Genomic DNA, 72,089 nt, shown 5'->3' with positions numbered 1-72,089 from the left:
TCAGCTACTTTTAACAAGATCAAGCTTTCAGCTTCTCTGGCCATCAGTCGTGTGAGGGTCGCAGACTCCTCCGTGTATTTCTGCGCCGTGAGTGATCCACACTGAGGAAAAATGCACGGGAACCGGCACAAAAACCCAGCGTCGCAGAGAAGAAAAACAATGTCTTCCTAGTCATTCTGTTCATGTCTGTTTGGATTTGGCTGCACACAATCTTTACGTTTCACCCAGGGCTTGTTGCTATCACAAATACTGCCTGTGAATAACTTTTCAGATGGAAGACAGTAGTGGCTATTCAGCGGGACTACTGTGTAGAGGAGGGCGTCTTAACGCAGTCCTCAGGTTACCCCTAGCCAGACAGGTTGTCAGGATAGCCACAATAAATATACATGAAACAGGTTTGCATGCATTGTACATGGAGGAAAATCACAACTATAGGAAATATTCTAAAACGTGATTTCAGATTTCACCTTTCATTTTCGTTTGTTACCACGATTATTATATTTGAAAGTGTTGTTCGCACTGATGGTGTCCGTGGAGCATCAAAAGACAGTAGAAGAGAGCTCTTATGGGAAGGCTTTCCTTATCATTTTCTACTTTTTCTGTTTTATGACTGATACTTAATGGAACAATTTTTAGTATAAAGAAAAATAACCCCCAAATATCAGAGCAATGTAATTCTTCACAGAACCTTACTTTGTATATCAGAAGACAAATATTTAACAAATTGTCTACATTAAAATAAAGCAGTCTATGCATTGTTTATAATGTATACTATAAGAGCAATGAATTAAGAAACTGTCTCTGCCTGGCACGTGCAATCAATATCTTACTTGCAAAGGAACGATTCAGTGAAACAGAAAGAAGATTAAAGGACAGACACACAGATAAATTTCCTTTATTGAGCTTGTTTTCTATACTGTAAATATGCAGTAGCTTGCAGTTCTCCCCCCCCCCCCCCCCCCATTAAAAAAGACATTTAATATGAGCTAGAGGTGTAAATGCAAGCCACAGGTGCCCATTCTTAATTCTGGCAGTGATTCTTGTAATGTATTTTCCACGCACAGCCGATACAAATATAGCTAATAGCATGACAACAATTTATATCACCGCATTTCAGTTCTTTCTTAAGAACAACTCTATCTTCGTGAGGTGAATGATGAATGTGGAGTTCCCTTATTTTGCGCTAGATGACGCTGTTGCATTATGCTCATTGATAGGAAAAATAAAACCCGAGCTTTACAAAACGAAATATTCTAGTCAAAGCACTGCTTGTGGAAAAGAGTTCATCAAACAGATCATTTCATTTATGTTTTAGTTAAGTGTTAGTAGGCGACATTACACTTCAAGAAGTTTGGAACATGCATTTTAATTTCGGAGGATTGCTTATGCTAGTGTAACAAGGTGTTGATGCAGTAACGTTTCCTACAGACGTTTTCTAGACGCTCTTCCTGCTGAGATGAAACAAAACAAACATTTTCTTCTCCTCTACAAATGCTGGAAAACTGCCCCACCCTTTAAGCTAATAGTTTCTGTAAAAAGTTAATATCTTTTCCACATAGGCAGATTGCCATCTGATTGAATATTCAGATGGCAACTATTTTTCCCCAGAAGGGAAATTAAGCGGTTTGTGCTGGACGAAAACACAACTATTGTACATTAACATTTCATTTCTTCCATTTTCCTTGAGAAAACGGTGCTATCCTAAACTTCCGGAGATATTACAGCAGAAGATATTTTATAAAATGTTATACACGTTTTTCAAGTGTAAAACGAAATATTTTTTTCGTACTTTGACTACATAAAAATCAATGTAGGAGTGTTATATAAGGGCACCACAAGGGACTAAGGATATTAAAAGAGATCTTTCCTTCTGAAGATAACGGCGAGCAGCGAATGACAAAACCTCTCCAAGCTTGTTGGAAATGTAGCAGTTTGCAAGCTTCTTATTTCCCAGGACACCGACAGAAAAACGAAAGTATAAATCTGCAAAATCCAAAACAAAGACTGTTACACTTACAGCTTCGGTGCCTCCATTGGCATTTCTAGATAATTATTTTTCAGCTGTTTCTGCAGATTAATTGTGCTAATCAAAATCATATGACAAATTCTGGGGAATGAGTAGGCCGAATGATGGGTGTCTAACTCTTTTCCATAGAGCTCATGCGCCTGAATAGATAGACCTTAAATTGGAACTAGATATAACCTCAGGTAGTGTTTAACAATTACTAAGGCCTATTAGCCGAATGCTGATAAATCACAAGTTGGTAAAATGTGTGTATGCCATCCAAATAGAAATGTGCATATAAGGGAATCAAATTGCACAAAGGAGTTATAGAAAACGTAGAAAATGTTTGCATTAAAGACACATTCTGTCTGCATTTTAATTTTGCAAGCATTGACTGTACAAGAATATTTGTAACATAAATGCCAGCTCTCAGATTGATAGGACCAGAGATAACGCATGAAAGAGGTGTTCACTTTAAGAATCCGGTCTCCTTTTATGAAGCCTGACACATTTCGTCAGAGGGGGTTTGCTTTCTTGAAGAATCAGTTGTATTAAAATCGTCATAGCTGCATTTGGGTGGTGAAGGATTTGTGCTACATTTTGTTTGTCAAAGTCTTTCCTGTGGTACTGACACCAAATGTTTTCCAGAATGTCTGAAACTCAGTTTGTTTTGCTGTTTGTCCTATGTGAGTAAATGCTTGTTTTATCTGTGATAGATATTTATAAATTATTGTTCTGGACTTAAAAACAATATTATTTTTCCATTACATCTTGGCTTATTTTTTGTACTGTAATCCATACCATATTGTAATTTTTGTGAATAAGTATTATATAAATTCTCTGTGTCCAGAAGTCTTTCTCAGATTCAGACCTTTTTGTCTCTGCTTAGTACATTCTCAGTGTATTCCAAGTACAAACGTTTTGGAAAGAAGAATCTAATCATGTTTGGTGATCATAATGTAGTTTTTCAATCATTTATCATTAACTTGCAGAGCAATAATAATTTAGTCTATTTGCTTGCACTGTGCTTAAATACCTTTGCATATTATCCTATATGTTGCCAATAAGTCATTAATAGTATTTATTTATTTTATTTATTTCAAATTTTTTATATACCGGCATTCGAGACAGCAGTCACATCGTGCTGGTTCACATAAAACAGGGGTGCATAGTAAACATAACTATAACAATGGTGTTGAAAAGGCAGTTACATATAACAGGGTGATAAGAACTTGGCTGAGAAGGAAGAGAAAGGAAAGGTTATTGAAATTCACACAGGTAAACGATAGAAGATAAGGATGACCATGGTGTATTTGGAGATTAGTTAACCGAGTTGGAGATTAGTTAACCATGTTGGAGATTAGTTAACCATGGTATAGTTGGAGATTAGGGGTGGCTTGGCGGTGTTCTATCAATTCTATCAATTCTATCAATAGTAGTTAATTTTTACTCTATTTTTTTTATTTATTAGGCAATATTTGCAATGGCAATATTCATCAGTCTTCTACTGCTACAACTTTTATCCACGGAGAATTAAATATCACTTGTGAACATTCTTCTCTTTCAAATGAATATATTTATTGGTATCGACAGCTTCCCAACCAGAGTCCACAGTTCCTAATTAGTGGCTACAATCAACCAGTGAGCAGCAACCAGCTGGCCAGTTTATTTATTGCACAAGATAGGAAGTCCAGTGCCCTTCATCTGAAGAACATTAAAGTCAAAGATTCTGCGGTATATTACTGTGTGCTGATGGACACAGTGCTACACCTGACACTATTTCCTGTACAATATATCCCACTACTGGCACGTTTAGGGTTGGAGATGGGCGCTAGGCTAAGGCAAGGGGGATGGAGCAGTTCATAAAGGTGTTTCTTTCCTAGAATAGAAGAATTATTGGTCTGGACAGCTGGCTGAAGTCCAGGGTTGTAACATCAGAAAATCAGAGATCCTTGGATGGAAAGAATCATATCTTCTCTAATTTAACTGTGTGTGAATTCAATAAAAATGCTAGGTCTTACTCTTTACATGTTTAATTATATTTTTATCAACTCCACTGATGCCCTTTTAGTTCCCTTTTTTCAGAAAAGATGAAAGTGTATTCCACGACAAGGTATAAAAAAAGGAACTGAATCTGATTTATTATTTTGTTATCAGCCTAGTGAAAATATGAAATAGAACACATTGAAAATATTATAATGAATACAGATAACTGACAAGATTTGTCAATTGAACAACTAAGTAAAGCAAAGACAAGACTCAAAACATCAAATCAGACCCTCCTTCCCTGCCCACCCATAAAACAAATATGAGCTACAAGTAGAATTTTATTTCTAACACTCAACAATATATGTCCCAAGATAAAATCATGTCAAAAAATTATTCCCAAAGAGGGGAACTGTTATAGGTGTTAGTTTCAGTGTTTAAGTAATAGAATTACTTAAATTAATAAATAAATGCATTTTATAATGTGGGATACTGTTTCCCACTTTCTCATTGGAAGCCAAATATTACACACACACACACACACACAATGGATAAAAATGTCTGAGGGTTAGATAAAAGTTCTAGCATCACTGATTATGGGGAAGGTGAAGCACCATGGAAGTCAGAAGTGAGGATAATCCCTCAATTAATGGAGAAAAGAATTTCTACATCAGAAAGCTGGACAACAAGATAGATTACCTCCTATAAAAGTTGTTTCATGCTGCTATGATTTAAGTGGAAATGTGTTTGTGATCCCTTGCTAAAGCTGCTAAATTGATCTATCTTTGTAACAGAGTGGCATAGTAGATGATAGCAGAAAAACACTCCTCAGCTCATCCATGCTGCTCAGTTATTTCTTTCCACATTGCTATGGATATATTCCAGCTAGCAGCCATAGATCAGGACCACTTATAGGATATCTCTCTTATTACACAGGACAGGTTTTGTACTCTACCATCTGGTGCAGATAAGCATGCAAACCCCTCCAGCTCAGTTCACACCCAGCACTTTTCCCTTCCCATTTTTAGTGGTAAGGCTTTGTAAAATTCATAATAGCTACCAATTCTAGAGTATCAAATGCCTGAATATGTGGCCTCTTATATTACTTGCATAGCCTGCCAGAGAGATTGGGGCTGCAGGGGCCTTTGCATTTCTGATAATTATCACTGTACTTGCAGCCTGCCAGACAGACCCAGCTGCTTGGTTGCCTGTGTTTCCACTAGGACTTCTAAAGTTTTATATCACCCACTTTACCATTCATTTTCACAGCCCAAGCATTCGTTGTTGAATAGCTCAAGTAGGGCAATTTAATATGTAAATTAGTGCTCCTAGGTTGTGCTTCCTCCATCTTTTCATTTTTTTTGTCTTAAGGACCCCTGTGCTTATCCGGAGTATTAGACTCCCACCACCATGGACACCCACAGAAATATTTTCAGGGAGACACAGGAGGCATATTAAAAAAATTATAGTGATATATAAAAACAAAAGCATAGAAATAGTGACAAAACCAATTACTCATTAAAATCCAGGGAGAAGGAGTGGGAATGATCCCCCTTGCCTTCTTGAGCACCCAACCAATGCCCACCCTATTCGTCACCTACTCTAGAATATTGTTGACAACATCCACCATCCTTCCTTGAAAACATATTTCTTGACACTGCTTCATATAATGAGCCTCCTCCTTTTATATATGAATCAGCCCCTATCCGTCTACCACATGCATCCCCGCTAACAATTTGTTTAGCATTATTGTTTTTCCTCATTCCCTTCCGTACATGTTTTCGTTTCTCCTGTCACAGTCCAACCTCTTCTCGGTACTTGCCAGGTTCTTATGGCCTGGATTGGCCACTGTTGGAAACAGGATGCTGGGCTTGATGGACCCTTGGTCTGACCCAGTATGGCATTTTCTTATGTTCTTATGTCTTCTTTTCACGGAAAAAGTCTTCTCATTTCGCTTTGCCTCTTTATCTTTTATCCTCACTACTTTCTGCCATTTCTTTCAGCTCCATTGTTCCTCCTTCTGCTATCCCTTGTACACTTTGAATTCTACTTTCTTTTGCCCTTACTTTTTTCTGCCTCCTCTTTTGAAAACTACGTTTGTCTCTTTTCCTCTTACAGTTATTTCGTTTCTTATCGGAAAGAGTTGTTGCTCTTTCTACAGATCGTTTTAGTTCGAGCCACTCTTCTCCCATCCCGCCAGAAGCTTCTTAAGTAACAACCCCCCTTTTACCAAAGCTGACACTTTTGAAATCCAGGACGCAGGCTTTTATTCACTCCTCAGCCTTTGTAATATCGATCACAATGTCCTGGTAAAAGTTGGACTGTGACATCACTGCAATTCTAGGGAGCCGAAATCTACCTATCCTTGACGTACGATCACTTCCTGAGGGGCAGGCATAGCTTTGTATGCTTTCTGTCATTTTCTCTTCGACATTTCTTGCTGTCTGGATCATCTTTTCATTCTATCATGCATAAACAGGACTTTCTTTTCCGGATCTTCCTTTTTGGCTCTGTCTTTTTATGTAAGGAAATAAATCAGCGCAGGCTTTCTTAGCTTTAAGCAAACTATAATGCCTTTATTGTGCAACTTAAGATTTTTCGAAAAATATTATTGTAGCTGAGCTTTAAAACCTACATATGTCTCTTTTTAAGATGTTTCAGGGTTTATATGAGTGGAGAAGAAAGTCTTGGTAGACTGCAACCCTAAACTGCAAATTTATAATTAGAATTAGTTTAGAAATGTGATTATTTCACATATTGACAATGCTATACATTTATTGACTACGTCTTAACATTATATTCTTACAGATGGAGAAAGCAATAACCAAATTTCCCAGCCACCAAAGCTTCAAATAGCTGAAGGGGAGAACGTGGAAATCCATTGTAATCACAGCATAAGCAACTTCCAGTTTTTGTTTTGGTACCGAGCTCTCCCAGGGACCGGTCCTCGAGCAATCATTTCTGGGTACAGCTCTGCTGAGAGTAAAGGACCATTCTCAATGACCTTTGACAAAGCCAGGTTGTCTACATCTCTCATTATAAGCAAGGTGAAGGTTACAGACGCTGGAGTATACTACTGTGCAGTGAGCGACACAGTGACAGAAACATCAAGTGAAGCTGCACAAAAACTGGCTCAGCACAGAAGACAAATAATATAGTAGGCGTGGCATTATACCATCGACCTTGCATAATTACATTCTCAGTAGGATCAAAGGGGCTTCATGACTATTAGACACTTGAAATGATTTCTTCCAGGGATGGTCAATATGAAACAGGTTTTCATGTTGGGTTTTTCCTGTTGGGCTCAATGGACCATTTGTCTGGCCCAGCATGACATTTCTTATGCTCTTATGTATCTAAAGAGTATGACTAGATAGGAGATCCTCATTGTACATGTGGGAGTCTGACATAGCTCTCCAACAGTGAACACAATTGGGGTGGGAAGCAGAGTAGCAACTACTTAGCTTAAATTGTTGTAGTTTTACTTCAGATTTATTTCCTGAGATCTCACATCTCCTTTTCAGGGATTGAATAGAGATGGGAGGATAGATTTTTTGATTTCTCTGTAAGGGTCTTCCTTTTCATAATCTGTCATTGTTTTATTTTGATTGTCTTGAATATTAAAATTGAGTGTTGGGGTTTTTTTTTTTTTGGGAGAGTGTATGAATTCATAGTTTTTGAGAGCTGATTGAATAGTTTATGAGTAGAGATTGTATTATTGGTTGGTGGCCACTGCGAGCCAGGAGGATGCCAATTTGGCGGTTTATTTGTCAGTAAGGTTTTAAAAACATGAAGGATATGAGCTTGAATAACTTTGCGACCTGTCCAAGGGTTGCAGTAGGGCCGCTTGTTATTTGGTTTGAATTTTGTATTAATTGAATTTATTTGGTAAATTTGAAGCCTTATAACAATTTTATTAAATTGATGGTTATATTAATTTGCTGTGTTTTTTTAACAAATGCATTTGAATTGGGATGGACTGTAATGTGATTTTTGTTTTCATTTGGAAAATGTGGATAAGTGAAGAAGGATTGTGTTGATTTGTTGTTTTTGGGGGTTCGGTTGTATTCTAGTTGTGGTTTATTTATTTTATTTTAGTTTTCCCTGAAGCAGTCTCATCTATGAGGTGAAACACGGGCCTGTGTTGGGTTGAGATTGCAGTCACACTGAGAAATATTTTGTAGTCCCGTGATTCATCAGAAGATATGTTTGTTGGGTTTCTGGTGGAGGAATTATTTTTGAAGTTACATCGGGAAGAGTTTGAAACTCTGTGCAACATCAAATCGCGTTTTGAAGCTTCATGGACCATCGATAATTTTGAGTGGATTCGGAAATTAATGAGGGATATCTCTTTTCGTTTTCTTCCTTTTTTGTTGGATTGTAACTTGATCATATTTTTGTTCATTTTTTGTTTTGATTTGAAGGTAATATTTCTGTTTGAATTGATTTTCAAGTTATTTCTGATTGTTTAAGATAGGGGTTTTATGGGAAGAGATTTATATGGGATGAGGGTTTATCTATGGTTTGCTCTGTGGTTGCATTTTTGATTGTATGTATTTTATTGTTTGATGTTCAATTTATTGATGTAAAAGAAGTATAGTGGAATATGTATTATGTATAGATGCTTTATTACATTATATAATTTGTTTAATTACATTAAAGGTTTTGGTGTATGTTGTTTGATTACTTAAATGATTTCACTTACCATAATTTTCATTTGTATATAGTATTCATACTTTTTCCAGGAAATTTTTTTTAAGAGGACTAGTGCATAAAGTCTGCTCTGAAAATCGTTGTAACTTATGTGCATATTTGCCAGCTAATGCATGCATGAAGTTAAAAGATTATCCCATTAATGGACATCATAGGCCTCCTCATATGTTCAGCTATTTTGTCTTACACCTTTTTATTAGAACAACTTTTTTTTCCTGACAACCAATAAGCCATTTCTCTGGCAAACCTCTGATCTAAATGCAATGCACATCTTTTCCAATTTGCTTTTCCAAATGCCTAATTCCTCTTTTTAATTTTATCTTAGCTCATTTTTCAATTGATTCTGCAGTGCTGAAAGCTTAACATTTTTGTTTAATGTGAGGGCCTCGACTCCATACCATATCAATATAGTAAATACATATATGAATATAACTAGTAAGAGGTGACAGATAGAAACATTCAATAACTCAGGAGATTCCATGTGACAGAGTCCAAGAGTACTTTCGATGTAAGATACTTCCTGTCTAAGTACATAGAGAAAACATGTTTCTCCCTCTCAGTTTTCTCAAAGCTAATTTCACTTCCTTATTTCTCAAAGAATAAATAATTGGATTTAACATGGGAGTAACCACAGTATAGAATACAGCAAGAGCTCCATCCACTGAATAGAGAGAATGAGGTCTCAAGTAGATAAACACAGGTGGTACAAAGAATAAAATAACCACAGTGATGTGTGAGGCACAGGTGGAGAAGGTCCTTTGCCTCCCCTCTGCAGTGCTGATCTTCAAAATGGCCAAAACAATGTGACCGTAAGAGACCAAGATCAGAAGAAAGCAGCCTAAGGCTATGATTCCAATATTAGCCAATATCACTGCTTCATTGATGAAGGTGCTAGAGCAAGCCAGCTTCAAGATCGGTGGGATGTCACAGAAGAAATACTGAATAAGGTTGGACCTACAAAAGGGCAATCTGAAAGTTAATATGGTGTGCATCATGGAATGGATGGAGCCAGTCAGCCATGTTCCTGCAGCCATCTGGATACAGATTTTCTTACTCATAATCTTATTATAATGCAAGGGGTGGCATATTGCAGCATAACGATCATATGCCATGACCGTGTACAGGAAACACTCTGTGCTCGCCATGAAATGAAAGAAATACAGCTGGCAGATGCAGCCAGAGAAGGAGATCACTTTTCTCACTTCCAGGAAGTTTGCAAGCATTTTGGGGACAGTGACAGTTGACAGGCAGATGTCTAAGAAAGACAAATTAAATAGGAAAAAGTACATGGGGGTGTGAAGTCGGGGATCCCCCCTAACTGCTACCAAGATCAGGAGATTCCCCAGTATTGTACAGATATAGATGAACAAAAACACTAGGAAAAGTGGGATTTTCAGTTCATCAGCATGAGGCAATCCTAAAAGAATGAATTCCTTCACAGATGTATGATTCTCCTTCTCCATAGCTAGGAATCCTAGAAATTAACAACGGTAGCAATTTTATTGATAAAGTTGTATCAATGCTGATAAATACAAGTTGTGTGTTTGTAATGTTTCTACATTCAGGAATTTACAATACAAGATTTAGTATGTAAAGAATACATTAAATCCTGAAATATGCTATAGATAAAAGTCTGAAATTTGCCTTGATAGGTATCACATCCTTATCCTCATTTGTGATGTAAATCTTTATTCAAAGCAAAAAAGTAGATTTAGAATGAACTATTCACTTCTTAAAAAATACAAATAGTTTATATGAAAACACTTTCAAACGGTTGAAACTAAAATACAATCTTAACATTAATTTGATATTGTAAGAATGTATTGTTTGTGTGATTTTAGGTGCAGTTTCTTAGAACTGCTCTAAAGGGCTGATTTTTAATATATGGTCCCATCCTCCCTACTCCACATCCACCCACCTCACTTACAGTTTTTCTTATATTTAATCATATGGTCCCATCCTCCCACCTCACTTACAGTTTTTCTTACAGAGTTTTGAAGGAGAAACCTGACCTCTTGCAACTTTTCTCAGTTAGATAAGGTAGTTTGTTTCCTAAATTAATTCCATTTAATACCACACCTGGTTCTGGATCTTCCCAAACAGACCTTTGTTAATTTTAATTTGTTTTGGCTGTGTTTCCTGAGTAGACTGCAAGTTCCATGGATCAGTGAACACCTTTTACATTTATCTGTATAGTGATGTCTGCATCTAATACGGTATACAAACGACTAATAGTAATAAGAGTAATGAAGCTCTTCTTATGAAATAAATGAATAGGAGAATGAAACAAAAAATAAAAAATGAGCTGATATAAAGAAATAATGAAATGCCTTGACAGGCAGAAAATAAAAACTAAATAATGAGATTTAAAAAGGAAAGAGGAAATGCAAAGAGGAAAAAATTTAAAAAAGAAAGAAAGAACTTACATTTTAGTTAATAGATTATGGAGACCCATTGAAAGTCATTTTGTTGTCACTTTGAGTTCTGAAATGTTCTGGTAATCAGATAGGGATAGAATAAATCATATGCTAGGTTTCATATTTTATGTCCCACAAATAAGGCATTCATACTGTAATTGCTGAATTCCGCACTCCATGCACTACAGTATTTAAGGGGTTGAGATGACTTTAGGGAATAGCTCCCAGGAGCCCCTCAACCATCTCTGTGTAAAGCAGGCACGAACCAGCAATTCGTTTTCAAATAACCGAGGTCTCTAAAATTAGTAAAAAAAAAAAAAAAAAAAAAAGATGCAGATAAATAGGTATGTATTCCATATTTAACTTCTGATTTCTTTTTTCATCTTTATTTCATATACACAAATTTACTATTTTTATGGACATTTGTACTACACAAGCAATGCAATTAATAGCTCTTGCTATTTGCAGAGACATATAATATATATTTGACAGATTGAGCAATTCATGCTGAACTATGTAGTTTATTTTCTATCCTTCATCTATCTTGACTCCCTCTAATTTTTTTGAATCAGTACATGGACTGACTGCATGCCAAAAGTCACTGTGCTTTGTGTCTTTAGATCCATTGTTGTACATCAGATTTACCTCCCCCACAGCAGACAAAATCAAAAAGTGAAGATTTTCCCTCTTGGGTGCATACAGAAAACCCAATTAGTACATAAGTAAAAGAGAGTTCTGTCGAGGGATAGAAAGATAATGAGAAAATTAAGGTCATGCTATTATACAGAGAATAATTGCATCAAGATACAATGAAACACATCCCCCTGAACTTTCAAATAAATATTAAACATCTTTTATTAATCCCAGAGGATACTGTATCGGCAGGAAATAAACGAGAAGGTAAAGGATTTGATTTTCTGGATCTTAACAGAACTCTTTATATAGATCAATAATTGCAGGTATCATCCCTACTTGCATAAATGAACTCTTTTGGAAATGGCCATTATTAATTATTCATGTTTTTATGAAGATTATTAGCATATTGGCAAATAGGTTGCAGAAGGCATTAAAATTGTATTCACAGTATTTTGGGGACAAGGGGATGCATAGACAACCACATGAACTGTCCACTAAAGCAGGGGTGCTCAAACTTGTCCTTGCCTCTCGTCCCCCAAGCCAATCAGGTTTTCAGGATATTCCTATGATATCCTGAAAACCTGACTGTTTGGGGGGGGGGGGGGGAAGAACTAATTTGAGCACCCCTGCCCTAAGGGATTATTATTATGCTTTTAGGTCATTAGTTTTGGTGCATAAACTTCTACATCTACACAACACACACACACACACACACACACACACACTTTTAGATATTTTATACACTTATAGGTGATATAGATAAAATGTATGATGTGTTTTTAATTGTTTTTCTGTATTATATCTATATTTGACCATTTATATATTGTTGGAATGAAGATAGAATGGGGAGGGGTGGTGGCTTGTCTTCGTATGGCAGGAGTTAAGACCTCATCTAAAAATAATCCAGAATAAGTGAGAGTGAAAAAATTTGAATTAAGAACAAAAACACTCATTCATTCCCATAGGCAGAATTCTAAATGAGGCATAAATACTTAATTAGTTGAAGGACCATCATAACACCAGAGCCCTTACTTTTCTCCGGGAGAATGGTGATATTTCTCACAAATGCTCCACCCACATCACACCCACTCTTAAAGACCTCCACTGGCTCCCCATAACCCACAGAATACAATACAAAGCCCTAACCCTCATGCATAAGACCATCAACAACGAAAATATTGACTGGCTAAAGGATGCCCTCTACCCTCACGACTTGCAAAGAGACCTCTGATCCAGGAACACCGGACTGCTAACAATTCCTTCTACAAAACAGTCTTACCTTACCACAATAAGAGAATGCGCCATTTCAATAGCAGGCCCCTCACTATCAGGACAATACAGTAAAGTCCGTGGGAGAGCGGGCAAACGCCCACTCTCCTGGCACGTGCACAGGCCACTCGCCCGTGCATGTGATTCGGTATTTAAATGAGGTCCGGTGGTAAAAACAGGCAAAACAAGGTGCTAGGGACACTGGCGCATCCCTAGCGCCTCCTTTTGGACTGGAGTGGCGGCTGTCAGCGGGTTTGACAGTCGACACTCAATTTTGCCGGCGTTGGTTCTCGAGCCCACTGACAGCTGCCTTGGATTCCTCTTCCAATAAGCAGGTCTAGACTATCTAGTGCTCTGTGTGATAACTAAAACTAGCCCCTCTTCCACTCCCAAGTAAAAAATACCAGTTTCACTCATTCCACCACCTGCAGTTTCCTTCTTTTCTTCCGTCCTTTCCTTTTTGATTTTAACTTCTATTAATATATGGTGTATGGTCCTGGAGTCTTTGTTGTCCTGCCATGTTTTACATATTATGTATGTATTTATTTACAATTATTTACGGACTACCTTATATAAAATAAATCCAAGTTAAGTGCAGCATGCTTGATTCTTTCAACCCAGGGGTCAGTGATCTCAGTCCTCAAGATCCATAACCCAATGGGTTTCCAAGATTCCTACAACAAATGTAAATGAAGTCCATTTGCATATAATGGAGGCAGTGCATACTACTTAAGTATATCTCTTGCATATTTATTGTGGAAATCTTGAAAACCCATTGGATGGTGGTCCTTCAGGACTGAGTTTGGGGACCCATGTTTCAACACATTGAGGTGCATCACATGTATATTTTCTCTTTCTTCCTGCATTTTTTTCAAATTTGATTATAATAGGACCTTGAGAAGAAAGAAACAATGGTTCCAGAACAATTTTCACAAAGAGTTAGATTTTGAAACCAGCGCACGGGCGTCCATGTGTGCATGGTTCCTGCTGCGCACACATAAATGTGCCAATTTATGACATGGCCCCCACCCCTGTTCCATTCAGACCCTTCCTCCAGCCCACCCCTTTTGGCTGGAGCTAGGTTTCCACATGTACCAGGAGATATGTGCATTGCTGGTCTGCTTTGAAAATGCAGGTGGTGCGCATGTGGCCCAGTCACGCATGTATCTCCCATTTTGTAAGCATGCCAGCTTTTGAAAATATCCCTGAAAATATGGGCCAGTTTAATGAATAGATGATTAATTTTGAACTCTTACTTGGCTTACCTACCTCTACTATTCATCAATTACAAATCCTACAAAACGCTGCAGCTAGAATCCTGGCAGGCACCAAAAAACTTGACCATATTACTCCAATTCTAATATCTCTGCATTGGTTACCGGTCAAGTATCAAATACAATATAAACTTTTATGCATCCTACACAAAGTTATATATGGAGAACAAACTGACTGGCTCAATGCAGCAATTTGACTTCACACTCCACAATGTTATCTTTGCTCAGCCAATAAAGGTTTTCTTTCTATTCCCTCTGTACAATCAGATCACCTATGTCAAGTAAGAGAACATGCACTCTTACAAGTAAGGAATTTGGAATTCCTTACTTGCAAAATTACATCTCCAACCAGATTTAAAATTTTTTAGAAAGGAGGTAAAAACATGGTTATTTATGAAGGCCTATCAGGATGCAAGATAATTTTTATTTCTATGATTTAATCTTCCTTTAATTACAAATCAGATTGATGATTTTATTCAGCACTGTCAGCTTATTCTCATTTTAGATTTTACTTAGACCTATTTATTTTGCTATTTTTTAATTTTTAGTTTCAATTTTAGGCCATTTCTTTGTTTTATTTTCATCTTTTATTCTTTATATATATATATATATATATATATATATATATATATATATATATATATATATTGTATTGTATTATTTTCTCTTTTATGTAAACCTACCTTTGTGATGTTTCTTGAACTACAGTATATAAAATCATTAAATAAATAAAAAAATAATATTATCTAGTATTATATCTTAATTTATAACATTATTAAACAACACAAACTACTACTATTACTACAAGTACTATTACTACTAGTTGTAATATGAGATTATTGTTATTATTACTTCTGATTCAGATAAATTTATACTGCAAGATGAATCATTTCAAGGCAATAACTGTTTCCCCTTTATTTCACTAGAGGGCGCATTTCTATAATATGTTGTAAGAAAAGTTCTAAGACTCATATTGGATTAAAAAATACAAGTTTGCTGCTGAAACATCAATATAGTAATTATGGTATTATTCAGAATGTATTCTAGTTAGTATCACATAACATTCTGAGATGTCGGGCCAGTTAGATCTTTAAGCTTTTGGAAAAGAGAGGAGAGAAGAATGAGTATGTCCTTCATACAGCTCCTGATCAAAAAATCAGATCATGCAGTTTACATTTACTGAGCTCCATATCATCATGTGATACCTAAGCAATATTTTGTATCTAGGACGATGATGCTTGTCTGTGACCAGCCTGAGGAAATTCATTGGTTGAAAACCTCCATGCATGTAGTTGGACGTTGAATCATTTCCTGTTTCCTGTATTTAACATGAGTCTTGTGATAGTGACAAAATAAAGATCTGGTAGTTTACATGTACATTCTACTAGCAATCTGAAATGTTTCTAGCTGGAGTTATTCTGTTCCTGTGTTTTTGTGAGTATAATCTGATTACTCCTGAGTTTTTGTAAATAAATATAACATGAAAGGAAGGCAGAAATAAAAAATACATATTGGATTTGCAAAGGCAATGCTAACAAAATGTGTCTATAGTATGCAAGAACAAATTAAAGATAAAAGCTGAAATTTTTTTTAGACATTTTCAGCATGTCTGCTGACATTAAAAAAAGAACATTTAATTTAATTGTGTTTTAATTGCACAGCATTTTGTGATTTTCTTTTTAATTCTGAAGTAATAACACTAATATCTGGATTCAAATAAAACCTTCATCCAATTTTGTGCATCTGTTTTACAATATTAAACTACTCAAATATAAATTCAGTCTCCTTAGTGGGTGGAAAGTCTTTTGACATCTGATCTTTAGGGCAGCTTCTGAGGAATGACTGGAAGAAAAGCAATGTTTTTTTTATTAGATATTACACCTGGAGAAACAGAAGCTCCAAGGAATAATGTGAAGGGCCCAAGAGGAGGTTGCAGGATTTGAGTAAAGGATCTGCAGGAAGTACCACAATCAGGATTTAGGTTCCTGCCTGTTTCCTTGCAGTCTCCATACCACGGTGTGGGGATGTAGTAACGGAACTCCAAGGGTACCAGATTATAGTAACAAACACAGGCTGACATTTTTCTTTCCCAGGGGCTGTGTGCAAGGGTAGCATTATCCAGCCAGCTGCCCTGGCTTCCACTGAAGGAAAAGACGTCAATATCACCTGTAACCATTCCTCAGTATCCACTTCGGAGTACATTCATTGGTATGGCCGGTCCACTAACCGAGGACTGAAATTTATAATTAGTGGGTACAGCGGGGATCTGAGTAACGAGAAGGCGCATCTCTACATCAGTCAAGACAGAAAGTCTAGCATCCTTAAAATCCAACGAATTAAGCTGGAGCAGACTGCTGTTTATTACTGTGCTTTGACAGACACAGTATATCAAGTTGCAGCATTTCCTGTACAAAATGTCACCGATGGTACAGCAATTCTCCGATGCAGAGAAAATAGGATCTTTATTAAAGTGGATTAAAAGAAACCAAATGAATACATGCTCAGGATGATCGCTCTACACCACATTCATAATACTTTTAGTTCTGGGCATGGATAATGTTAATTTGTATTTATTTATTTGTATGGGATGTGAAAATGTATTTATATTAATAGGAAAATAGAGGGTTGGTATTCTCTCTGTGTGTACCAGCTGACTCAATCAATGACAGAATATTTCTAAAGGAAATTAATTATTACTTTATAAAGCCTCAGTACTTTGTCAGTGTTGCATATTCCTAATACAAGGACATCTATGGTCCTCCAGAATTACCGGCTGTTGGGGCTTTACTTATTTTAGATTTTTTTCTCTTTATTAATTTTCAAAGCTTACATTTCAAGAAACCTTGATACACAAATTTGAGAATAATTATACAGAAAAATCAAACAAGGAAAATATATATAAAAAAAGAAAAACTGGAAAAGTGTAATCTTCACTGTAGACCTCACAAAGGGGGAGATTTCATCAGGAAGCAAAAAAAGGACATTTTCTATGGCAAGATAATATTTGAAAGAACCTTGTTTTATCTGTTTGAAACTGGTACCCCAAATAGACTGAGATGAATTCCTATTTGGAGAAAGCCTTCCAATTGTTCTGGTTCAAAAAAGACAGACTGAGCACCAGCAAACTTAATCAAACACCTACAAGAACATTTTAAAACAAAAGTTGCCCCAAGATCAATCACTTTTTGTTTGTTTTTTTATCCGGAAAAAGCTTCTTCTGAGCAGATTTAGATACATCTGGAAATAGAGAGAGTTTCTGGCCTAAAAATTAAACATTTCTCTGACGAAAAATAGTTTAAGAGTCCAAATCTTATCTAGGTCTGATGCATATGTTACCAACAGAGTGGCTCTAGTTATCATTTCTTCTAAGATGAGATATATCAGAGGTCTATCAACCGGCCCTGAAGCACTTGGATCAGGATCAGGACCAGACTTTTCTGAAGATGATTAATAAAACACTTTAGTTATCTGAGGAATTGATTGAGGAGCAACCTTAAGACATTCCAAATAATACTTTGTTTTAACATATCCAGAGGAGAAACATAAGAAGACTTTGGAAAATTCAAAAATCATAAATTTAATCTCCTTGCATAATTTTCAATGTTTTCTACTCCTTTATGTAAATTACTAGCATCTCTTCCAAAGGATAAATCATTATCTAATAATTTTTTACACTGGCCTTCACATCCCATCATTCTATCTCTATGCTCCTTAAGCAAAAGAGAGCGAGAGAGAATTTGGGATTGTAATTCGACCAATGAGGATAAAGTCTTTTTGAATTTAACAGTTAGAGAGCTCTCCAATTTTGTTATCGCAGTCCAAACAGTCTCCAGAGTAATCAAAGGTGGTTTAAAAGGGGTAGATTGAGTAGCCTGGACGTTTGTGTTTTACCAATGGTGTTACATCATAATGTAATGACCTAAGGATGCTTGTTACTTTTGTAAACCATTGTGATCTTCACTTGAAATGATGGTATATAAAATAAATAAATAAATGAAATGTATTTCTTTCTTTAGCTAATGTATCAAGGGGAAAATTGAAAATATCTAGGGTTTATTGGAAACCAAAGTCTTATACTATTGCTATCAATCAAGTCTTCATAACAGAACACACATTCAGGGAAGCACACTGCCCACCATTCAGCAATATGGATTGGTGGAGGAAACAATCAATAGTGTAAATAATGTTTAAAGTTTTATTTATACAAATTTCAAATGCATTGCAAAAAATAAATTTTGAGGCAGAAATATAAAAACAATTAATCCCATCATTCAGAATAAAAAATGCATTAAGGAAATCATGAATAATTGATCCTAAAATGTAGCTCACATGTAGAGTGGAAACTCAAAAGAAAATAAGGAGAGTAGATGTTAAAAACAAGAAAGAAAACAAGAAAGAAAATATAATACAAATGAGTGTAAATAAATTAAATAGTGTCTGGGACAAGAACTGGGAAAAGCTGACTCAAATTCATTGTCTGAAATTGAAAACAAATCTAAGGAATAGATCAGTCTATAGGAGATAAATGAATGGAATACACTTTATCTTCTCAACTTTTTATTCTTATGCCACAAATGCCAAAATATGTATGTACTGATTTTTTTTTAAATAATGTAAAGAAACAGAAAATCAGGGTCAGAGAGGCCAATTCCCAGTCTAGTCCAGAATGATATATTAATTCTGCCATATTTATTTATTATTTATTTTTAATTTTTATATACCGAAGTTCTTGTATGGACTACAAATCAATCCGGTTTACATAAAACGAAGAACTGCTCAACAGAGAGCGGAGCTTTACATGGAACCGAGGAACATATGGAACAGTATAACTGTTTGACAATTTAACATAGTGCTAAATAAAGTAATAATAGTTTAACTGGAAATAAATAAAGCAATATAATATTTTATAAAGACAGTTTAACTGTTTAACGTATCAATAAATATAAATATAAGCAATGCCAAATATATATATAAAATATAGTAAATTTTTGAGCTAAACGGTAATTGTCCAGTAGCAGATTCTAAAATTAGTACTTGATGCCGTGTTCATAATTAGGGTAATTAGGATACTTAGGAATTGTGAAGTCTGTTCGTCACCGTAAAATTAATCGTCTGGGAAAGCTTGTTGGAAGAGAAATGTCTTCAATCTTTTTTTGAATTCTTGATGACTGGGTTCTAGTCTAAGATCTGGGGGAAGCATATTCCACTGGTGAGGGCCTGCTGAAGATAGCGCTCGTTTGCTCAATGATGATTTAATTTGTGGAGCCTGCAATGTTCCTCTGTATGCGCTTCTGATTGGTCTGGAGGAGGTGTGTGGTTGTAGTTGAGAGCTTAATGAGATGGGAGCTAGTTTATTTGTCGCTTTGTGGATGATAGTGAGTACCTTATAGAGTATCCTTTGTTTAATGGGTAGCCAATGTAAGTTCCGGAGGATTGGGGTGATATGGTCTTTTTTGTTGGTGCTAGTTAGAATTCTAGCCGCTGAATTCTGAACCATCTGTAATGGTTTGATAGTGTTTGATAGTGTTTGATAGTGTTTGATAGTGTATGTCTAATATTACTAATGTGAAGAAGGCAATGTTTTCTAATGTGCTCTTCCCTATGCATTATTGAAAACCAGAGTAAATCCTGTTTATAGAATAGTAAAATAATTGTTAGAGCCACAGAATATAAAAGATTATAAATATTTAATCCAAAATAAGAATTTCTCATCATAAACCTGTTTCAGGTAAGCAATGACTGAACCTCTTCTTGAACTCACCCCCTTCATCAGAATTTTCAGTTTATCTGCTTGCCTAATGTTGAGTTGTGCAGATTATCTATCTGTCTACATTCATATTCCCAGTTTTAATCGACACCAATTTGAGGTTTTCAAATGCACCTGAAAAATTGTAAAATAAGTAAATATAGATTGTTAAGGCTATTGATTCACAGTAGTAGATCAGATAGTTATTGATGTAAAATTAAGGTGTCTGAATTTCCTTTTCAAATAATTGTATGGTTATTCGTGTCACTTCCTTCTCTGTCTATTCTTGTACTTTAGAGGAAGGGATGAGCAAGCTTTCCAGCCTCACATTTATTAAAGATGAAATTTAATTAAAAAAAAACAAAACAAAACACTCCCCCTCTCAAAGACAGGGCATTTCCTGACAAAGTCCTGTGTAAGGGATCTAGAATAGGGCATCCAAAATCTGTCCTGAGGACCCCACAGCCAGTCAGATTTTCAAGCTATCCACAACAACAGGCAGCCCGGTTTGTGCAAATCTATTTCATGCATATTCATTGTGGTTATCCTGAAAAGCCCGATTGACTGTGGGGACCCAGGGCAGATTTTGGAAGTCCCTTTCTCTAGAGACGTGAATCAAGCTTGCTCCACAGGGTGTTATCTGGCAATAATATTTTTGCTAATATATAACATACATAATTTATATTTAGGTATTTTTGAAAATGATTTGTTTCCATTTCTAAAATAATCTATTGGCAAGAACTTTGTTAAAATTACATCTTTAAAAAGGAAGAATTTCTAGGGGACTAACGTCCTCTTCTGCAAGAGGGAGATTCATCAGAATCCTGTATGCTATTTCTTTTAAAATATAAAATAAGTGCAGAGTTTATTCTTTTATTATGAAGCGCCAGATAACATTTTAAAATGGGCGGGGAACAGTCTTATCCTAGGTAGAATTACCAACCACAACGGTACCAAAAAAGGATGTAAGAGGCGTGTTAGTCATCAATCCAATGACTTAATTTATCGGGCTCCCCACTGCTCTATAACTCAGTCAGATTCAAAACTCAACTGGGATAATTTATCTTAAAAGAAAACACAAGGAAGGAAACGTAATATATACTCATCACTCATTATTTGTAAAACTTTTAGCAAAAGAATTTGTCAATAATTCTGCAAGCAACATCTATCCTAAAGATCACAGAAGCCTTTCTATATCTGTTGTCTGTCCTACATCTCTCTCTCTGTTGGAAGTCACATGAAAGAGCCTCGGTCTTTCTGCTCCAACAACTGATGTTGTTCATTGAGAAATTCTACCGTAAGATGTCTTCTGGTTTAGTCTGCTTGCTCTTGTCACTTCTAGTTCTAGGTGAGTTACATGCTTTCTGTTTCCCTATTCCTTACATTTTGTTAACCTAAAGGAAGGCTTATGGGATCCTTGTGTCTGTGGTTCTGGTTCTGGTCGTCCTTAAAAACTTTCTATTTACTTTTCTATGCTCACCAAATGTTCGGGACTTGTAATGGGGCAGGGTGGGGAGCGGGAGCATGACTATTTTTAAAAATATATTAAAATTCAGATTCATGCACATTTGCCACTGCGCTCGTGGGTGCCAAAAAGTAGAAGGACGAGTTTGAACCTAACTTGATGTAATTACAAGTTATTTAGTAAAATGTGTATTTCTTGGTTTGCTAGATCTCATTTTGTATTTGCAGATGAATGCCAGGGGCAAACCGTAGCACAGGATCCTGCTGTGCTGACTGTCATCGAGGGGAGCTCTCTGCTTGTGAACTGCACTTACACCTCTTCTGTGCCCCCTTACCTTTTCTGGTACGTCCAGTATCCAAAGGGAGCCCCTCGCCTTTTGCTCAGTGACCTGGCACGGAAGGAACTCGACGGGTTCCACGCTAAGCACGAGAAAAGCGACAGGTCCTACCCTCTGAGGAAAAGCAGCGCCGACTCTGCGGATTCCGCCTTGTATTTCTGTGCTCTGAGTGACACAGTGAGGGAAGGAGCAGGCAAGGTCGTGCAAAATGATCCTCGTTCAACCAGTGCTGATGGGCTGCGGAAGAGAAGACAACTACAATGGCCCATTGGATCAGATATTTGGTTTTGGACCAACCTGGGCTGGTGTAACTCTAGCTTTACCTGAATTGCGAAAGAAACCTTAAAATCTATAGGAAATGTGTGGCTGAATGCAACGTGGCCAAAAGTCGGTATAATTATTGGTCTAGAAAACATTTTTATGTCACACATGAATGATTTTCTTATTTAAAGAGGCAGAAACTTCATGTGAGATGTTCCCGCCTCCCTCATGTTTTAAAGCCTTCTAAGAGTACCTATTCAGCCTTTCTCACCAGGGGCCTGATTTACTAAATCATTTTCCCATTCTATGTCTAAAAGTGTGGGGCGGCTTAGTAAATCATACTCTGTGTGAATAGGAAGCTGTTTGTCAAAGAAGGATTTCATTTTATCGTTCGGATTTTAGCATCAGTTCCCTTTGACCTTTTGCTGTTTTAAGATTTGTTGGTGCAGAGAAAACACGAAGGAGGCTCTCCAAGAGTCAGAAATATTATCAAATATATTGCTAGATTATTTTCTCCACCTCTGTATCCCATAGAAAACATATATTATTGTTGCTTTACTTTATTACTGCGTATGATTAGCAGCTTCGAGCTGTAGTATTTCTTGTACAAAAGACTTAGGGAAGCACTGTGTCTTTAAAAGAAAAACGTGATTCAAATTGAATCCTTGGGATGTAAGTAATTCTCATTTTCTCTGGAGATAATGACAAAGAAGAAATGTTAAAATAATTAACCACGTTTCACAAATGATGGTGTAGTCAGAGATCATGTAAGATCTGAGAAAAAGAAAATTAGCAGACTAGATTTTCCTTCCATTTCATATACTATATGCCGTCGCTTTTATGTTTATAAATACCATAACTTGCAATGCTAATAAATCAAAAGGATGCTCTACCGGATGTCCACATGGTGGCGCCCTAAACCAGGGAAATATGAAAGTCTACATGGAACAGAAAGAGTCTTCAAAGGCGGACTTCTTACCTCTGTTCATCTGTACGTACAGATATTGCATTGCCTCCAGCACCAGCAAATCAAATAAAAATTAGATCTTTTAATGAAGTCAGCTAATGGGAGTCTTATCTTAAAAAAGAGAAAATGAAAATGAAAATTATAATTTCTTCTCACAACAAAAGTGACCAATTATAATTTCTTTACATCTTCAAAAAGGTTTCTATAATAATTTTTCCTTTTACCAAACATCACTAAAATGTTTTAATCAATCAAAATTGTTGAAAAGATCATTTGGTGGCAGTATTCTGGTTTTGTGGCATGAACTTCCTCTTGAATTGAAAGAGGAAGTTGATTTGAAAAAGTTTAGAAGAAAACTAAAAACTGGTTTAAGACCCAATCTTTTAGTATCTGAAGTGTTGCAGTATGTGGCAAGGACTGAGTATTGAGAATTGTAGGTGATGGGCCCTGCATTATTGCATTATGGTGTTTTTATTTTTAACAATTCTGTTATTTATTATTTTATCTGTAATGGTGTTTATTTTAATATGTATGTTGATTAAATAGAATTGAATTGTTGTACATATTAACTTTGTACATTGCTTTGGGTGATTTATAAATATTATGACATAAATAAATAAATCATAACAGAACATAGCAACCTAGTAAATAACGACAGCTAAAGACTATAAAGGTCCATCTAAACTGCCCAACAATTACTTAGGGTTGTATCTGATGCACTGTGCAGGTTACCCCTGGGCATCAATTATCATTCCCAGAAATAAACTTAGTAAACTTTGGCTCTATGTGTTGAGTTCTGTGATCCTGGTAGCATTTTTTAGTTTTCTGTTAATTTATTAAAAAAAATAGTGGGATATGATTTAAACCACTCCCTTGTGTTCAATATAAGCATAATTATTTTTAATATTACTTTCCATACAATTTGTATAAAGAATTTTAATATCATAACTGCCTTAAGAAAGACCAACTTGGAACTAAGCCTGTAAACGTAAAAGAGAAAAAATAGTTTACTCAGGGCCTCTTAGAGTTCCAGAAAGGCCCAGGTCACTTCCAGCTTCGGAGATCTCTAGCCACAGTAAAAATAAAAAATGATGACAACATAAGAAAAAGTTATTGTCTAAATCTGAGGCCCTGGCCAAATGGTTTTCCTCACTTTCCCTCTGATTGGTCCTGCAATGGACTTTTGCTTTTCATTTGATTTCTTTCCCATTTTCTTTGCTCTCTGCACCTGTAAAATGAATAAGCCAGGTTTAATATTATTTTTGAGACCTTGCCAAGGAAGACAGATCATTGTTTGTTACCAGCCTCTGCCTAGGAGTCAGAAAATGCACTGCAAATATGGCCCTGTGATTAAAGGCCAAGCTTTCTGCTAAGCCTTCTGCTTACCTAAGAGTGTTTTCTGATTTGCCAAGTCTGCTTATTCTACTTTTGATTTTAAATGTGGATTTATATGGTTTTACTTTCCTTCTTTTCCAAGCCATGGTCTTGAAAACCATGTTATGTGTTTTTTTTCTTTTGTTTTCATGGTAAATCCAGGAGGAATTAGTAAAACAATCCTCAGAAACCTTCCCCTTTGAAAGCCCATGCAATTAATACTTAGGGGGTCATTTATCAAAGGCTTATCACATGTGATACGACTGTATCATGTGCGATAAGCCTCTATCACATGTGAAAAGGGCCTTTTCGCATGTGATATCATGCAAATTAGGGGGAGGGGAGGAGTCGGGGTGGGGAGGGGAGGAGTTGGGCAGGGAGGGACGGAGTCCGCGGTGTCTTCGCTGCCGGCGATAATGTTACTAACATTATCGTCGGCAGTAGCATGCCGAATAGCACCATCTTTCACGGTGGTGCTATTTGGTGCAAAAGCCAGCAGATGGCACACCGCGGGGTGCAAAGGCTGCAGGCTTTCGCAGGCCTGCATCACCCCCCCCCCTTCGACCACCACCCCCTGTTTTAGCAGGATTCATCATTCTGCGAAGAATGATGAAGCCTGGCCTTAGTTGGTTGGCCAAATGACAGAGATTCACATTTGTGAATTTGATCTGCTTGGTTGGATAGTTAATTTTCTTGGCTGGTTACCCGGTATTCCCAGCCAAGTGCTAGCTAGGTCTAACCCTGCTGAGACGTGTACTACCAAGGAGTACAATGTGGAGGCTGATCCATGGCTCCCTGGAAGCCTCTATTGTCACAAGGCTTTCCATTGCAGGTACCAAGTTTTCAGCTAAACTATATCATTTCAGAATTACACCAGAGCTAGATTTAGTTGTACACAAGAAAAAGCTCAGACTTTCTTTCATCTGAGAAAAATTTAAGGGTGAAGTGACAGAGTCTGAGCAACAATATCCCCAACAGATTTTCAAGCAATAGAATAAATCAAAGTCTGCACATCCTGCAAATTCAGGACACTAAGGGCCAGATTTAAAGATCTACATGCAGGCATAGATTTGTGCGCGCAACCCGGCGCGCACAAATCTGCGCCCAATTTTATAACATGCGCGATCCCTGGGCCTAGCGGCAGTGGAGAGGCCTTTGGCCACGCCCCACCCATTTTTTCAAGCCCCGGGACTTACACGCGTCCCGGACCTATGCGTAGGCTTTGAAAATCTGCCCGTAATTTCACCACATAACAATGAACCCAGAAGTCCAGAAAGACATTTTCTTTGGGACAATGAAAGTATTAAGAAGGACACTAGCGATATATTTGAGAGTCTGAGATCAGCTCTAACGTAGCCTGGTTTACCAGTGATTCTCATTCTTGCCATGGTATGCACAAATGCTAACTCATTTGAGTTTAAAATTCAGTTATTTTACAGGCTGGGAATTATATCTAAACACAAGTCCTCTACTGATATAGAAGATACGCAATACAATCAGTTATGGAGACAGCATGTGTCTGGTATTATGTATCTAAAATATGATCAACTCTCAGTATAATTGATTGTTTTTTCTTTTTGTTCCATCTTTTGTGACTCTTCATTAGGTGATGAGTGGAACTACAGGAAAATTCAGGAAAGCCATGAAGATTTGGCTGTTCAGCCAAGCTTTTTAATGGCTAACCTTAAAGTCTCTTAACTTCAGATCTTTTTTTTAAGATCTGCATTGCTTTAATTCTGTATCAGATCTGTGTGAACTGTGATACTACCTTACACTGCTTTAGTATAATGTTGTGTTATGTTTTTGATTTATTGTGGTAAGTATTCTGGGCAGGATTTTAATACCTACGCGCGCGGGGTACATTTGTGCATGCACGCCTGATTTTATAACGTGTGCACACGCAGCTGCACACGCAGCTGCACACGTTATAAAATCCGGGCTCGGCGTGTGCAAGGGGGTGCACACTTGTGCACCTTGCACGCGCCGAGCCCTAGGGGAGCCCCGATGACTTTCCCCGTTCCCTCCGAGGCCGCTCCAAAATCGGAGCGGCCTCAGAAGGAACTTTCCTTCAGCCCCCCCCCCCCCCCCACCTTCCCCTCCCTTCCCCTATCAAACCCGCCCCCCCCCCCCCCACCTTTATTTTGTAAGTTATGCCTGCCGGCTGCCAGTGCGTGATCCCCCAGCTTTGCTGCTGTGCCGGAGGCCTCAGTCCCGCCCCCTTTTTCAAGCCCCCGGGACCTACGCGTGTCTCGAGCCCTTGCATGCGTTGCTGGGCCTATGCAAATAGGCTCGGCATGCGTAGGGCTTTTAAAATCTGCCCCAATTTGTATTGTTGCACTTTTTTGTTTTATATGACTATGTATGTCGTTTCAAATGTGAGCTGCTTGGATACATGGATAACAGGCTTTCGACCCCAGTGTGGGATGAATAAAAAAATCACAATTTATTTTCCATTCTACAGATGATTTCATGTGACCGTCTTGATTGCTTTCATTTGAAACTTCAAAAGCTTTATTACCACGCAAGAAGGGGGTTTTTTTACAGAAGCCTCATTTCAGCATCTAACTGGTACAGGAAATGATAAAATCATGTATATAATGGAGAAAAAGAAATAATGAAGAGAGATTTTGCCATTGTCATATTTCTGTATCCAAGTTTACTGGGGGCAGATGCTGTCCACTTTGGGGCAATTACTGCTATGATTTTACTAGGCCAGCATTTAAGAACCCCATAAGCTAACACTGCTAATAATTTAAATATTAATATTTACCAGTAAAATAAAAAAATACATTGTGGTAATTATCAGAGAAATGTTTTTCAAAAAAGATCATAAGTTAAAATGCAGATTACTTGCATCTGTATACCTTACTTTGTCTTATAAAGGTATCATCTCTAATCCAGGATTTAGCTGGTTTTCTTTTATGTATTATATTTTTATTATTCACAAATTAATACAGTACATCCTTTCCACACTGTAAAATAAATATAGAAAGTATTAACCTTTACCATGTGTTGTAGCAGATAAACTAACCTTCAGTTTCATGAGTAGCAGATGCTTATTTGACTATAATTTTTGGCCTTGATTTTTCTTTGTTTTTTTTATAAGACTTTGCAAATGGGACAGTGTGAAAAAAATTCAGCCTTTTGTCAGGGAAGGAAGGACAGTCTGTATCAAAGTCTTTGATGAAGTTATTATACCACAGAAACCAATTATTGTTTCCATCTTTTGGGGGGAAAAAAGCAGTGTCAGGAAAAACAACAAGATTATGAGGGAGAATGATTTTTCTCTGGCTTTCAGGATATCTCATAACTTTGTCAGCTTGAATATTATTAAGCTAAAGTTGAATGACTCTGGACAGTATCACTATGCATTGGAGAAATGCACAGTAAAACATTTAATAAAGGATCACTAACAAAACATATTTCATAGAAAACACCAATTGAAAAATCAAGATTAGCCAGAAAACTACAGTGAGGAGATTTGGAGAAGGTGCTGACCAGGAGCAAAGGAAGCTGTCTGCATTACAAATTCTCAGAATAGGAAGCCAATAAAGCAGTTGAAGTTACAAGAAATACTAAAATTTAATGAATCCTTATCCTCAGCCATCTGAGGGCTTTCACAAAAAGTACTGGCACTATATAGGAGCGGGGGAGAGAGAGGGTATAGAAGGAGGAGGGAGGATTTTATCAAATCTAAAGCAAAAACACTTTTGGTTCAAACTTTCAAAAGGCCTTTGCCAGTAGAACAGAACTGAATAAATCAATGAGAATCAGAATCCCTTTTTCCTTAGTTTCAGTATAACTTCATGTATATCTGGATAAAAAAAAAAAAACTGTGGAGGAAAGTATCATGGAGGACCATTACATTGGGACATTTTATCCCTACTATACAAGGATTTGTCAGGTATTTATTTATTTACAAATTATTTATATACCATTATGCCAAAATAAATCAATACAGTTTACAATTGGAAAAGCATACATATTATGTAAACAATACAATACATTCAAGACAAAAAAAAACAATCAATATCTACTTAGATGGTACTTAATTTATAAATGCATGTATGTATTAATGTATTTACAAATCATTTACATACCATTTTTCCTAAATAAATCAAAATGGTCAACAAATCAACAGAATCCTCATGGGCATTTGGACATCATTTTAAAGATGATATATAATATACCTTATACATTGGTGGAATATTTAGAGGTAAATTTTTTAGAATTTTAATAAAATATTTCTTGAGTATTTTATATAGTGAAAGACACCTGCTGCTAGGAAAATTTAAAAAACGTATTTCTTTATAATGATTAATATTTTCAAGCAATTCAAGTTTAATACGCAGGGATATATAATCTGTGACAGAGTCCATTTGAGATACATAAATCAACTACTTGTGCAGATAAGTCTAACTGAGCAATGTGATTAGTTAAGCAAGAAACCTGAACCTCTGAGTGTAAGCATCTGCCGAAAATTGACATAATTGCATCACATATCACTATAAAATATTCTCCATGTGGTGTAGATAACCTGCCAAATCATCTAATGACACTTTCCTCCTTGCTGAGTACTGATCCCCCTGCGAAATAGGAAAAGTCACAGGAATAATATGAACAGGAAAAACGTGATCTGTTTAAAGTATTCTCCTCACCACATTGATTTCATCTCACCAACTAAGGTATTATTAGGAGTAGAGGAGAATCCAGCACCTCCAACTGAAATATGACTCTCAACACCTCAACCAACCACTTTAAAACCTGAAATGGAATGTACACCTGGCAGCAACTGAGAATTCACAGAGGGATCTGGAACCGAAAATGAGTGGATAGAAGGGATCCGATTCTTGAGGCTCAACAGATAGCCATTGATCCGAGGAGACATCGCGGAGCTTTCATCTGTAGACCCTCCTAGAGCTTGCTTGATAGGTTGACTTATAGGGAAACGACCCAAAAACTATGCCCAGATGCTCAGCTTCAGCTGTACTAGAAGGGAGAAGATTCTCCCCATTTCTTTTTTTTCCCCCCATTTTCAGTTGAGTCTTAAAACAATGAACAAAACCGGTGGAAATGTTCGCAGTATCTTCAATGTCAAGCAGACCCCAGGTCCCACATCCCCAGGGGGGTTCAGAAGGGGCAGGCCCCTTTGGCTCGCGCCGTAGGCACCCCGGAATTTGTGCAGAGTCCCGGTGCTGACGTCAGCTAGAGATCTTCTTCCTCACAGCCCACCCCCCTCTCACCGGTTCCCTCCCTCATTGGTCTTTAAGTTCAAGGCGATATCAAGAATGTGGTTCATCTCTGCGCCTTGTGCTGGGACTGGAAGCTAAGGGGATCGAGACTTTTGCTGTAGAGAAGTGTTTGTCTAATGATGCCCTTCCATTTACCATTTATATTTTTATTATTTTTCATTTCAGGTGGGGACCCATGCCCTTCATTTTCACGTTATCCTCCTTTCCATTGCATTGCCCGTGAGAATCTTCTTCCGGTTGCTCCCGTTTAATGTTAACATACTTTCCTTATTTTCAGAGGAAATCCGTGGGCAGTCAGTAACCCAGCTCCCAAGTGAACAGACTGTTTCTGAGGGGATGCCGCTGGTCTTAAATTGCACCTATCAATTTTCGGGGTACCCCAATCTTTTCTGGTACGTGCAGCACCCCGGTGAAGGTCCAAAGCTGTTACTGAATGATTTGGGGCAAACTGAGAGTAAAGGATTCCATGCCAAACACCAGAGGGATGAAACTTCTTTCCACTTGAGGAAACTCGACAGCCAGCTGCAGGATGCTGCACGGTATTTGTGTGCTGTGACTGCCACAGTGTGTGAGGAAACCGCCAGGGCATCACAAAAACCCCCAACAGCACCAAACCAGAAACCACAGATAAGTGAAAAGGCACTCCGGAAACAGATATTGGAACATTAATTTCCTAAATTCATCTTCTGATCTGGAATAATGATGGATAGAATACATTCCAATTTTTCATTTCCAGTAGACTGGATTTTTTTTTCTTGGCATCTTCTTTAAAAAGAACCCCCACTGATTCCAGTTAGCACAACACTGGCATGAACTTGTAGTTTCTTTAAATGAAAATTACAAACAACATTTAAGTCTAAGAGAAAGAAATGGATCAAGCACATTAAGCCCACAAGACCATACCATCATCTTTTCTTGTTCCAGGGTTAATGCAGTCCATCTGTTTAATAAGCAACAGCATCATGATAATATGAACAACATATCACATGGGCTGAATATCTAAACATTGTTTAATAACCTACCTCGCCATTGACTCCCTTAAGACTAACATCATCAAGTTCTCCAGGACAACAGTAATTGCAGAAACAAATGTATTATCTTTATTCCAATAACGTATTGTATATATTTTGTAAAGTAAATATTGAGATCCCAGAATAAAGTTTACCATCTTCTAAGCATGCGGTCATTGCAATGTAGAGGCATCTAAACATTTTGGCGTGCAATACCTGTATTTCTGACTAGAATCTAAAACTGCCTGGGAGGCACACTTTTAGCTATGAATCTAGAAATCGTCTTCCAGGTAGGCACTTCTTCAGTTTTCTTGTCAAAGTATTCTGAATGTGTGAAGTCAACAAGTAGGATGCAGAGAAAGATGGCGAGGAAAAGAGAAAAGCAATAAATTGGGGGAAGAGAATTGTAATGTAGATTCCAGTGGATTCAACCAACCCTTCCATCTGATGTAGCTCCGAAAGGGTTTCTTTATATGAAAATAGAAGGAGGGGAGGGGAGAACTTGTAGTCCTGTTTCAGAGAACTCGGAACTACAAAACCATGATGCAATGGGGTAAAAACAAGCCTGGATCAACTTATCCTTAAAAAATGGAGTCCATTGTCATTACTACCCTAAAGTTACAAACTTTTAGGTTTCACCCTTCCAAAATATACTTAGTTTCTGAAAAATAAATAAGCATTGTCGATAGGGGTGCTCACAAAAAAGTGAAAGTCAAAATCATCACTCTTATCATCACAGAACTATGTGTGAATCAGGCACAGCAGAACATCACCACAATGGCCACATGGTGCTGCTATTGTTGCCAAAATGAGTCTTTGATACATTGAGGGAAGCTTTTGAGGGATGCTATTCATGCAAACCAATTTTTTGTTCTTAATTTGTCTTTAGTGTACTGAAATACTTCGATTATTTGAACAGTATTATTTTCTTTTGCTCAGTGTATCATAGGCTACCAGGGTTCATTGAGAATGGGGGCTGGATCATTACAGCACGCCTATAAAATCTGCCTGATCAACTGAACGTCTTCTTTGTTCACTGCCCTTTCCTCAATGTGTCTCCCACCCTTGACACGAAATAATTGCAGTGAAAATTAGTTTTGTTAACTTATAGCTTATGATGCGGGTTGTCTTTGCAATATTTCACCACTTTTATGCCTGTGAAAACTCTTTCATAATCTACCACCCTCTGTATTTTCCAAGAGTGTTTGCGCTGTATAACGAAAGGGATGAGGGATCTTATAATTTCAGTTGCACTTACCAGGAAGTGTAGCGTGGAAACAAGAAAGTTTCCTAAAGAACCTGTTTTAAGGTAGGGCTTCTTAATCTTCAACAGATCTTCCGATGGGGACTCCACAGTCAGGTAGGCATTCAGCAAATCCACAACAAATATGAATGAAACGAAATAGATTAGGCTGGTTCTCATTTTGGATATTCTGAAACGGCGACGTCCTGGGGATCCTAAGGAAATCCTTCTTTAATAAGGATCATACACGGATATGAAATAAAAGAAAAAAATTCACCATGTTTCTGGACCCAAAATGGGGCAAATCACCTCTCCCCGTTTTCAGGGCACAAGAGGGGAAAACTCGATTGTGCTTCTAAAGTGCCCTGGAGCACAGGGGCGCAGAACACTTATCTGCTGGGAGTGTCACTGTTGGTTTGTAAATTTCAGACCTTTTTGTTTTCCTACCCTGCCAATGTGTTGCGCTTTTTTCTGTAAGAATGGGGATTGTTCCTGTCCGGGCGCCTCTTTTGGTCAGAAGTAGTCTAGGAAGCAGCAGAGCACGGAGTCACGGGGGCTTCCTTCGGCTGTCTGCGGTGACGGTAGGGCGGGGCTCTATGGGGGACACGCCCCCTTTCCCGGGCTCATTTATGAGATCAGTCAATGTGCATCCCAGCATTTCTTCACTCCCCTGATTCGGAGGGTTCACCTGTCAGCACTTCATCAGTTCTACAGGTTTATTTTCTGTCTGGCCTGACTCTTAGACCTCCGCTACACGAGCATGTTTAGACAGGTTATAGCTCTCGTTTTTATCGCCTGTCTATCTACAGGTAATTTCAGTCTTGTAGGAAATAAATCGTATGGCATTGTAGTCGAGTGGTTAAGGCACCTACTTGGCAAATCCCGGCTGTGCCTCTACCTCTTCTGCTTTTCCCTTTGCCAATCGCTGCTGTTTAATGAAAACTGGAAGGCTAAATGACCCAGTAATCTTGTGGCCGGTGGTGTCCAAAGCCACATATTAAAGGGTAGTGTCCGGCTTTTTTTTTTTTTTCCCAGGTAAAACACTTGGGGCTTCCGTCGACCAAACGCCATCAGAAATATCTGGCAGAGAAGGGGGAAGACAGACCCTGAGCTGTAAACACAGCGGCACCAGCTTTCCGTGCCTCTACTGGTACAGACGGGGTGGAAGTGGAGAGCTGCAGTATCTCCTTAGGGATCCCGGAAAATCAGGCGCCTGTAGCAGCCAAAGGATGGACTCCAGCGGGACAAGGTTCACTGCCATAGCTGATCCCACCTCCAGCAATTTAACCATCTCAGACTTGGAAGTGGGAGACGCAGCAACCTATTTCTGTGCTCTGCAGGACAGTGGGGCACATTGGTGAACGCGGAATACAGAGCTGCACAAAAACCTCTCACTCACTGCTGGAAGCACCGGCAGTACAATGGTTTATAAACATGAGAAACGTGTGCATGTCTGTATTGGGGGAAAGTATTCTAGAAAGGTAGACTGCGTAGAAGTAGGAGGGGATTTTTATATCCAAAGTTTTCTCTGTACTGGAATGAAAGAAAGGAATAATCGCAGTCTTAATAAAATATTCAAATCAAGTTTTTAATTTACCTGTAATTGAGTTTCTCTCTTTTTTTTTTTTTTTTGCCTTAACTAAATGTTATTACTGAAGAATACCATAATCAGAAACTCTTGTTTAAAAACTCTCATTACCTAAATGTATACACGGATCATTTTTACTTTATTTTATTTGTTTTAAAATAAAGAAGGATAATGTATTAATGTTTTTCCCCAGATTTAGAATGATAATGTATTAATGTTTTTCCCCAGATTTAGAATGAGAGCTATTTTGATTAAACAAGGAACCTAGATGCCAATACATATACTCCCATTGAGTTAACATACCATGTTTCCGTTTTGGCTTTTAACAGGTACTTCTTTGCTGGCGATGCAATTAAAGACCTGAAAAGGGTTATATTTATATCTAGACTACAGCATTCATAATTGACTTGTGCTGAATACAAATCAAATGAAAAACATAAAATGCAAAACAAGATCGCATGACAAAATACCCGATACAAGTGACCGCTAGAGGGCAGTCCTGTTTCACAGAAACACACGGAAAACGTTTATTTGAGTGAGAGGTTACTAGGTTTCTTGTTTATGCATTCTAATTAGGAATAACAATAAGATTTGGAGGTTTCTACATTTTAAGCTGAAAATTCTCTCCTAATGAAAAATGTGTCATGTCAGGAGAGCTAAGAACACATTCTTTCTACTATGGATTTTAGACCACTGTTTGACCACTGTTTGACTTGGACATGCTAGATGCATGCCTAACTGTTTATTCTCTGTACTGTAGTTCTTTTTTTTTTTTTTTTGCACAAACCTCTGCTTGTATAGTCTTCCCCCCTCCCTCATGGAGTTTTTTCCCTAATAAAGTTTTAAAAAATTAAAGGGGTTTTTTTTTAAAGCGACTAATCATATTTTCAGTGACAAAATTGCTGACTCCACTTACAGTATGAATCCATATAAAAGTATACAGTGGGGTTGCATCAAAAAGGGGTTCTCAAAAGTTTTTCTTTTTTTTTTTTTAGCATACATCCTAACCTTGCCCTCTAAGTTAATGTATGCACCCTATGTGCTTGCTAAAATGCCCTTGCAAAATGGAACATGCATAATGAAAAGGCCCTTGCTAAAAGGCTCACAGAGCAAAGGCCAGTTATGAGATGGAATCCCTCCCATTCATCCCAACAGAATAGAAAGTCCTCCAGAGGAGGCAGGATGAAACACCCTATTCCTCTGTTGCAACAAAAACCCTTGAATAGGCCACCTATTTTTTTCTTCTACCAGAAATTCTGGAAGCTAAGCCACCATCACTCTCCCAGCCCGGGGGAGCCTTGTATTGTGATCCAGAATCATGCTGGCCACTAATATTTCACATTTACTATTAGGTGCTAGTAAATGTGTTAGTGCCTGATATCTTTTGTAATGGAGCTGAATAGCTAGGATGTTAAGAACTGGTAAACATTTTATCTTTCTGTTTACATCTTTCACACACAGATGAGCAATATGTTCACCAAACAAGCGCTTGAAAAGAAATTGTGATCGTTGAAGTGTTTCAGTGCTTCCCAGCTTTTAGGTTATTTAATCCCAGGCTAGAAAACCGGGACTCTGCCTGTGTTAACCCACAGATATGCTCTGACTGTACAGTTACCTTTTCTGACCTGCTTGCATCCCTTCAGACTGGAAACTGCCCTGCTGCTAGTGGACTTGTCTGCTTTCAACTGTTTACTCTGCAGACCAAGACTATATTACCCTTAACCCACTATTCAGCCCTGCTGTATATGTTATTCTACATAAACCGGGGTTGGGAACCTGACATACCTAATTTAGAACAGCACTAAATCATTGTGACTAGCCCAATATTTATTGTGCACCTACAAGCCTTTAGCCTGCCAAGTGATAGTGGGCGTTAAAGACTCCGTTACTATCTATCTTTTATTTTGCCCTTTAGGACTTTTCTCATTTTACCTTTGTTCCTTGTAGTATATGTGCTGGTACTTTATTTAAAATAAAAAAGTTACTTTAACACATACATAAATCAATTTGTTTTAAATTGCGGGATGCTGTTCTACTTTCATTTACCAGTAGGATTCTAACTATAATATGCTCAGACACTATATGAGTTGTATGTTTGAGCATTTGATAAAAGATACATCTTCATCCTCATACCTGCAAACGGTGAGGTTACATCTTGGAATGTACAGAGGTCTTTAAAAGAAGTTAAATAATGTAAGAAGGTTGATTCAGGCTGCTTTGCGTTAAGTGTAAATGTCACAGTGGCTTTCAGATGTTATTCACCATCCCCCTCCCCCTCCCATAAACGCTTCTGTCTTGAGCTGACTTTGTGAAGCAGTTCACAGCTGATTGGTAAACAAGGGAGAATTTTCCTATCCTTATCTGCATTTCCTGAGAGGGAGGTACAGCTCTTCAGACTGCTGTGAATCATTGCCTTCAGAGTTTTCTGCTGTCTTCTGAAAGACTAGTTTACTTTACTTTTAGACTTGGATATGAATAAAAAGCATGTGCTGTTTTGGATCTTCTTTTCTGGCTGTGTCTTTTTATGTAAGGACAAAAATCAGGCAGGGATTCTTTCAGTTTGTATTATTTTGCAAGATGTAATTTATTTATTTTTTTATTGGATCAACATAAGAATTTTTGAAAGGGCCTCTTCTTATGATTTTCTGAGTGGCAAAAATGTCTTGAGAAATGTTAACTCTTAGGAGGTAATTTTCAAAAGTAGAACTGATTTTATGTTCATAAATATATTTTACAGACCTAAATGGGCTTTTGAAAATTGCAACTTTTACTCACCTAACTCCTTTGAAAATTCACTCCATAGGGTAAAAGTGTGAAAAGGTTTTATGCATGTAAATGGGATTTTGAAAATAGCTAACTCTTTTGAAAATGACATCCTAAGTTTATATATAAACTTATACCTGCTTATATTCTGAATAGATTTATAGCGATGATAATTCAGCATGTTGTGATGGTGAAGTCATATAATTTATTTATTGTTATCAGCCTGACGTTCTAATATTTAATTCCTACAGATGGGGAAAGTAAAAACCAAGTTTTCCAGCCATCAATGCTTCAAATCAGAGAAGGGGAGAACGTGGAAATTCGATGTAATCACAGCATAAGTAGCTACGATTTTTTGTATTGGTACCAAGCTCTCCCAGGAACCGGTCCTCGAGCAATTATTTCTGGATACAGCTCTGCTGAGAGTAAAGGACCATTCTCAATGACCTTTGACAAGGCCACGTTGTCCACCTCTCTCATTATCAACAAAGTGCATGTAACAGAGGCTGCAATTTTCTATTGTGCTGTGCGTGACACAGTGACAGAAACATCAAGTGAAGCTGTACAAAAACGCATTCAGCACAGCAGGCAACGATATAGTTTGGTGTCATGAATCTACTATAATAAAGAGCAGAGCTGAGCCACAGCTGCATCTCCCGTGGGCTAATTAAGCTCCATCCTCTCTCTCCTTGGAGTCTCCGGCTCCGCCCCTCTTTCCCTGTATTGAACTTGAAGGCTTCGGAGGAGAAACACTGCTGGCAGTGGGAGATGACAGGTGACTTGTATTCCTCTTCTTCCAGCCCCCTCACCCCCGGAGCAGAGGCATCATTGATGGCGCCCGCATTCCCACCTGCCCAATGGCTACTGCTGTCCCAGTGCCCTCGCTCACCATCTATGGCTGCAAAAAAGACTGAGGACCGTGGTCTTCTCCGCTGCCTGCGCCTGAAATTCCTGGTTTGAACCAACCATGAGGGGACCCAGCAGTAGAAGAAGAGGACACGGCCCCAGGATCTGCAAGACCACGGTCCTCCCTCTTTATCCAGTGGTGGAGAATGAGTGAGGCCATCGTGGGGGAAGGGGGGAGGACGTGAATGAATGAGTGTAGTGGGGAATAAATTAAAGTGAGTGAGGAGAGAGAGAAAAAAAAGCATGAAATGTGATCGAGGTGGGAGTCAATGAGATTGGGTTGGGGAGAGATGGAAGGATGTGAGTGAAGGAGGGTAGTGAGGGGATCGTGGAGGGTGAATCAATGAAAGTGAGTTGAGGAACGAGGGAATAAGGGTGAGTGGGGGGATTGTGGTGAAGGGGCATGGAGAAGGGAAAGTAAATGGATTGAAGAGAAGGGAAGTAAATTAGAGAGAGAGAGAGTAAGGGGATCAGAGGGGGGACGTGAAAAGGAAGAGTAAATTGATGGTGAAGAAGGGCAATGAATGAGGGAGAGTAGTGGGATGGGGGCAATAAATGAGGGTTTGTGGGGAGGGGCAGTGAGACGTTTGTGAAGGGGAGCAAACCAGGGGGAGTGAAGGGTTCATAGGACAACCAGGGTGAGTGAGGGGAAGGAATGGAGAAGAAGTGAAAAGGGGCCAATGAAGGGATGAAAGGAGCTTTGGAAGGGGGCATGCGATTCTCTTTCTGAGGGGATGGGGGTGCGATTCTACTTCCACACCTTTCCTTGACAATTAATGAGTAAAACTCCTGAATAAACGGGATTTCACTTAAGAGCCATTAGTGGAAAGTAACCACTAGATGGCACTGTGGTGCCACCCAAAATGTTTTGTTTGTTTGTTTTTCTCGACTGAATGACTGACAGACGTCGGAAGACTTCAGAGTGGAATAAAATTAGCAAAAACCTGAATAATTTATTTAGATGAAAACTTCAGGGGCTAGAGAATAACGTGCAGTATCTCAACATCCAGTACAATTCGTTTTAGCAAAGAGTTTTTCTAAAAATGTAACTAAGCTTATCCGGGAAAAAAAATGCGAAGTAAATCAGAATGCTGCTTCAAATTTTCAATGTTCAGTCCCTAAAATGGTACAAATTAAATCCTGTGCTTTACAGGTAAACCTTATTTTCCTCCAATGGCTCTGGTCAGTTAGTATGTTTGCCATTCTCACCAAGAGAATGTAAAACTATAGCATCAATACAAAAAACGTGCAATAAATAGTCTTTGGGAATATCATTACTTGATTGTGAACATATATTTAATAAAACTGATTTGCAAAAGAGGCTTTCTGTTTTTTGGAGAAAAAAATGTGAGATATTATGCAATGTCTGGAGAAATTAATTGTTCCTCTCCGTTAAAACGAGTGAAAAACAATTCACCTGTGGATCTCTGCTTGATTCATAAGCTGGGCCTGTCACTGAAAGCAGTAAAGCAGAGTAAGCGAGTCCACCCATAATTTCATTTTAAAGCAAAACTTCAGACCGGGAGGTAAAGGAGCAATCGCGATACATTAAGAGGTGCATTAATCGCGATACATTAAGTGGTGCATTAATAGCGATACATTAAGAGGTGCATTAATCGCGATATATTAAGTGGTGCATTAATAGCGATACATTAAGAGGTGCATTAATCACGATATATTAAGAGGTGCATTAATAGCGATACATTAAGAGGTGCATTAATCGCGATATATTAAGTGGTGCACTAATAGCGATACATTAAGAGGTGCATTAATCACGATACATTAAGAGGTGCATTAATAGTGATACATTTCTTCTCTCTGTGGCTCCTTGGTTTATATTTACCTCCGTACTGCTCGCGTTTCTTAGTTCAAATGCAATTCCTTCTCTATCCCTTTAATTTATTTTCACCATCCAGCCTCCCCGCTCCTCCCATCATCTACATTTTCCTTTTTAAAAGTGGATTTGCAGCATTGGCAGTTAGACCAGGTAAATCGAGCCGTGGCTGAAGGAATGAACTCGAGCATAGCTTGCAGCTGGGAAGGAACAGTTAACACACAGTTCTGGCTCATCCAGAAATCCCAGGAGCATCTTTCACGAGTTTTCCTACAGCAATAGTTTGAAGGAGGTCGTTTTTCAGCTGTGCACGATAGCAATAAAAAACAGTTCCCCCTCCTTATCACCAAAATGTGACTCTGGGATGTGCTACTGTGCCTCGAGGCCCACAGTAGGACATTTCTCCAGGGCCTTACAGAGACTACTCTATAGCTAAACTATAGCGAACCTGTTCAAGGATAAGTATCTGAGTCTGAACAATAATATAAAACTATAGGGCTGCCTCTTTCGCAAGAGACGGCAGAAAAAGGCCAAATGGTCCATCCAGTCTGCCCAGCAAGTTTCCTATGGTAGCAACTACAGGTTACCCCTCCAGTGTTTCTGTTAAGGGTAATAACTGCGCTCCAGGCAGGTTACCCCCATGCCTTATATCTTAAGAAAGCAACAGTTTTACTGGGTGTCGAGCATTCTTGAATATTCAGACAGTGCTGCTTAATGTGCTTTGCTTTTGAACTTGGCCATAGAAGTTGTCCTGTGCTTTTTCCCTTCTGTCTGCCTTTCAGTACCCCAGACCCTAAAAGTCAGGGCCTGTGTCTGTTGTCCTCTGAATCCAATTCCCTCCCCCCCCCCCCCCCCCCCCCCCCCCCCCCATGCCATCAAAGCGAAAAGCGGTTACATCAAAAGCATCAGGGCTTATTGGTTAAGGGTTGCAATCCCCATGCATCTTGTTAAGGGTAGTGATCGCCACCAAGCAGCTTATCCCCATGCACCTTTTTCCTTCATTTCCATCCTTCAGCCTCTAGGAATCCAGAGTGTTTATCCCATGCCTTGAATTTACTGTTTTTGTGTTCAGCACCTCCTCCAAAAGAGCATTCCAGGCATCCACCACTCTTTCTGTGAAGAAAGATTTCCTGACATTGGTTCTGAGTCATCAACCCCTGAGTTTCATTTCCTGACCTCTAGTTCTACTGTTTCCTTTCCAATGGAGTAGAACTGTAGATTTGTATTGTACCACTTTTTCCAACATATCAGGACTGGGATGTTATTATTATTTTTGAAGTGTTGGGACATCACGTCATTTATAGGCAAGTTAAAATAGTGGCCTGCATTTACTGTGTTATAGACATTGTGTTTAACCTTTGTTACTTTGGCTGTCCACTATTTTTAGTGTCAATTTTAAGATGTGTAGGATTTAATGGAAACCAAGATATTTTTATTCAATCAAATATTCATAAGAGAAACACTGATTAAATAGAGCACATTCCAAAATATAAAATGATTAACTGGAGAAAACAATCAAAATTGTAAAGACTTTGAATAAAGAAGGGATGAGAAATGGGTAAAACGGATTCAAATTCACTATTTCTTTAAAATCAGTCCATGGGATTGTTCAGGGGAATCGGGAGGAGCCGCAGAGAAAGCCCTCTCCTTACCCCTCCTCTTAGGACCGGCAAGGGGCATAATGAAGATAAGATTTTCAGGAAACCCGTGGAAGCCACACCAGGCTGAAAAGTGTCACAGCGCCATCTTGGATTCCCCAAATTGCAACTCTAGCGTATTTTTTTTTTGCTCTTTTTGTTTCTGTGTATTCAAACGTACTAACACAGCACTCATACCACACAACTTTATCCAAAATCCCATGAGTCAGCGAGATGTGCTGCAATGAAGAATTGCTAGCTAGCGTTATGACCACACATGGACACTGCTAATCAAAGAGATTAAACTGCTTGGATTCTTTCAGACGCTCTACAATGATGCTCATTTTATGAATAACACTTCCATTCAGCAAAAGTTCTTTGTCTAATCATTAAAACTGACGTGCAATAAATGTTTTCAATCCATATTGTTATCAGGATTGTAAAGATAGGAATAATATTAGTAAAATTGTTATTTTCAATATAACACGATTGGTTAGCAAGAATACTTATGGAGATCTATTCCTGGAAAGAGCAGCGATAGAAAAATACATTTATATCTTCTCGTATGTTTCATTCCACGAGGTAAAACACAGGTAAAGTGGATTTTCTATTTAGGCAATAAGGATACTAGACCTTAACATACAGATTTTCTTCCCAGGGAGGACTGGAATGGAAGTTTGAGATCGAATTTGCAATGTTACAGCTTCTAACAACTGATCGTTTAAAGGTTTACTGGAATTTACATTTTGTACATTAAGTAAACTTCAAATATTCCCTCTGAAAAACCCATCCCTTCCTCTGATGTGAGAGCGGAAGATATATTTCTCCTCGCAATTGTCTTTGGTTTAGAGATCGTTGTTTTCAATATTAACAGCACAGGTGGCTTTCGTGATACTTTTACAGACCCCTCTGGTTGCTGCGGGAAAACTGGAGTTAAAAAACCATCAAATAATTCCTTTGTACTCAGGATCCAGGTTACCCGATCTCCCTTTCAGCCGAGCAGAAGGAAGTGTGGTAAGCACATCCGGAACTTACCCCTGGGCTCCGTATGCATCGCCACCTGAAGACAAAACCGAGGAGCTTACCTTGAACCCTGCTGTCTCCTTCTACAAACGGAAGCTTCCCCATCGGCTTTAAATTCTCCACTAAATCATGCCGGGGGGGGGGGGGGGTTGGTTTCCATTTGCCTTGTATGGCTTTCCCCAGGTAATTACATATCTTTGAATATAAATTCGGGAGGGTTGGGATAACATCTGTGCTGTGGAGCAGAACCAGTACCTTCAGTACCGCCTGCTCCGCAAGGCATTGGAAGGATTCCTGATTAGATTATCAGTTCTTCATGGCTAAGGACCGTGCGACCGGGTCATCCTAATCAGTATTCGTCATTAAAATATCATCCACACCCTAACGCTAGATGGCGCTGGAATGTCACCGCTGCTTTTCTCTCCTAGGGAGAGGTCTGGGAGCTTCCATTGAACAAGTGGAACAGGAAGTGATGAACAGGGAAGGGGAGACGAGGATCTGATCTGCATTGTGCTCATAGTGGCAGGAGCTCCCCCCGTCTCACTCTCTACAGGTACAGGCAGACACCCAGGCAAGGGCTGCACCGTATTCTCCGGGAGGCAGGGGAATCTATGGCCTGGAGCAGTGAGGGGGCGATTCACTTCGGCTGCTAATCTCAATTCCACCATTTTAAGTATCTCAGACTTGGAAGAGGAAGACAGGGCGACTTACTTCTGTTCTCTGCACAAAGATGAAGGCGGATTGCAGAGCGGTGCAGAAACCCCATAGCCGCCTACAGAGCAGGCTACTTGTTCATCAGAACATATTTTAGGTGAAATAGACTGAAGAGTTTTGTCCTCATAAGTGAAATGTAAAAAAAAAAAAAAAAAAAAGAGGCTATGAGTCGATTTCGCAAAGATTTGTTGCAGATTTGGTATTTTGCAGAACTAACTGCTATTTTAGAGCAGCGGTTTCCCCTTGAGTGTGATGTTCTGATTGATAACTCAGCGAAACCGTTCTAAATCATCCACTATAAATTCAAGAACAGTATTTCCAAAGCATTCAAACTTCCTTGAAGTGAACCAGGAAAAGGGTGTCACGTGCTTCGTGCAATAAGAGCCAGAGGTGTAATAATGTTCACTAGCACTGCAGGTCAGGGTAAGACACAGGGAGGATAGCCTGCGAGGCAGAGGCAGCGCTCACCAGCTGCCACAATGAAGTTAGCGAGTACCTTAGGGACAGTCGTTGTTTTAATCAGCCTGAGTAAGTAACCGTAATGGCATGCTTAGTGAATAACTCGTATCCATTTCCTACTAAAACAGCTTTCAATCCTTTCTAATGCCCTTCCATCTGCACATCATTTCTTGGAAGCAAATGTGAGAACTAGAGGTTATATATATATATGCGTATATAGTGATATTTCTTTATTCTCTCTCGCTCTCTCTCCTGTATACAAGAGACATTGTATTTTAACTTTTCTCTCCTATAGGGTTTAGTATCCAGCAGGACCCGAATAGTGTCACTCAACTCCAAGCAGAACTTATAGAAGGGGAAAGTAACTCAGCGTCCCTGGACTGCCTTTATAGCACAAGCTATTCTTACTATCACTTGCTCTGGTACAAACAATATCCTGAGGGCACAGTCATTTTTCTCCTTTCAAAATACTCCGGAGGTGGAGAGTCGAATAACGCTGGGGATCGATTTTCTGTGGACTTCAAGGAATCTGCCGGGTCAGGATCCATCACCTTAAAGATCTCAGCTCTCCAGCTGGCTGACGCTGCACTTTATTTCTGTGCTCTGAGAGAAAGCCCACGGCGAGAGAAGGCAAACGAGTCCTGGTGCAAAAACTTTCTCAGGTTAAAACAGTTCACAGTCTTAGGTTACAGACACGTGGTAAAATATCCCAGGGGGAAACTGACAGAACTGTGACCACAACCGCTGCTGTTGAAGAAAAGAATTAAAAAAAAAAATTGAGAGCCGATTTGACATAAGTGCAGTTCTGCTTTGTAGTCACAGGAGGGCACTGTTGATCCAAGGACACCATGAAAGTCGATATTTCCTAAACGCAGGTTTTTAATTGCTTGGCTTGTTCAGTAAGGCTGCTGTATCATTTTGCATTTTCAAAGTTGACTAGCTGGTTATAACTATCTGTTTGGGATAAAAATGCAAAAATATGATTAAAATATTAGTTTGCTGGTTGGTTCATGGTTGGTTTTAAATATATTTTTCACTGAATATTGGCATTTTTTAATACACAGGCATCTGATGCCATTTAAATCTATGCGAGTTTTATTTTGTTTTTATTCTTTTGTTTATTGTTGGGATGATTCTGTAAGAGCTGTCTCTTATGCTCTTTGAAGATACTCTTCCTCATGCCCCATGTCATGAATACTTGATTGCAAGATGCATAAGCCTCACCATTATGCCTTAAATAACTTAGGCTATCCATTCCTCTCTCTGACAGCAATCACCTCATGCACGTTTGCCTGCCCTAGTACTAAGCACTGGACAATTTTCCTCGAGAAACCAGTATAGTCTCTAATATTAACTTCTGGCTGGCCCTGATCTATTCTACTAAATGTTTGCCCTAAGCTTAACCCCTGCCTGGTGACTCTTCAGTAATGAAAGTTGGTTTATGCAATTTAAATTTAGGTGTGACTCATGCAAAGGAGCGAGACCAAGTCCATGGGTGCACGCTCTCTCTCTCTCACACACACACACACATACCTAAATTTATTCTTCGCACTTTTAACCTTCTTAATGAGCACTGATGGGTAAAGCACCGGTGGAGGCTGGGGTTGGATCACTAGGGCAAGAAGAAGGAGGGAAGAGAGAATGGATCTCTCTGTCTTTCTAACAACATCCTCCTCTCCACCCTAGTGATCCTGAGCCTCCATTCCCAGACTCCCATTTATTCCCCTCTAGTCCTCATCCTCCTCCCAGTGGTCCTAAGGCTCCTCAAACCCTCCCCAATCCCTGGTGGTCCTCAAGCCCTTCTTCTTCCTGGAAAATTACCCTCTCCAGGAACTCTCCTCCTCTCCCTCTTCAAGCAATGCACAAACCTCCTCTTCAAACCAGAATCTGCCGTTCTCCTCTGCCATGGGGGGTAGGAGTAGATTGGTGTGAACTGTCTGCTGACCCTCTGTCTCCTTAGACAGGGGAGTGGGGCCTGGAATTCAGAAGCAGGGCAGGAAGGTGGGGGGTGGCAGGAAGGGATCAATACTTGTGTTATTTCCTCTTTCACTCTCTTCTCTCTCCCTCCTCTACTACATCCACTCTTATCCCCTCCCCTCATTCTCTGTCCCCTCTGATCACCTCCCACAGACTGGCCCCTATTCTGATCATCTCACTCACATTCCATAGCATCTACCCAATGATGCCTGTTATATGTAAGGGCTCCTCCCAAAAATTTATTTATATGTTGCCTAGTTCATCATATTATATTATGTTATCTGTTATATGTTAAATGTACGGGCACTGCCCAATGGTTTTTTGTTCACTGTGAACCGATAAGATGTGCGAACGGATATCGGTATAAAAGAAATGTTAAATAAATAAATAAAAATAAATAGTCCCTCTGATCCCTTGAATCACTATTTCCCCTTTCCCCCACTCAAGGCATAGCCCCTTTGATCCTTTCCCTCACTCACTTGCCCTCCCCTACTTCTGATCCCCTCAGCACCTTTGATCCCTTGACTCATTCTTTCCCCCTCTGCCCCACACAACTCATACTCCCTCCATCCATTACTCACTCTTTTGGCTAAGTAAATCCCCAAACAAAAAACTGGTACATAACTTTGCTCTGAAAGTGTTTTCTGTTCTACATGTTGGTCTTCCTCTCCCCAATCACTTGTGGTGATAATAAAATAATTATTCTAATTTGTATTTGCAAATTACTGCAGAAAATACCACACCCTTAAGTGGTATCAGCACACATTTCCAGAAATATTTCATAATCATTAAAATTACATATAAACTAAAATTCACAGAGAATTTTTAAATTCAAGTCACAGGCTGTAAACGTTTGGCTTAAACCACAAGCTCCTTCCTCATGCTTCATTTCTAAGAATCTCAACTGGCAAAATATTAGGTTGGTGTTGTAGCGAGCTATGTGATGCCTGAATCTAAGGAACAGGAGAAAGGTGACTCCGATTTAATTTCACTTTGAATGGAAATCCTGTGGAATACCCCAATTCCTATTAAGCATGAGCGGCTGCTCTGCATCTGCACGTTGGTGCCATTAATTATGACAGCATAAGTCCTTCCTGGAATATTTTTGGGGAAAACTAGAGAACAGAACAGAACTCACTCAAAATTGCTCATTCCTAATCTTTCAGTATATTTGCCAGAGTAATGCAATAGTCCTGAATGAGGCCAAATGCTGCAAATTACTATTTCTTCCAATAAGTTCTTTATTTAACGGAAACAGGACAGGACGATTTCGGCTTTAATCTCATTTTTTTCTCTATTATTTGTTGCTATTAGAATGACGCGTTTTACTTGTTGGAAGCTGAAAAAGCTCATTCTTGGTGCGTTTCTTTTAAAGATTTGTGCAGTTGGACTGGATTGCGGATGGACAGGGATACAGGGGTGACCTTCTCTACTATCCTTGTATTAAGCAATGGTTACTCGTGATTTTTACATATCGCAAAATGTCCTGGACCTGAAGGCAGCCAGTGAATGTGGAAACAAAAACCAACCAACTGGAAGTCCGTAAGTGCAGGTTAGAAAGTCCTGATTGGCTAAAGGTAAAACATTTCCCCCTCCGTTTGTGATTTTGTACTAAACCGCACACATTCGAGAAGCCGAGCTGGGATAAGATCCTGCTTCGTTTGTCTGGCAGTGAACGCTTAGCTCACTCAGGATGAACAACCTTCTCCCCTGGTTTTTCATTTTCTCTCTATTTCTAGGTATGGGAATTAGCATTTTGCGTTGTTGCTGTTCTGGATATTTTTGAAGTTGTGATGTGCCTTATAGAATAAAATATAAAGGTCTGCAAGGCACCATCGATAAATGAGCGTCTGTCCGTCTAACACTGACGAGTAATGCATGCAGAGTGACATTATTCGCTTCTTATTTTCCAGTTGCCATCTTGTCCGATTCGGTTGAACAAGCGCAGACGGAGATGTCAGGTAAAGAAGGCGAGAGGAAGGTTTTCGGCTGCGGATACACAAGCAGCTCCTCCTATCCTTGCCTTTTCTGGTACGTGCGATATCCGCACCGAGCTTTTCAGTACATCCTGCGGGAGCCGGGGGCACTGAGAGGCTGCAGCAGCCACAAAGCGGATTTCGCCAAGGGAAGATTCACAGCGTCCGCGGACTCCAGGTCCAGCAGCCTGACCATCTCGGATGTGGCTTTAGGAGACTCTGGCACCTATTACTGTGCCCTTGGCGACGACACACTGCGACTGAAGCAGGTTACAGCACCGTGCAAAAACCTCCAGTGCTGCACAGTGCAACACGATGTGACCAACAATAAAGCACACAACAAACATCGCCTGATTATTTTAAAATGTGCCCTAATATTGCACAGGTAGATCAAATTAATGTCAGTACTCATCTGTCTCATTCGTAGTCCATGGTTCTAGCTCTGTTTAAATCCTTCTCTCTGCTTATAATTTTCATGATTTGCAGTTGGTTGGTTTTGATAATAATAGAGAGAAGGAGAAGGATTATCATAATGAACCTTTCCATCTTTCTATGTATAATTAATGATAGAAGAAATGCCCCTCTTAGTCAAATATATTGGAACATTAAATTTGATAGATGTTATCGTCTGCTATGAATACTACCTCTGTAACCCCTCTTTAATTGTTGAATTAATGCTATGAAATAAAATAAATAAATCTCAAGGGAGCCTCAGGCTTTTAAAACTGACCAGCATTTTGTGGGAAATGGTCTTAAGGACTTAAGAAGTTGTCATGCTGGGTCAGACCGAGGGTTCAACAAGCCCAGCATCCTGTTTCCAACAGTGGCCAATCCAGGATACAAGAACCTGGCAAGTACCCAAACATTAAATAGATCCCTTGCTACTAATGCTGATAATAAACAGTGGTTATTCCCTAAGTTAACTTGATTAAAAGCAGTTTATGGAATTCTTCCCCAGGAACTTGTCCAAACCTTTTTTAAAACACAGTTATGCTAACTGCCTTAACCACATCCTCTGGCAATGAATTCCAGAACTTCTGCATTGAGTGAAAAAGAGTTTTCTCCAATTTGTTTTAAATGTGCTGCTTGCTAACTTCATGGAGTGCACTCTAGTCCTTGTATTTTCTGAAAGAGTAAATAACCGATTCACATTTATCTTTTCTAATCCTCTTGTGATTTTATACACTACTGTCGTCCTCCCCCCATAGACACAGAATGAAATATTTTGATTACAAGAGGAATCTGAGCGCTCACATATACTCCCCATACAATTTACATATCATATTACCCTTCTGAAAAAGAGCAAATGGTCCATCCAGTCTGCCCAGCAAGTTTCTTATGGTAGTAATTGCCACTCTATGCAGGATACCCTCAAGTGTCCACCAAGGGCAGTAACTGCTGCTTCTTGCAGGTTACCCCCATGTGTCTGTTAAGATTGAATAGTAACAGCTGCTCCGTGCCTTGCATTAAGCATAGTGATGCTTACAAGCAAAACCAAGCAACTGTCAAACCCATACCAAAATTACTGCAACATTTTTTATGTGGTGAGCAGCCTTCCTGGTAATTCAGACAATGCTGCTTCAACATTCTTTGCTTTTGGACTTGGCCGTAGAAGCTTTATCTCCAATGTCAGCATATCGATAGCCCAGACCATAAAAGTTGGGTCCTAGTGTTGACCGTCTTCAGAATTCAATATCCTTTTTTTCTGGCCACACCGTCAAAGCAAAGAGCCATATTGCAGTTGTTTCAAAATCATCAAGGCTATTTGGTTAAAGGTAGTAATCCCCATGCCGCTCTGTGCAGGGCACCCCCATGTACCCTTTTCTTCATTATAATCCTCAAGCCTTTAGGGATCCACAGTGCCTATCCCATGCCCTTTTACATTTGTTTCTGTTTTCTTCCTCACCATCTCCTCTGGAGGGGCATTTCATTCTTATTTCTTTGATGTTGATGTAATTGAGGACCCGAGCAGGAGTCTAATTATATCTAAACTACAGGATCCATTGCACTACACAGAAACAAACAGGCAAAGAAACGCAAAACTAAAACACTTATTAATATAACAAATACACTAACAGCTAGAGGGCAGTATTGTCTCACAGAAACAGCTGAAACTTTGCATTAGGATGACACGTAAGATTTATTAGATTTTTTGTTGTTTCTGGAATTACCTGCATTCCAACTGAAAAAAGCCGTCATGTCAGGGAATTGGGAACACATTACTGCTACTATGTGGAGTTTGAGGCCTTGGCTATTTATGACTTTTCCTTGAAGATTCTATCGTAAAGGACCAGCGTTCTGTGGGAAGCACAGTGGGGAAAAAATCCTCTCCTTTGCAGCTGCAAATCGATTTTAAAAAATGATAGCTGTGATTGGAAATGTCGATGTAATTTTAGCTCACAATGAAGAATCGCGCCTTTATTCTGAAAAACCTGTGGCCAGGGGAATGAAAAATTGCTATTCATCATTATGGCCACAGGAGGGCACTATTGATTTAGAATCTCAATCAGCATCGATTCTGCTATGCTTTGTAAAGCGATGTTGATTTTATCAGCGGAAATTTCATTTGACTAAAGTTACTTTTCTAACCTTTAAAGTTTATGTAGACTAAATGTGTTTCTCCTACAATAGTGAATCTACAAAAAAGTTTGTAAAATTCTGACTTGCTGGGATATTTAATCATTTATGTCTTCCTCCAGGTAATTATATCTAGAATATAAATTCAATACAAATGGAAAATTAGTTCTATGATTAAAGATTTCTGTACCACCATTGTCATTGCTCTCTGTGCCACTTGAGCAAGTCATAGCCAAACTTATGTTGCTAGTTCTCCATGGTGAGGCCCTTGTGGCCAAGTAATTTTTAGGAAAAACATTATGTACGTATACAGCACTGTATAAGAGCTAATCCTCCTTAAAATATCAGGTACAGTACTGCAATCTGCTGCTTCAGTGTCACGGCTCTTTCTTTCTCCTAGGTAAAGGTCTGAGAGTTTCCATTGAACTGGAAAAAAGAGGTGTATGTTTCATCTTCTTTAAAAAAAAATGTCCCCTAGGTTTTGGCAACACTACCTGGAACTTTCTCTCTTAAAGGGAAAAGGGAAATCCATACTCTGAGTAAGAATCAGAAGTTAGGGAAGAGAAGGACATACCTTATGAAACTGTTTCAAATAACAGATATTTCTTTTCCCCTTCCCTTTCATTCTGGCATGAAATACCTGTGCATTTTTCCCCTCATCTGCTCTGCAAATCATGTTTATGAATTCTTCTCTTGCTATATAATGGTGCACTGCTTTTGCTTCAGTCTGTATAATATTTATGACCATTAGATATTTTCAGGGTACATGCGTTGGAAATATGCTATATAACATTATTGAATTGTATTTTATTGTGGACTAAGAATAAATGCCAACTTTTCATGCCTATAGATACCCCCTTATAATCTATTGAAACAAACCAAACTTTATGAAATCTTATTTATTTATGCATCATTTATATTCTGCCAATTCACGGACAGTTCTCCAAAGAATACACCTTAGGACGTCTTCTCTGAAGTTAATCAGGAAACGGTTGTCACGTGCTTCATGCAAATACAGCCAGAGGCATAACACAGACCACTTTTAGGGCAAGATACAGGAGGTTAGGGTATGAAGCAAATATAAGTTCTATCAGCTGTCAAAATGAAGTTGCCCAGCGTCTTAGCGATCCTCATTGTTTTAATGTGCCTGAGTGAGTAGCCACAGTACTATAGCTAGTAAAAATATCATAAGGAAGGTGTGAGTGTGAATGGTTCTACTAAAACAGATTTCTATCCTTTCTAAGGGCCTTCTTTGTGCCTATATTTAGGGAAAGAATGCAAAAGTTAAAGAGCAAAGATGTATATGTAGCCATACGCTCCACAAAATAATATATTTCTGTCTGTCTATCAGGTATACACGTTATTTATTCCTTGTACTTTATCATTGCTTTCAACTTTTCTCTCCTACAGGGTTCAGTAACCAGCAAGACAGGAATAGTGTCACGCAATCCCAATCAGAGCTTGAAGAAAGCGAAAGTAACTCCGTATCCCTGGAATGCACTTATACCACAAGCTATTCTTACTATAACTTGTTATGGTACAAACAGTATCCTGGAGGAACATTATCTATACTCTTTGCACAATATTCGGAAGGCTCGGAGTCTAATAAAGCTGGGAATCGATTTTTGGTTGACTTCAGAAAATCTACTGGATCCATCAGTTTAAAAATTTCAGGTCTCCAGCTGGGGGACTCTGCAATGTACTTCTGTGCTTTGGGAGGCCACGGCGACAGAATGCACATGGACTCTAATGCAAAAACCTTTTCAGAAACACAGCTGCAAGCCAAGCCGGGGCAGGACACAGCACATACCCTGTTCTTACACTGTAGGCACCTGTTAAACGTTTCCAAGTTAAACTTATAACGAAGAGAGAAATTGTGACCACAAGCACTTCTTTAGAAGAAATGAACTAATGCACAACTGGAACCTAAAATACTTAACTGCAGTCCGCTTGACAGTGGCAGGACGACACTGTTGATTCAATTATATTATGAAGGCTGAAGTAGTATACATTTATATTTTAATTATTTAATACATACATTTATCAGTAAAGCTGATGCATAGTTACCTAGTCAACCAGAATAGATGGAATATAATTTTGGCTAAATTTTAAAAACTTCTGTAGTCACAGTTAAGCCATTCTCCATCTTTAGTTTTTCAATTTGAAGGGATTGTTAACAAAGTTAAGAATTCAGCTGTTGTAATGGATTCTGAAATTTCCTTTAAACCACAAATCAAAGCAGTTGTGCAAAATGCTTTTATTATTATTATTATTATTATTATTATTATTATTATTATTATTATTATTTAAACTGTGTAGTTTGAGGAAAATGAAACCATACCTTGAGCCTACTAATTTCAGAACTATTCTTCAAGCATTGGCTCTCAACGATTTGGATTACTGCAACTCTTCCTCACTACACTCTCAAAGCGATTCAGAATTTTTCTGCCCGAATTCTGACTGGGACATCTTGATCTGATCATATTTCACAAGCACTTCTTACCCTCCACTGGTTTCCTGTTACATGGTGAATCCAGTTTATGGCTCTAAGGGCCTCAGCAAGGAGGCCCCTCTGGGCATCAACCCACTCCTCGAAATCTACCACCCATCAAGAGCACTTTGATCTGCTGATAAACTCCTAGGATGACCAGAATAAATCCATCTGGTGAGAGAATGTTTGCCACAATAGCACTGGCAAGGTGGAATAAACTACCAGAGGCTGCAAGGAAAGAGCCAAGTGTGAAATCATGTAGGAAACAACTTAAAGCTTTTCTTTTTACAGAGGCATTCAGGATTATGTAATTGTTTCTCCTGGCTTTATATATAATATATTTTTATTTTTATAATTCTATGTTTTTATTTGATTACTACACTTTTGTTTGTCTGATTTCCAATGTTTTATTATATTTTTATTTATCCTACTTATTGTAGTTTTCTTTTTATTGAAGTTATGTTTTAATATTATGGTAATAGAGGGGGCGATTTTGACAATTATCTTTTGAGAAGGGAACAGAAATGGATACATTACTTTGACACCGTAGCCCCGAAGGGCTTAAATAGAGAAATCGATTGGTCCGTTTTCTAGCCCTTTGCATTGTGGGAGGAGTAGTTCTATAATGAATGTATTTTGGATGGGATATCCGGTGACGTATGCAGATATGGCAAGATTTAAATGGCAAAGGCAAGGGCTGTCTCTATGGACGCGGTGGCGCCATTTTTTGAATGTGTTGGAGGAGAGGGTTGCGCCGTCTGGGTGAGTTTGCTTCCCTTTCTTTTTCTTTCTCGTAGTTAGGAATAAGTTTCCCATGCATTTAGGAAAATTGCTTAAAAAGTGGTATATATTACAAATTTCCTCCCTTTTTTCCTGTGAGTTTGTAGATCTGAGTTGTTCTTATTTTGTTTTTAAGGACTGGAGAATATTGGCCTTTAAAGAAAATTTAAGAGAATCCCCTGAAGAAGATTGTGCATCAATCGAAACATGAATCATGTCGGGATAATCTTGAATGAAAAATTTTGAACTGCATTCCATGAGCCTTTTTGGCCACATCTTACTAAGCGGCTAAGTATTCGTTTTTCCAACATTTTTCAATGTGGAAATTTTAATGGTTTTGAGTTAGTTTAAATGTGGGAATTATAGCACTTTTTCAAGAGCCTGTTTGAAAAACGTTTTTTGGTGGTTTAAATAATTGGTTAACAATTGGTTATAAAAAGTTTTTTTTGAGATTAAAGAAAAATCTAGCAATATGACAATAAATGATTAAACATAACACACCTCTTTATAGGCTGATTACGGCTTGCGGCCCATTGTGCGGCGAGAGGCCGCAGACTGAAAATTTTAAAGTGATCTGAAAATGTAAAAGCACATTTTCTGATATCACATTAAAGGTGGGGGTGGAAGGGAAATAGAACCAAGAGCTAAGAGAAACAGATAAGTATGAGAGAAAATATGTGTGAAGCTTGCTGGGCAGACTGGATGGGCCATTTGGTCTTCTTCTGCCGTCATTTCTATGTTTCTATGTTTCTATGATCATTTATGATATTGTCATTTGCTTTCATATAAAAAGTGGTCTTTATATAATTTACCTGTTTTGTTAGATTTACATAATTGGATAGTTTATCCTTTTTCCTCTCTTTTTGGTTTGTGATATTAATATTATGGATGTCATTTTCCTAAGTTGCTTAAGTCTTTGGATTTGTTTTAAAATAAATAAAATAAAATAAGATAAATCTATTAGTATGCTGGATGCAACATCAGGAGTGGGACTTAAACAATTCTTTAGTCTGAATATTAGGATTTTTTAACCCACAAGCAATAGATATAATTACCTTGAATAATGGTTGGTATTTTTTATGATTGTGATACTGCACACTTATAAACATTGAGGTGATATACACAATGCTACACTTTTCTGACCACTTAATTCACATGAACACATTGTTAAAAACTGTTTCATGTATAATAGGGATATGTTAAATGTATATATTTTTAATGTGCAAGAGAAAATACTTATACAAACCTATATTCACTGACCAATTCATCTATATATTGAATTCTTAGACAGCACTCTTTCAATCCCAATTCCACCAGCCAATCATAAACATAACCTCAGATAATCCCTTCTCTATGCCAACTACTATTAATCCTCTCTCTTAGGCTCTCCAGTGCCTCTTCTTGTTGCCCAGAACACATGACCTGTGCATCTCCCAAGGCATATAGCATCACGCATGTGGCCAATGACATGGCCTTCACCACAACTGATGCCACTGTCACCATTATGACATCAAATCCAGAGCCCCTACCATTCACTGCTGTTACACCTGATGTGGCATGTTTTTATGGTGCCAACACTCCTGGCACTGGTACAAACCATCTACTCAGCAATGTGACCACTGACTCTCTCCAAGCCTAAAGCCCAACATGGTTCAAAATCACAGCTTGACTTTATAAGATCCTGTCTGTTCAAGGCAGACAATATCTTCAGTTCTGGTCACTGCATCTAAAAAATGATAGCAGAACTGGAAACGTGCAAAGTAGGGTAACAGAAATGATAAATGGGATGAAACGATTCCCTTATGATGAGAGGCTTGGAAAAGAGATAATGGAGTGTAGACATGATAGAAGTTTATAAAACATGAGTGGGGTGGAAAGGGTAAATAGAGGACAGTTATTTATCTTTTCAAATAATACTAAAATAAGAAGACACTCCATGAAACTAAGAAACAGCAGTTTATAAAACAAATTGTATAAACTACTTTTCACTCCGCATACAGTCAAGCTGTGGAATCTATTGAAATAAGGAGTAGTCAAGATAAGTATAACAACGTTTAAAAGAGGTTTGCACAAGTTATTGGGAAAAAAACAATTTTAAGCCAGGTAGAATTGAGAAAACCTTCATTTTCCCTGGGAATGAATAACAAATCTATTTTTTAAATTTTTTTTTTTTTTAGGATCTGTCTGGTGCTTCTGACCCAGACTGGACACTGTTGAGGACAGGATGTTGAACTCGATAGACTTTGGTCTTGCGCTTATCCGTAGTATTGACGTGTGGATACTGACATATTGTGGCCATTTCCGGTATAGCAGCTCCCTGTGATTCCAGTACAGACAAATAATGAGAGTACTATAAAAATATATATCATTTTTTCTAGAATCACCTAACTAGGGATAGGAAGGAAATAAGATTCAATATTTATATATTTTCAGTTTATAAACACTTGTCTCCGAAGAACAAATCTTGGTATCTGGAGCTACTAGAACTCACCTCTTAACTGCTACAATGTGAATGCCAGACTTGTGGCTATATATAATTTTTTCTTGTAAATGTCATTGTCAATTTCTTTGTCATGCAGGGTTTTTTTGTTGTTTTTTTTTACCAAGTTTCTGCTTGCAAAATTTCTTTGTGAATTTTCCAAATTTCTAGAAAAATAAAGCCTAGGCCAAAAGATACACATATTGGGGCAGATTTTAAAAGGGTTACGCACGTAATATACGTGCGTAACCCTTTAAAACCCCTTCTGTGCGCGCCGAGCCTATTTTGCATGCGCAAGCCCCTGGATGCGTGTATGTCCCAGGGCTTGCAAATAGGGGCGGGGCAAGGGCATGGCCAGAGCCTCCAGGCACAGCTGCCATTTGCCGCTCTGGCCGGGATCACGGGCCAGCCATCAGCCGGCACATGTAAGCTACGCCTGCCGGGAGGCGCAACTTACCTAACAAAGGTAAGGGGGGGGGGTTCTAGGTTTGGGCTGGGGGGCGGGTTAGGTAGGGGAAGGGAGGGGAATGTGGGGGGAGGTGGAAGGAAAGATCCCTCCGAGGCTGCTCTGATTTCGGAGCGGCCTTGGAGGGAACATAGGAAGGCTGCATAGCTCGGCGCGCGCAAGTTGCACAAGTTGCGCGCGCCGACCTTGGATTTTATAACATGGGCACGGCAGTGCGTGCATGTTATAAAATCAGGTGTAGATTTGTTCGTGCTGGGTTGTGAAGCAGACCGATGAGTGGGCAGTTTGCAATTCTTTTTCCAGATCTATAAAGATACCACTTAATGTTCCCCTCACACCACATATGAGAGTGTCAATGATGGTCCTATAAAGATTCTTTAAGGTAGGGACAGTGAAAATGTCACATTTCCTTTATTCACGCACAGAATATGCTCTGACAAAAGAAAAGTTCCTGACTTAAATTGCAGGTTCTAAAACTGATTACAAATGTCTGTCATTGGAAGATAAATATTAAGCTTGCTTCATTCATTTCACCATTAGTCTGAATTTTAGATAACATAGTATAAAAATGTTTTAATAAATAAATGTGTGTGATACTTTTGTAATTCATAATTTGCAAATACTTTTTGTCTCTAAATTGCTTTTTATTGCAAGCCTTCCTGGGGGTGCATGGGTGAATGGGAGCCTGCTTGGGGAGGGGGGGGAGTTACAGCCTACCTGATGGGGATGAGTGTGTGAGTGGGAGTCTGTGTGTTTGTGTGAGAGAGGTAGCTTGTATATGAGAGTGAGAGACTGTGTGTATGTATGAATGGAAGTGGGAGCAGGAACCTGCATGTGAGACAGAGTGTGTGTGTGTGTATGTTTGTGGGAGTGGGCGCCTGTGTGCAAGAGAGCATGTAAGAGTGTGGGGAGGCAGTGGAAACCTGTGTGTATGTGAAAGAGAGCATGGAAGTGTTGAATCCTATGTGAGGGAAAGCATGTGTGTGTGAGAGATCATCTGAGAGAGTGTGTGTGTGTGTGTGTGTGTATGAAGGAGGAAGGAAAGAGCCAGACAGAATAAAAGAGACCCTGGAAAAGGAACAAGGAAAAGACAGACAAGGGGGAAAAAGAGATTGGGACCAAATGATTAGAAAAATAAGATCAGAGAACAAAGGTAAAAAATAAGGGGCAGATTTTAAAACATACGCGTGGGTGTACATTTGTGCGTGCAATCTGGCACGCACAAATGTACGCCCGGTTTTATAACATGTGCAAATAAATGTATTTGCTTATAGCTTCAAAGTTTCAGTGTTACTTTCACAAAGTGGATGCAGTTTTTAGAGATGCTTTTCCAGATTTAAGCGATATGTAAATAAATAATTCTGCCCACTGGGTGTCACTACGATTCAAGAATCACCAACCTCTAGTTAATCAACTGTTAACATCAAAAGCCTATTAAGGAAAGGAGACAGAATTCAGAATCTCTCTCACTCTCTCACACACACACAAACATTTAAGCGTCACCAGAAGGTGGGGAAAATATCTTGAGTCATTTTAAGATGCAGAAAATCAAAATTGAGTAACTTAATTGGACTTGCCAGTGGAAGAGGTTGGCCTATTATCAACAGCGCTTTCATATTCTGTACCATGGTATTTCTTAATTCTCTTTAAACTAAATACAATTTCCCTAGTAAACATGTTTTCCATCTGTAAGCTTGAGACATTTCTGATGGTCCTTCTATTCTCATTCATACTGTGTAAGTTTGATTTTTGTTTTCTTCTTTTATAGAAAAAAATAAGATTGTATTGACATTTTATAAATTAAATGTATGGTCTATACAGAATTACTTTGGTGTTTCATTAATCTTTGATGCTTACAGGTTGTGACCTTTAGATTTAATGCATCTTTGACAGTCTAAGAGTTCTGAATCTATGCACCGAAAGGATGAAAAACGAAGTAATAGGTTTATAAGAGAAAACGACACCTCTTCTTAATTCTGACCAAAGGGTACTTGACTGGTGTGACAAATTACATGGTAAACGATGTAGTTGAGATGAAAGTAATACAAGCATTTGTCGAAGCTTGCCATTTGACAGCCTTTGTTGGGATAAATTATTTTATTTATAGATTTTTATATTCCACTGTAGGTATTTCTCTGTCCCCAGACGGCTCACAAGCTGTTTGTACCTGAGGCAATGGAGGGTAAAGTGTCAGAAAGAAAAGTATTTTAGCGCACTCCATCTGTGTTCTTGGCCAGTCCTCAGGTTCCTGCCATTGCTCTTCCCTCTGAAATCTCCTGCCTTCACACTTTGACCAACTCCAGATCCATGCACTGGGGATCAGGGGAAGCCATCGGGAAATACCCTCTGCCTCTCTGCTCATCACAGACCGAACCCCCAAATGCTGGAGTCTTCCTACTATTGGTTTGTAGGGGACACGGTGAATCAGAAAGGAAGAAATAAAACCCGACTCACTGTCTCTAAATAACACAGTCCCAAGTTTGGATTTCTCTCAGGGTATTTTTTTCTGTGTTTTCATAGATTGGTGCCACAAGTGGTGCTTCCATTGGTCCTCTTCTGAATTTACTAAACATTCTCCTCTCACCAGGTTCCTGTATTGAATTGATTGCGTCTGCTCTCTCTTCTCTGTTGGTCATCATTAGTCATTTTCGGCCTGATTCGATTTTAGGTTTTAAAATCGGGAGCTGATGCCTGACCGCTCCCTATTTTACTTTAAAGAGTTTTAGGTGCGGTGATGTCCTCTACCACAGGGAAACGACTGCATCAACCGGTCTGGTCTCCCGATCCTCAGTTGTTTTTGATTGTTTTGTTTTTTAATACCTTTGGATGTGTTATGTGTCTTACTGTCTTCCGTGCCGGCACTCGATTTTACATTTTATTGGAGTAAGACGAAGATTATTCTGCGTTTCTAGCTTTAGCTTTCCAATTAACCTGCCATAGTACCTGCTAATTAGAAAAGCTTCACCAGGATGGAAATGCTGCTCAGGCTTTGCCACTATCTTTGATGAAGGGCAGCAGCCGAGCCCTGCGCATTCCTGTCGCATAAAAGGAGTGGGAGAAAAAAAATAAATAAATTATTTTATTTCACTATCTCGGAGGGTTTAGAAGAAAGATGTCTTCATATTGTGAATCAGAGAATAATCTGAAAAGTATTCGCGTTTTTATACCCCTAATCTGTAAGAGTTCCAAGATTTCTTCAGATTAGCAGAACTAGAAAAACTGTCAATATATATATATATATCTATAGATATATATAGATATCTATCTATATAGATATATATAGATATCTATCTATATAGATATATATAGATATCTATCTATATAGATATATAGATATCTATCTATATAGATATAGATATAGATAGATATATAGAGATAGAGATAGAGATATAGATATAGAGATATAGATATATAAATGGACGGGACACCAAAATGCCAAATCGCATTACTGTTCTCATTGTTTTCTAGGTGGCCAAAGTAGCATGGAAGTCAATCAGCCACCTGCTCTGAAGTCCAGGGTGGGGAGTATGGTAGAAATCCCCTGCAACCACAGTGTCAGCAACTACAACCTCATGTGCTGGTACAGGCACTTCCCAGACACCGCTCCAGAGGTCATAATCCAGGGGTACGGCTCGACTGAAGATGGGAGATATCACATGTCCGTTAACGCTGTACAATTGTCCAGCACCCTGATCATCAACCAGCTGGAGACTGGAGACTCTGCGGTCTATTACTGTACTGTGAGGGTGCATGTCACAGTGAAGGAAGCAGCAAAGACACAAGCACAAAAACAGTGCCTCTACCATGACTGAAAACCTTAGCCTTCACCTGTAAAGGTCCTACAGTGTAACCCCAACTACCTCATACCCTTGGTAAATTATTATTTCACAATTACATGAAGACCTGCATTACCCCCCTGGTAAATAAATTAGCTGAATTATTGTTAGCTATCAGAATATATTATAATAGCTCTAAGAATATCAGCTTTGATTCACCCTATACAATATAGGGTGAACAGACTATACAATACAGTATTTAGAGAGATATGGGAACATTGGTGACTTACTGAACACAAATGTCTTAAATGGTGTTGTATCTTCAGTTTGATTTTATTTGAGCGATTTAAGAACAATTAACAGTCAAAATAATTATAACTGATATATTTTTAGAGTTAATATAATACATTTATGATAGCTTTCCAGAGTCATATTCCCACCCTCAGGTCAATGAAAAAATATCCCTTGTTTTATTGAATTTCAATAGTACGGAATGAACTAGGCATGAGATACCTGAATATGCATAATTCTGGAAAACTAGTCACAGACGTATTAAGTTGGTTCAACAAAAACATATCATCTACAAATTATTTGTTGGTTCTCATGTCTAGGTATTCAAGTGAATAAACACGGTAACCACACCACACCACTTTATTTTGCTTTTTAAGGAACATCCAATACATGCCAGATGACATAATATCGGTATTGGCAGAGTTACACTGGCTCCCCATTAATTTGAGAATGCTTTATAAATTAGCCGTTATCATCTTTAATTTATTAAAATAAACCATCAGAACTGGTTAATTCTCTGTTTTGAAAATCTACACACCACCCAGGACCCCAAGATCAGCGCAGAAAATCTTCTTGAAGTTCCAACTTTGAAACTGATACATTTAAATATCACTAGAGACCAGACTTTTTCTGTGGCCGGTCCATTATTTTGGAATTCATTCCCTAACAAGATAAGAACCCTGTCCAGTGTAAAATCTTTTTAAAAGACACTTGAGATTTGTTTAAGAGAGCCTACCCAACGATCTGTTGAATCTTCTTTATATGCATACTGGAGCCCGAGCTGTATTATATTGATTCTCTGTTTTAATTTTGATGACTATGTACATAATTAATTCCGTCCTTTTAGCTGATTATGTATGTTTTATGTTTGTAAACCGCTATGAAATTTGTATGAAGTACGCGGTATATAAATGTCAAACTAAACATATCAGTAGTAATACTAAATCAATAGCTCTCTATCTGTGAATTGAATATACATTTAAAAAGTTAGGTTATAAAAAAGACGCAGTGACTGGTCTGATCTGAATTTATATTTGAAATGTAAGTATTGTGTAGCCTAGAGTTCAGTAGCACAGAAAGATTTGCGCCCCAAGATGGCCCGTGTTACTGAAACATCGGTGGAGAGAGAGCTGGAGAGTCTGGTTTGGTAATTCCACGCATTATATTTCCACCATTTTAAATTCAAGATCGCCAATTTGTCTATCCCTCCCCCCCGCCCCCTTTCTTCCCTTCCAAACTGACACTGCCTCTCACTTTTAATAATTACCTCAGTAGTAAAGAAGACAATCAAAATGAATGAATAATTCCAACCCAGAACAGAAAACAGAGGATGATATTCGGCTTCTTCTTTTAGAAACACGGGTTCAGTTACTTCTTCTCATCTTATAATGCTGTCGACTTCCTCCGAAGGATATGAGACCCGGGCAATAGAATCCTTGGAAAAAGATTAAGGAAATCCTCACAAAGACAGTTGACGTTACTCCAGCAGGAGAAGATACGGCAAAACATAACCTTTCACAAAATCATGTTCTCCATTATAGGTGTTAAAGACAAGTAACCATTTATCTAAATCAGCAGAGTTGATCATAATGACCACAAATATATGTGAATCTGAACAGTACATGTAGTAGGACTTTAACTAGGCCCACACTGGCAAAGCAAGGAACAGGAGCATTCTGAATATGCTGTGGGGAGGAATGAGTGAGTAGTTTGCCTGTTGAGTCGGTTCTTCATGTTGCAATGTGTGTAGTTGGAGGCAATGCATTGTGTAGCCCACTTCCAAGAGTTCATGCATCTTGGTTTTTATCAATCTCTTTGACAGCCAGCTATTTCTTCCTGCTGCCAAGTGCCATGGCAAACAAACTGTCACACAACAAGCAAATAGGAACACTACAGACAAAGACTTAACATTTAAAAGTTAGATAGATTTTCATGCTTTGCACCCACGTGCACATTTAGAATTACGGCAACGTTCCTGATCATAGTTCTGTTGTTATTTGCAATCACTCCGAGAGATCAAGCCATGTAAAACTATCTTCATCTATCGTGTATATTATGACCAGCGTGGGATCTTATGGTCATTAACGACCGTGCCAAAAGCTCCAACACCTTGAAAATTCTGGTGTTCAAAATAGGTACTAACACAGTGTGTTTAGTGTGCCCTAGAAAAGACAAGGCAGAAAGCAGGATTCAGTCATCACAATGTTTTAAGTGATGAAGGAAAGACCTAGACATTAGAAAGGAATCAATCTTTTCTGGCCTGAATCGAATCCAGAATCACATCTGTGAACTTTTGACTCGAACTGACCACTTTGAATCTAACTGTGCTTAGTTTAAAAATGTCTGGCTTGCTTGGGATGTATACTTGTTTCTGCCTGCTTGTTTGGTTACTCTAGTTTATCCCCTAGTTCCATGTAAACCGGCCTGATATGAATCCCATTCATGAAGTCCGGTAAAGAAATATGTTAAAATAAATAAATAAATAATAGAATATTATTTAAATGAGTTCCAAATAAGAGTTTACTAGGGTTTTGTTTTTTTTTGTTTGTTTGTTTGTTTGTTTTTAACCAAAACCGCTACTGGTGTATTTTTCTTGTGTACCTTTGCTGGAAGTAGTCTGAACGTGCATGTTTACATATGTGTGTGTCAAATTAGCAAATACACTTGTATTTAACTGTTGCCCCTTTAGTCAGTGGCCCGATCTTGCCTTGCTTTTTTTCCAGATGACAGAAATAGCTTCTGTTTCTACCTTTTGTGCTCTGCCTAGTAACATTATAAAGCGTTCTTGCATACAGGTAGATGCTTCAGTAATATAGTGAGTAGCTAACAGTTCAGAGAACAATTCACTGCATAACAGATGCTCGGGGAGTTTTATGTACCATGGACAGAAACCTGAATAGCAAGGAAGAACTCGAAACGGATTTTGAAGGAAAAGGAAAACAATAAGTAGATCTCAGCTTTAAAAGAATATTTCAAACTGATGAAGATGAGAACTCCAGTTGCATAAGTTTTTGTTTTTTTTCGTGGGGGAGCTAAGTTATGATGATGTGTGCATGTTGAAACCACTCTATTGCAGTCCTTAGAATTATAATAATCCAGTCCTGACTGCACTATTTATATTGGCCTACCAGCTGCAGAATGTGGCAGTTCGAGTTTTGACTGGTACCAGACCGAGAGCTCGTGTAACCCCTGTCCTGTAATTGTTTCTCTGGCTCCCTGTAGCTTGATGGATACAATTTAAGATCCTTACCAGGGTACACAAGTCCTCAATAAAGAGGCTCCATTGTGTGTTAACTCTGTTCTAAGGATTTATCATCAATCCTGCATGCTCTGACCTGGTGCCACCTAAGTTAATGCACTTGGCTGAGGCCTGAGAGAGGGCATTTTCAGTCCTTTACAATTCTCTTCCACTGTCCCTGAATGCTACTGAATATCTCAAACAATTTAAGAAGGTGCTAAAGGCACATTTTGCTAGCCATTTGATTTGACTGCATAATCTGACATTACCTGGCCAGCTCTCAGTCTATTTCAGAAGGAGCAATGTTGGATTGGTTAGTTTGATATTTTTATATAGTGTATGTTTACATTTTGCTTGTTTGCTTTTATTATGGATATTTTTCTGTAGCTCATTGTGACCTGCAGAGCAAGAGAAAAATAATAATAATAATAATATGGATATACAATGCCAACCCATAACTGCACAAAAACTTGCACATCCAAAAGCAAAACTAGTAGGAAAATATTTTTATATCAGAATGCACAGCTTTAATCATTTTTGGGGCAGATTTTACAATCTACGCCCGATTTTATAACATGCACGCACTGCCGTGCATGTTATAAAATCCAGGGTCGGCGCGTGCAAGGGTGTGCACAATTGTGCAACTTGTGCATGCCGAGCCACGCAGCCTGCATCCGTTCCCCCTGAGGTCGCTCTGAAATCGAAGCGGCCTCAGAGGGAACTTTCCTACCACCTCCTCCGCACCTTCCCTCCCTTCCCCTATCTAACCCACCCCCCAGCCCTACCTAAATCCCCCCTACCTTTATTTGAGAATTTACGTCTGCCTCTGGGGACGGTGGCTGTTCTGGAGGCCTCGGCCCCGCCCCCGGAATGCCCCTTTTTCGAAGCCCCGGGACATACACGTGTCCCAGGGCTTGTGCGTGCTGCTGAGCCTGTGCAAGATAGGCTAGGCTCGGCACGCGCAGGGGCAGCTTTTCGGAGTTTATGCGTGTAACCCTTTGAAAATCTGCCCCTTTAGATCTATCATGATTACTGTTGTTTAAAATGCAATTTTAAGTGTAACTCATCAGGTAAAATCAGTTTGGTGGTCAGACCTGTGCAGTGTATACATTAAGCATATAGCTAAGATTTACAGGGTAATGGGTGTAATTCTATTCTATGGGAACAGCTTTTTAAATCTACATTTATAGTTCAATGTGTTTTCAAATTTAGGCTGTGGATCATACTGATGTGAAACATTCATGAATTGGGTAGTTTATAATGACCAGTTCAGGCTGTAGTCTGTCAAGATGTTTTGATTACTAACTTGCCATAAAATCTAGCAAATGAGTTGTTAAACCAAACTGGCCATAGGAGGTCACTCTTGTTACATAGAAATAACCTTTGCTGTACTGTAACTGTCTGCTTCTGGCAATTGATTAAAAAAAAAAAAAAAAAAAAAAGCAATGCAGTAACCAATTTAGTTGGCAACAAAATTTTTTGAAAATTGGGAATCTCAATATTTCTCAGACTGGCTTACAGTTAATATTAGGATGTCTATTTTTTAACTATAGGAAATTTAAGAGGCTGCCTAGTTCAGATAGCAATTTTACTTGACAGAAATAAATATACATGTATGCCTTCATCGTGGTACAAGAACAACAAGTTACTGAAGACCAGGCACCAGAAAGTGTAAAACCTCTAAAATTACCATGTAATAGGGCAAAAAACAGTGGCAGCTTGTCTATTTTCAGAGAAGTTGTGCCTCCTGAGTGCCAATAGAATACATCATACCTAAGTTCTACATGACATCTCAGAAAGAGATATTCATCCCAAGAACTCAGAGGCAACATTTTCTAAGGATTGTTAAATCATAAAAATATAATCGAATGTTTGTCCAATAAAATGTATCCTAGCCTGCAAAATGTTTTGTAGACCCATACTGTGTTCAGAATGATGCAACATAATTTATTACGTATCTACATGGTTAAATTTGAGAGAACAATTTTGCACCTTTTATTTAGATACTGTAACTCCTCGGGGATTGAATTTAAAAACTGAATGGTATACAATTTAGCTATTATGGGTTTTGGTGCAGTTCATAATAGATAAGAACAATTCCCAGATGCGCCTACCTGGGCTTCTGGTATACACGTTGGCTCCAAAAATGTACAACGGTGACTGTGAGTAACGCTTCTTGCACAATGGTCATCCTCTTTTCCCCTAACATATATTAGTAGCCTTAACATGTCCTTTTCTGGGCCATGGTTATTCTGAGATATGCTGAGCAAAGAGAAAGAAGTGACCTTAGGGTAGCAGTAAGCAGATAATGCTTCGACTTTCAGAGATAAGAAGTAACAGTTTACACTTTTGGGGCAAAAAAGCACTCTGCTTATTAAGAGGGGCATAGTTTTTGTACTAACAAGCAGATTATAAGCCCTCACAGGCTAGAACACTATAAATAATATGTTTCTTAAATTTAAAACCTGACTCTCTCCTTTCCCTTTCACCAAGTAGGTTATCTTGGTGCCACCTCAATCATCTGATAAACTCCTTGGTTGAAACACTCCTCTCGTCATTATTTTACTTGTCCTGCTGCCGCTTAGACCTCAACCAAGCACCTGAAAATCCCAGCTTCTCAGATGAACCTGAGTGAGGAAAGTGTGAAGAATAGATCTTCAGGGATCCAGATTCTTATATTTTCAAGGGTTGCTGTAAGACTAGCTCTTTCCATAGTCTAAATTATCAGGTCATAAGAAGAATTTGCTTCTATAATAAATAATCTTAAATTTGCAAATAGGCTTTACCATAGCTACATGTCTTTCAGCATCTTTCTCTGTTTCTTCCATGCATATCGTCCAGCTATATGTTTGTTGCAGCAGTATTTACCCAATTCAGAGTCTTTTTATCCACTTGTTCTTCCTGTTGTGTAGGTTAGGTGAGGCCATTTTCTTTTCATAACAGTTTTACAATCTCTTTGCAGGTTACTACATAGTCAGGTGACAGTGTACAGTTAGAGTAGCTGGAAAGTTTTTGTAACGCAGAATATCACTGTGCGAATATACTTACCACAATGGTTGAAGCTTCTTCTTTTCCTATTCAAAACCACCAAGCATTACAATATGCTATAATAATGATCTTCATCTCACACGTCAACATATTCTATGCTCTCTAGCACCATCTCTCTCTCAATATTCATTTTCTCTCTTAATGATATGAAGATTGCTGGCTGTCATTATCCAATGGAAGTTACTGTACTCAGATCTGATATTTTTTTTTTTTGCATGATTCACATGGTAGTTATGCATCACCAAACATAACTGGTGTTTTGTGACATGATATGCCATGTGTTTTAGATTAATCAGTTATCAAAGGAATGTTCATAGAAAACCTTGACCATAAGGCTGTAACAACCCACCCACTCCAACTTAAATTATAGCACAGGGTACTAGTAGACTTATTGGTCCTGAAGAAAACTGAAATTCTTAAGCTTTTATAGGATCACTGAGAAAGATATTGTTGAACATGAGCTTTGAAGATCTCAAACTTTCTCTAATGTAGCCAGTAATTTTTCAAAGGTTCATGTACTAGAACATCTTTCTCAATGGTTCTTTTAAAAGCTATCACACCATAACAAGATCCCAGCCCATACCTTAAACACTTGCAGGCTAATGTTAAAATGAGTGTGCATGTCCCCATAAACATGTGTATGGGCACATGAGTGGAGAAATGCTGGAATTTTGAATCATGCACACATTTGCATGCTATGATTTAAATACTCTTACCACACATAAGTATGCTCCTAATTTTAAGTGGTTACTTCAGCAAATGTACTTCACGTATCTTCCTTAGGAATATGCCAGCTTTAACATGTAAGCAGATTTTAAAACATGCTCATGTGAGGGATTGTGGTATGACACGAGTGGTTTGTAGCCTGCCAGAGGCCAAATACATGCAGGACTCTGGCTCTTTAATCTTTATAGTATTTAACATAAATCCCAAGCTGCTTACCTTGCAGTACTTCACAAAACAACAACACAAAGCAATATTAATCCTCATCTTCCCAGGGGCTCCCTTTGCTCTCCTCTGAGCCTAAGCTATATTCCTGCTCAGAGGAGCCTCCCTGCACCCAGAATGCTGTTCCTTAAGGTGGCTGAGACCAGACCTCTGGGACCAGTCCCAGTTTTTCCACTTAATCCACTAGTCAATCTCAAAGACATCCAGACCTCTCTGGTTCTTCATCCTGCAGACCCCAGATGACCCGGACCCCTCGCCCTTTTGTGTAAGCCCTACAACATGGGTTCTGCAGGCTGCTCCTCATCAGGAGCAGCAATAAAAGTTTGCAGCTAATAAGCCGCTGTGCACTGTGACCTCTGTGATGCGTGTAATTCTTGCCCCAGACCCCTGCCCTTTTCTGCTGCCTTAATCTTTGCTCTCACATGCACATATACACACAATTTGTGGCTTTTAAAATCTGTGTGGCTCATGCACTCACCACATTGCATGAGTAAGACTTTTAAAATTGACCCCATATAGTTCTACTCCACTCCTGCATGCCAGTGACTTCCAGGGTTTGAAATCATAAAGGAACTCAGGTTCTCCTAGCACAAGCTGCTGCTTTCATTTCCAGTCTTCACAACAGCCTATGGTGTAATGGGGGTTTGTCGAATTGCTGGCCATATTTAGCCAATCTCAGTTAGTAAAAGAACTGTCAGGCAAAAAAGAGAAGGAAGATATCTATGCAATAAGCTGCAAATGCTCTTATGATTAGAAAGTCCTCTCTAGATGTCTCTGGGAACTACGGTTATTATTGCTTCTAAAGGCTATGCAGATGTTTATATCAAAAAAATGCTTATGTGCCAAACCCATGAGAACTGTTAGTCAAGGTCAGACAGAAATTGGGAGTTGCAGGGCAAGTGAGACAAACACCAAATAGTACCAAGGATTGAGACACAGATGTGCTGAACTGTGATAAGAACAATGGGAGGGAGGGGGACTCACTCCTGCTCCCAGCAGTGTTAGAAAAGTCCTAGAAAAATGAGCAGAGCTGTAAGGATCTCAGCGTCATTGTTACTTGTCAGACCTCCGGAGCTGAGACTGCAGATGGGTTACTTGGGTCCATTTCAACTTTCATTCAGGCCTATACAGTACAGTGCGCTCCGGTGGAGCGCACTGTTAACCCACATTTGGATGCACGTTTTCGACGCGCTAGCTTTACCCCTCATTCAGTAAGGGGTAATAGCACATCAAAAACACATGGCCAACCCCCCCCCCCCCCCAAAACTAATAGCGCCCGCAACATGCAAATACATGTTGATGGGCCTATTAGTTATTCCTGCGCAATTCACTAAGTAAAATGTGCAGCCAAGTCACACATTTTACTTTCAGAAATTAGCGCCTACCCAAAGGTAGGCGTTAATTTCTGCCGGCGCCAGGAAAGTGTACAGAAAAGCAGTAAAAACTGCTTTTCTGTACACCCTCCGACTTAATATCATGGCGATATTAAGTCGGAGGTCCCGAAGTAAAAAATAAAATTTAAAATAAAAAAAAAAATACAAATTTAAAATCGGCTCACGGCTTGAAAACCAGATGCTCAATTTTGCCAGCGTCCGGTTTCCGAACCCGTGGCTGTCAGCGGGTTTGAGAACCAATGCCGGCAAAATTGAGCGTCAGCTGTCAAACTCACTGACAGCCGCCGCTTCTGTCAAAAAAGAGGCGCTAGGGATGTGCTAGTGTCCCTAGCGCCTCTTTTTACCGCGGGCCCTCATTTAAATACTGAATCGCACGCACAGGAGAGTGGCCTGTGTGCTCGCCTGCTCTCCTGTGACTTTTACTGAATTGGCCTGATTAGGAACCTAAGCTTTGCTATCTTTATATGTATCTTGTAATCCTTTTCTAATAGTTATTACTACTGTTCTTATTATTTACTTGCAATCAGCTCTCTAGTGCTTGCGGTTATTGCTCTTTTGTGTTATTATCCTTTTGCTTAGCAAGTGCTCAAATAAACTTACATCAATATCTGGATCCTGGTCTCCTGACTCAGTGTAAATATATATATATATATATAGCTAACCAAAAATTTGGCAATACTATCTCCCCTAGTGCTGAGGCTTATATACCAACAAACTCCCCAACAGACTACTGTCAGGGTTAAGAGCACTATTATAATATGTAATAAAGCATTTCAAAAGATGTGGTTATTTTTGAAAATATAAAATTTATTAATGGCTTCGACCAAATCACCAATGATGTGTATGAATAAATATATTACAAACCATGAAATATAACATACTAAAATCCTCACCAAACACCTTAATTTTGACCCTCCATCCTCTTCTAATATAACCCTCAATCTGACCCTGATCAACTAAATATTCCCTCCTCTCATTGACGTTATAACAGGTCTATGTTAAAGAAATACACCACTTAGTACTTCAACTATCTTAAATCTCGTGTCTTCAATCGCATTCCTTGATTCACACATTGATCAACTACTAGTGGTGTATGTCCTTTAGATGTCTTTCATTCAGGCCTATACAGTACAGTGCGCTCCACCGGAGCGCACTGTACTGTATAGGCCTGAATGAAAGTTGAAATGGACCCAAGTAACCCATCTGCAGTCTCAGCTCCGGAGGTCTGACAAGTAACAATGACGCTGAGATCCTTACAGCTCTGCTCATTTTTCTAGGACTTTTCTAACACTGCTGGGAGCAGGAGTGAGTCCCCCTCCCTCCCATTGTTCTTATCACAGTTCAGCACATCTGTGTCTCAATCCTTGGTACTATTTGGTGTTTGTCTCACTTGCCCTGCAACTCCCAATTTCTGTCTGACCTTGACTAACAGTTCTCATGGGTTTGGCACATAAGCATTTTTTTGATATAAACATCTGCATAGCCTTTAGAAGCAATAATAACCGTAGTTCCCAGAGACATCTAGAGAGGACTTTCTAATCATAAGAGCATTTGCAGCTTATTGCATAGATGAGCATCCCATGGGATGTAAAGACATCTAAAGGACATACACCACTAGTAGTTGATCAATGTGTGAATCAAGGAATGCGATTGAAGACACGAGATTTAAGATAGTTGAAGTACTAAGTGGTGTATTTCTTTAACATAGACCTGTTATAACGTCAATGAGAGGAGGGAATATTTAGTTGATCAGGGTCAGATTGAGGGTTATATTAGAAGAGGATGGAGGGTCAAAATTAAGGTGTTTGGTGAGGATTTTAGTATGTTATATTTCATGGTTTGTAATATATTTATTCATACACATCATTGGTGATTTGGTCGAAGCCATTAATAAATTTTATATTTTCAAAAATAACCACATCTTTTGAAATGCTTTATTACATATTATAATAGTGCTCTTAACCCTGACAGTAGTCTGTTGGGGAGTTTGTTGGTATATATATATATATATATATATATTTGTCTGGGCATCGGAGAAGCTCCAAGGTATAGAAGCCCCTTGGTATCCCCCTTTCTTGAGTACGTTTGTGTACTTACCAGTGGATTTCAAAGCCCATCTAGAAATGATACACTGACTACCAGAAAATTACTCTGAGAGACCCTCACCTAAGTCCTGCTCCCTGGGAACCCAAGGGCTCAGTCTGCAGGGAAAGGGGCTGGTAAAGATGAAGCTACTGACCGGTTCTGCTCCAAGCTACTTCTGCCAGATGTTGGTGTGGGTCTTGGGGGTTTCCTACCTAGCCTGAGTCAAACACACCATAGCCACATGGGTCCACATCCATCACATCTTCTATTATCACATGTGTCAGGATACCCTGTTGGGAGTCATTGCTTAATAATGAATTTATTTTCCAAGGGATTTTTGCTGTTCTATTACCAAACTCATTGAATTGTATACAGTATAGTAAGTGCTCATTTCCTCAATGACCCAAACCATGAATAAAACCCATGTATAACAGCTATGTAGAAAAAGATTCGATATGTATTGGACACATAGTAGAATACAAAATGTGGTTAAAATTAGCACAAGTTTGAAACTTGTGAACAGTAATAACCCATCACTGCCTCAGTTCATCTTACTATTCATTCACTACCATGTTATAATCTTGATTTTCACTCAGAGAGAGAAGGGCAAAACCATAACACTACCATAAGTCATGATATATGGCAGTGCCAAGGACACTAGGTACTGAAGAATGCATTTTAGTATTGAATATCAATTAACCTATTTTGACTGATGCACTAATTGTCCCAAGTTTGCATTGCCTTACTGGTGCTTCTCCTCTTATCTTTCTTCCTGATCCAATTATCAGTTTCAAACTTAACTTTCTGAAGTTCTTGCATCCAATACAGCATTGATGCACCACCTTAGTCTGTACATACGTTAGGGCTATAGCATAAGCAATTAACACATTTTTAAATAAAGATAAGGATACATTTTTAAGGATTTACAGACTGTCTCAGATACTAAGATCTGTTCTTTGCAATTTATTGGATGTGTCTTCATCTCATAAGAACATAAGAACCTGCCATACTGGTTCAGACCAAGGGTCCATCAAGCCCAGGATCCTGTTTCCAACAGTGGCCAGTCCAAGTCATGAGTACCTGGCAAGAACACAAACATTAGATATATCACAAGCTACTATTGCTTATTAATTACCTAAAAAGCAATTTATGGATTTAACCTTTAGGAACTTATACAACCTTTTTTTAAACCCAGTAACACTAACTGCTGAATCCACATCTTCCAGCAATGAATTTCAGGGTTTAACAATGCGCTGAGTGAAAAAGAATTTTCTTCAATTTGTTTTAAATGAGCTACTTGCTAACTTCATAGAGTGCTCCCTGGTCCTTCTATTATCTGAGAGAGTAAATAACCAAATTATATTAACTTGTCCAAGTCCTTTCATGATTTTGTAGACTTCTATCATATCCCTCCTCAGTCATCTATTCTCCAAACTGAACAGCCCTAACATCTTTAGCCTTTCTTCATAGGGCAGCCGTTCCATGCCCCTTATCATTTTGGTCACCCTTCTCTGCACTTTCTCCAGTGCAGCTATATCCTTTTTGAGATGCAGTGACCAGAATTGCACTCAGTATTCAAGGTGTGGTCTCACCACAGAGTGATAGAGGCATTATGACATCTGCTTTATTTTCTATTCTCTTCCTACTAATTCTTAATAATCTGTTTTTTTGATTACCACAGCAC

At 38.7% G+C, this 72,089-nt stretch overlaps 1 protein-coding gene and 2 gene segments (V, D, J or C); 2 read left to right on the top strand and 1 right to left on the bottom strand.

Annotated features, from left to right (window-relative positions):
• Nucleotides 1-3,865: 3,865 nt before the first annotated feature.
• Nucleotides 3,866-10,167, bottom strand: LOC115078528 (olfactory receptor 10G9-like). The gene is made up of 2 exons (XM_029581451.1): nt 9,261-10,167; nt 3,866-3,894 (listed from the first exon to the last, which is right to left on the bottom strand). Exons 1-2 carry the CDS (start codon nt 10,165-10,167, stop codon nt 3,866-3,868), a joined length of 936 nt encoding a protein of 311 aa, XP_029437311.1.
• A 36,330-nt stretch (nt 10,168-46,497) lies between these two features.
• Nucleotides 46,498-47,481, top strand: LOC115078213. The segment is given in 2 exon segments: nt 46,498-46,595; nt 46,770-47,481. Coding segments are annotated over 2 exon segments (498 nt in total).
• A 9,731-nt stretch (nt 47,482-57,212) lies between these two features.
• LOC115078214 lies at nt 57,213-59,766 on the top strand. The segment is given in 2 exon segments: nt 57,213-57,361; nt 59,094-59,766. Coding segments are annotated over 2 exon segments (405 nt in total).
• The last annotated feature ends 12,323 nt before the right edge of the window (nt 59,767-72,089 follow it).

Source organism: Rhinatrema bivittatum, chromosome 16 (genome assembly GCF_901001135.1).
Source record: "Rhinatrema bivittatum chromosome 16, aRhiBiv1.1, whole genome shotgun sequence".
In the NCBI taxonomy this organism is placed as follows: Eukaryota; Metazoa; Chordata; class Amphibia; order Gymnophiona; family Rhinatrematidae; genus Rhinatrema; species Rhinatrema bivittatum.
This window is presented reverse-complemented; position numbering and strand designations above follow the sequence as displayed.

Bases quoted from the DNA above. Each gene is read 5' to 3' on its own strand.
- LOC115078528 (XM_029581451.1), bottom strand. From the start codon at position 10,167: ATGGAGAAGGAGAATCATACATCTGTGAAGGAATTCATTCTTTTAGGA. The intron at 3,895-9,260 runs GAGGGAGAAACA...ACCAATAATTCT, and splicing joins ATTAGCTTTGAGAAAACTGA to TCTATTCTAGGAAAGAAACA.